Source organism: Hemitrygon akajei, unplaced genomic scaffold (genome assembly GCF_048418815.1).
Source record: "Hemitrygon akajei unplaced genomic scaffold, sHemAka1.3 Scf000053, whole genome shotgun sequence".
NCBI classification, from domain to species: domain Eukaryota; kingdom Metazoa; phylum Chordata; class Chondrichthyes; order Myliobatiformes; family Dasyatidae; genus Hemitrygon; species Hemitrygon akajei.
The window spans coordinates 2,117,056-2,189,144 of record NW_027331939.1 but is presented as its reverse complement, the minus strand read 5'-3'; the positions used below and the strand labels follow the sequence as shown (position 1 = coordinate 2,189,144).

Sequence of the window (72,089 nt, the reverse complement as noted above, 5' to 3'; positions counted from 1 at the left end):
CTGGGATCGCAAATCAGCGAATAGTGATCTGTTCGGCGATCGTTGCCGGGCCAATTGTCATGTGTCATCTATATTGAAGATTTCGATAACAATGTGCAAAACCCTGGGAATAAATTTACAGAGGACAATAAAATAGATTGTCTAATGGAGAGTGAGGTCAGCTATCAAACATCAGGCTGCTATCTTCATCGGTTCAGTCAGTTGGACAAAGAATGGAATGGTGGAGCTTAATTGGGACACATGGAGGGTTTTACTTTTGGAAAGATAAGCGCGGCAGGAGTTTCTCAGCGAACGTTTGGGATCCGTGGAGTCTTGAGAATAGAGGTGTGTATATTTCAAGAACATGATTCACTGAAAGTGGAACATAAGGAGGACAGGGTGGTTATGAAGCTCGGATCGATAGGCTTCATCAGTGAAGGAAATGAGCAGACAAATTTGGATGGGAATGGAAATGCGCACGTCTGTGTTACGCCTGTACACAAACAACTGTGAGCATTGTGGTCACCTTGTAGTTGGAAAGGCTCACACTGAATTAGTCCAGAGACAATTTACCAGAATGTTTCCAGGATTGTAGAAACTGCTTTGCAGAGAGAGATTGATCAGAGCCGGACATTATTCGCTGCAGGGCCGGTAGATGGGCGTTAATCACACAGAAGCACAGAAAACCACAAGGGACAGAGACAGTGTAAATTCACCCAGTCTATTCTTACAGGGTTGCGGAATCCTGATCCTGACGGCGCGGGTATAAATGGAGTGGGAAAGGTTCAATAGGTATTTGTGGGGCAACGTTTATACAAATGGGGCAAGTAGGTGAAATATGCTGCGCGATGACGTGGCTGCAGGAGATCCAATAATAAAAGGCAGTTGGACGGGTAAATGGTAATGAAGCGTTTGAAAGGTTGTGAGTCGAACGCTGAAACATCGCGCGGCATCTTTTTGACATGGAGTCTTCGGATCAAAAATCTATTTTTCGTGCTGCATAACTCCAACCCTCCAAAACAAATTGGAATTCTCGTTTATCCTAAATTCAGGGTATTTTCATAGAACACTTTTCACTCTGGATTAATTTAATTTTTCTCCTATATCCCTCATGAACTTCCGTTGACCCTTCAGATATCAGTTTCCAACGGACGGACAGCCAGGACAGCACTGAATACACAGGACAGTCACCATAACTATTCCAGATAGGGGACATCATGAATCAAACACAATCACTTTGTATTATAATCTGAACCAGAGTCGGGTTTAATAGCAGCGGCAAATTCATTACATCCAAAACAGAAATGTTATGATTATACAGAAAAGGTTATGATACAGTACATTAAAACAAACAAGAAAAAAAAGAACAATAAAAATATCAAAGTCACGCAAATCATATTTTAAACAAATCGATGTAAAGTCTTTCTTTCTTCATTATTTCCTGAGTGATTTTATATGAAAAAGACTTGAACAGGAAAACACGTCCTCTCTAAATTGCAGCGCATAATTTAAAGACTACAGTATGTCGCACATCTCGGCATTTCCGTGACCTTACCTGGAAAACCAACGGCTGCCAGTACGGGATAGTAAATTGAGACGATATAATAAATTGCTGGATATCCCATTTTCTGCCAGAAGCGTCGATCAGTTGTACGAAAAGTGCCCAGATGCGGTGGTTCAGTGAGCCTTATACACCAGGAGGAATGTCCCTTAAGCCAATTAATGCCCCCTTAGCTACATTAGCTACAGGACAGTGAACAAACAACCAGTGTTTGTTTCGGTCTATTTTTACTCATTGTGACATTGGGTAACACACTGAACTCTTGGCGGTGCATGACAAACAATGGGTTCGATGTTCATTCAATGTATTTCAGAGGAGCCAGTGAAATAGTGTACCACAGCAGAAAAAACTGGACCCATCCAGTCCGTGTCAAATTCTGCCTCGACTTCCGTACCGTTACATTCACGTACTTACCCAAATTTGTCTTAAATGTTACTTCAAGCCCATGTCCACCACTTTCGCTGGCAACTAGTTGCACAGTCTCCCCACTCGTAAAACAGAGCTCCGCATCAGTTTCCATTAAATATTTTACTTTTCATCCCTAACCTATGAACGGTAGTTTTAGTCTTACCCAAATAGTTACAAAAGCCTGATTCCATTTACCCCTCATAATATGTATGCCTCTGTGCAATCTCCCCACATTCTACCGTGCTCAGGATAAGGAAAACAAAATCAATGTCCGAACCTATTCAAACATTCCCTATAAATCAGGTCTTCAAGCTTCAACAAAGGTTTTGTGAACTTTCTCTGTATTTGTTCACTCTCAGTGATTTACTTGTGCAGGTAGTTGATCAGAACTCCACATAATACTCCAAACTGAGTCTCGCCAACGTACAATTAAATTTCAGAATTACATCCTCAGCTAAACAGTCTCATTTGTCAATGCCTAACTGCCCAAACCCGCTTTACGACCCGATCTCCCTCAGACTCCACTATCAATGAATAATGGATCGGTACTCACAGACCCCTTTGTTCACTGCGCTACTCAGTGCCGTACTATTCCATGTGTACGTCCCACGCTGGTCAGTCCTCCCAGTGTGCAACATCCCGCACGTCCGCATTAACAACAGAGCCGGCGGTGATCACTGCGGCACTCCACTATTTTCAGGCCTCCATTCAGAGTGGCAACCATTTAACTTTACTCTCAGGCTTCTACCGTAGTCATGTTGAATCCGGATTATCACATCCCACCGAAAGAAAGGGACTGAACCGTCTGGACTAACCTCCCATGTGGGCTTTGTCAAACCCTTGTTGATGACAAGTCAACGAGATCCGCTGTCACATCTTCATCAGATTTTCTGGTAACTCCTAGAAAAAAGGTCTGTAAGATTGCTGATATATGACGTAGCACTCACAAAGCCACGTTGAATTTCAACAATAATGCCATGTCTATCTAAATACCGACCATATATATACAGTCCCTTCGAGTACCTTGAAATAATTTTCCCACTACCGGCTTCAGATACACTGGCCTGTAATTTACCGACATAATCCGAGCCCTTCCTGAGCAAAAAAAAAAAGGACAATACCTGTCCTCCAAGCACCTGGCATTTTAACCGCGATTCAGGATCTTCTAAATATTAATGGACTTGCCTTACACAAGGGTTGCGTGGACAACTTTTCAAGGATCTGGACATTAGCCACCATAATTTGATTCAAAACAAATTTATCCGTCCGTCTGTCTATCTATCTATCTATCTATCTATCTATCTATCTATCTATCTATCTATCTATCTATCTATCTATCTATCTATCTATCTATCTATCTATCTATCTATCTATCTATCTATCTATCTATCTATCTATCGGTCCTGTTCACCCTGTACACATCAGACTTCCAATATAACTCGGAGTCCTGCCATGTGCAGAAGTTCGCTGATGACACGGCCATAGTGGGGTGTGTCAGGAATGGACAGGAGGAGGAGTATAGGAAACTGATACAGGACTTTGTGATATGGTGCAACTCAAACTACCTGCGTCTCAATATCACCAAGACCAAGGAGACGGTGGTGGACTTTAGGAGATCTGGGCCTCATATGGAGCCAGTGATCATTAATGGAGAATGTGTGGAGCAGGTTAAGACCTACAAGTATCTGGGAGTACAGTTAGACGAGAAGCTAGACTGGACTGCCAACACAGATGCCTTGTGCAGGAAGGCACAGAGTCGACTGTACTTCCTAAGAAGGTTGGCGTCATTCAATGTCTGTAGTGAGATGCTGATGTTCTATAGGTCAGTTGTGGAGAGCGCCCTCTTCTTTGTGGTGGCGTGTTGGGGAGGAAACATTAAGAAGAGGTACGCCTCACGTCTTAATAAGCTGGTAAGGAAGGCGGGCTCTGTCTTGGGCAAAGTACTCGAGAGTTTAACATCGGTAGCTGAGCGAAGGGCGCTGAGTAGACTACGGTCAATTATGGATAACTCTGAACATCCTCTACATAGCACCATCCAGAGACAGAGAAGCAGTTTCAGCGACAGGTTGCTATCGATGCAATGCTCCTCAGACAGGATGAAGAGATCAATACTCCCCAATGCCATTAGGCTTTACAATTCTACCGCCAGGACTTAAGAACTTTTTAAAAGCTATTATTAATGCTTTTTGAGATAGTGATTTAGATGCATATCATATTTTTTACTGAGTTAAGTATTGTATGTAATTAGTTTTGCTACAACAAGTGTATGGGACATTGGAAAAAAGTTGAATTTCCCCATGGGGATGAATAAAGTATCTATCTATCTATCTATCTATCTATCTATCTATCTATCTATCTATCTATCTATCTATCTATTTATATATATATATATATATATATATATATTATATCTGTCGATATACTATTTATCTGTCTATCTATCTATCTTACTTTCTATCTATCTCTCTGTCTATTTATCTGTCTTCCTAAGTCCCTTTCAGGTTTTCTGCTAGAGCAACATCAGGGCAGATTTTAAACCTGTTGATTTCCTTCTTGTGTTCTCTTAAAAGGTGTTTATCCCTCACGTTTGTTATACAGACCAAACGTCTGCCTAACAGAAGTAAATACACCCCTTGAAAAGCAAGCTTCTGTAAGAATGGGGGACTTTGGATTTCGTTTTAACAGGAATATAGGAGCAGTGTACACTCAATACCGCTTCTGAAGGCCTCCCACTTACCCAGCATTCATTTGAACAGATTTGGCAAATTCTATCCCATCCATTTCTTTACAGAATCAAAGTCCCAGTCAATATGTTGAAAGTTAAACTGAACTACGAACACAACCTTCACTTTTTGCAGCAATCTGACGTTTCTGCAAATTTGCTCCTCTCATTTCCGCCGCTCTTCAATGTAGTCAGTGACGTGATCATCGCTTTGGTTTAATTCCGTTGTACTCATGCAGACTCATTGGAGGAGTCCTCCAGTCAGTCCTGCCCGAGCTCTGTTGTTACATCTTCCATGACCAGTAATGCCGCCCTTTCCTCTTTAATAACCACCTCACCTTTCTATCGTTTATGAAACAACTGAACCGCGGAACATTGAGCTGCCGGCGCTGCCACCCCGCATGCAATGGTTACCAATGGCTATAATAGCATAAACCCACTTGTTGATCCTTACCAAAATCACTCATTGTATTGAAATAGACGCAGTTCAGACTATGCACAACATTTCAATCATGTCTTTTAATGCAGACATAATATCTACATTCCCCACAACTACTTCACTAGATGACCTGTCACACTCATTTCCATATCACCACAACTTTATTTTGTACGTCTCGGAGCAGTACCAGGAAACCTCGACACAACGAAATTGGTTCCCGTGCAGTTGATGTGCAATCTGTTCCCGTTGTGAACGTCCTGCCTTCCGTGGAAGAGAGTCCAATGATCCACATTCTGCATCCTGTCTCCTTCCCCACGTGCTGAACTGTGTCATGTTCATAGTTCAATCGTCAGTGACATGTGGTACGGGTAGCAAACTCGATACCACCAACCTTGTGGTCCGGCCCTTTAACTTATCACCTAAATACCGGAACTGACTTTGCAGGACATCGTTACTCGTCTTTTCCATGTATTTGATTTCCTCCCACCCCCAACGCCCACATTAACAATGCTATTATCCGAAATTTCACCGACCCTGCTACCTCGGGGCCATACTATCTTGGAATCTCGCTGTATTACCAATGAATGCCTTGTTGTTTCTATCAGTTTGCTCTCTAATCCCAGTCCAGTAGTGAGGTGGAAGACAATGTATACAAGGGAGACCCTGGAGCGTTTACAGGACTGGACTGTATTCAGGGATTCACCTTCGACTCTGGAGTCCACCATCTGTGCGGATTGGAAATAACATCTCCGCTCGCTGTCAATCAGCACTGACGCGCCACCAGGATGCCGCTGTTGTCACCGACTACATTAACCCTGCGGGGATAAGTGTTTGCCTATGAAATCTCTCTGTACATTCTCAATCAAAAACCTGCGGACGAACAATGAGGTTCGTAGGGCCAGATCTGTGGCATTTAACTCCGGTGAACCAGGTCTGTACGGGAAAACCTGGTATGACTTGCAGAGGACTATTTCCAGAGCTAAGAAACAGTTCCGAAAGAGCTTAGAGGCGACGTCGGGTACACGTCAACTCTGGCAGGGTTTGCAGCTATGACTTCCTACAAAGCAAAACCCAACATCATGAAGGACAGTATTGTTTCGCTTCCAGTCGAGCTCAACCCTGTTTATGCTCGATTAGAAAGGAAGAATAAAGTTTCAGCTGTGAGAATCCCTGCAGCATCCGGTGACCTTGTGATCTCTGCGTTGGAGGCCGACGTCAGGTTGTCCATCAAGAGGGTGAACCCTGCAAGGCGGCAGTCCCCTGAGGAGTATCTGACAAGGCGCTGAAAGCTGTGCCATCCAACTGGCAGGGGGATTGAGACATTTTCAATGGCATTGTTCCTGCCTGCTTCCAAAGGGCAGCAAATATACCAGTGCCCAGCAAGATCAGTGAAAGCGATCTTAACGAATATTGTCCAGAACACTCACGTCCACGGTGATGAAATGCTTTGAGATGTAGGTCATGGCTATAATCACCTCCAGTCTCAGTAAGGACCTGGACCTCCTGCAATTTGCCTACGCCACCATAGATCTATAGCAGAAGCGATCTCAGTGAATCTCCTCGCAGCCTTGGGTCACCTGGACAGGACAAATACCTACATCAGGATGCTTTATATTGGTTATGGCTCAGCTTACAATAACATCATTCCCACCGTCCTGATCGGAAAACTACAGACCATGTGCCTCAGTGACTGCAATCGCTCGTCCGTCAGCTGCAACCGCCTTGCCGAAACTTTGATGTTCCCTCTACCCCGGAGCCTCGGCTGGCGACACCGGCATGGAATTGGTCGTCTACAGGGCAGCGCAGGGCCGCTTCCCGGAGTCGCGTCGTCCGGGACGGTCCTTGATAAGTCGGAAATCGACCGGTCAGTGAGCTCCGGGAGCAGGAAACCCAAACGGGAAATGACAGTCTGAGTGCAGCCGCAGATCCGAGGCTTCAACAGATCCCCATCCACCTTGGGATGAAAAAAACGGAAAGAGATTAAGTAAAGCTGTTTCCGTGGATGAGCTTGAAAGGGGAACCATTTGGCGACATTTTATCTCCTCCTCCCCTAAACCCCTCACCCCCTTCCCCAGATTCCTTAGCTGCTCCTTGGGTGGTGTTTTCGGCATAATCTGAATTTCTGCTTAAACCACGCACTTCCTCCAGCTAGTGTATGGAATACTTATGGCTCTTGATGTTATTTTCAATGAGGGACGCTTTTGCTTGTTAGATCAATACTGCCCCACTCAGTCTCACCAAACAACAAGCGAATCGTAGCCTTCTTGCAATATTTAACTCTGACTTGACAGTGACACGACCCCCGTTTCGGAGAAGTATTTATAATCTGATTATATAACATTCGAGTTATCAGTTTTCTAAATAAATTCAGTATTTGTCAGGTTTGTGTTTCTTGTCCGGAATCCTGTCACTCGCAGTGAGTTCCATTTGACCTACAGCATGTTGAAGATGCTCCACTGTTACAGCACTAATATATTTACTCTGTTTGCCGGATATCTGTACAGTGTTATAAACGATCGATATGACATGAAACAGCGGACAGTGTCGGGCTTTGTGAACCCGGTGTCTGAACGTGCACTGAAACACGTCACTGTGTGTTTCACCGCTCTGTACTGACACAGTCACTGCTTTCCATATACAGGTTGGTCTCTGTAACTCTCCACCTCAGTCAATGTCCACATCCCTTTTCCATTTCAATTCTCTATCGCTCGCTCTGCGGCTCTGTCGCAGTCTGTTCTGTTCACGTGACTACTGTCCTTCGGCACCTAGTAACACGGTCTCGCGCTTATTCTTTGGTCACGAGCAGAGCCGGATCCCCGTCCATCCGTGTGCCCGAGAACCTCTTGAGCGCAGATATCGCATTCGCTCCGCTACTATCCGCAAATTCTGGTGCCCGCCGCTCTGTGTTAATCATTTGCCGCTCTCATATGTTTGTCCCTATGAACTTCAATGCATGCAATCGGATGATAGACGTTTAACCTTGCGAAACGTATACCGACTCCCTGATCTTAACTCTGCCGCTTATAATCTCATAAATATATAGCATATCTCCTCTCGGACAGACAAAATAAACCAATAACCTCATCTTGTCCACACGGATTCTAACAGGCGTAATATGGAAAATATCACCTGCGCCGTATTCAGAGCCTCGTTACTGAAGACAGATGGAAAGTACCCATTAAGTTGTACAATTTCTTTGCCCCACGTCACTACCTCACCAACATCATTTTCCAGTGATCCAGCATTAACCCCCAGCTCCCTTCTACACATTACATAACGGAAAAGCGTTTTAGCTTCCTGTTTTATGTTATGGCCTTGTTCACTCTTAGTTCGTCTTTTCCTTTTTTATAGCCTTTTGTTGGAAATTAAAAGCTTTCCAATCACCCTTCCCCTTGAATTCTGCGTCCTTATCTGCTCTTTACTTGGCCTTTATGCAGTCCGTAACTCCCCCTGTCAGCCACGGCTGCTTACCCCTGCCATTTGACAGCTTCTTCCTCCGTGCGACATATCGATCCTGCGCCTCGTGAACTATTCCCAGAAACTTCAGCCATCTCTGCTCTGCCGCCATCACCGCCAGTATCCTCCTCTGATCGGTCCGGGCAATTTTCTCCCTCGTGCCCCTGTAATTCCCTTTATTCAGTAGAATGATGAAGAATTCTGTAACTTACCCACCCACCCCCAGCACCCCAGCAGAATATCTCTTGTAAACAGCAGTAACTGAGTGGACGGACATATTGTTCTGTGGATTACAATCACGTGTAAATTCATTTCCAGCGAATGAAACTCACATGGGTTTTAACACATTTAGCTGAACAGAGTTTTCATGAATACTATTTTTAACAAAGTGGACATTGTTTTCCATGCTGAAATTTACTGTCCAACTCACTTTTGTCCGATGTGACGGTCCCCTTTGCTAATTCACGGATACAGATTTTGCACAAGTGAGCGACCTTCTCTATTTCACACGGCGGTTTATAGTGTACTCTTGCTGGCCGTCGCTGACCTGAGCACAATTTTGTCAGCAGGCGGGGGAGTTTATTTTCCAAATGCTCGAACCAGGTGTAAAGGACCGAGAGGCTGGAGTATGCTAATACAACTGGGGTGCTGGAAACTACTTGGGAAGAGCTGAGAGGTATTGTGACCCAGGCCCATGGAGTGATCTTGTGCCTTTCCTCAAGACTGAAGCAACAGCTCAATATGAAGGGGCTTAGGGGTAACTTCGACTCTTGGCCACTGATTCTATCTCCAGTGCGGCGCAATGAATGTGACTTGAATACCATGTGCTGTGTGAGTTCGATTCGGTTTGCTGGCCTCAGGTTACGAGGAGTGAAACGGTTTACAGAAATAAACTCACCATTTAAACTCGGTCTATGCAATCGGTCGGATGAAAATTGAGTTTTAGAGTCATAGGTTATGGAAACAGACCCATCGCCTCAGTTGGTCCACGCCCAGCGAGCTGGTCCCATTTTCCCTCACTTAGCCAGTATCCCTCTGAACCTCTGAAATCCTTGCAAGTATCGAGATGGCTTTCTAACTGTTGCCGATATTTCCACCTTAATCGCCACTTCTGACAGTTCAGTCAAACCATGTCCCGGCCTTTATATGAAGGAACTGCCCCCATGTCAATTTTAAACCTCTGTCCTCTGATCTCTCTCGTTTTTATTCTTGTTTACCGGAGACCAATAATTGCTGCACAAATTAGCAGCAATACGGAATGTCATATGCTTGCCACTGGAAAACGGGGAACTCATTCGGCAGCTCCTCAGCCCCCAGACCCTGTCACTTTATCCCGCTGCTAATTCCGGCCTGGGTCATCTTCCATTTTCCATGATTTCCTTCAGGCTGTGTCAGCAGACAATTAAATCTCGATTATTTTGCTTCTTGAGGAAATTGGCTTCTCCTTTCGGAACGAATCCCTTCAGCCGACTAGCGGCCTGATGCTCACACTGACAGTCAGGTCTGCCGCATGTTCACAATTTTTGAACTATTTTTCATGCAAAATAAAGAAACTGTTTAATTTCTGAATTTCAGGCGTTCTTGTAATAGATCTGCCTGACAATAAACAGTTCCATTGTTACTTCATGTTTCTTCAACACATTCCGACACACTTTTCTTTCTGCATTCCACAAACTTTCCGTTCATTTCTTTTTCCTGATGCCAATTTATTCCAGTTGTTCACAGGGAAACGTGTCAACAACAAATTGTGTCAATAATGAGTCTATCACTCTCTTTGGAACTCCCACCCCCACCCTCTACTTTCAGTTAGTTGTATCCCACCCACACTGTTCTTGCTCGCCTTGTCTCAGTTTTGTTTTCATTCCACACAGCACCGCCCTTTCAGCAGACACCGCGCCAGTAAACTCTCTTGCTGTTAACATTTTTGTTCTTCGTCCGTCCTTCCAAATTCTCCTCTCAATCTCAAAGCCAGTAATATCACAGACAGGTCCACCCATCTGTTATTTTCAGGAAAAGAACATCACCGTTGCCTAGGGTCCCTGGGTTTGGCTGATGAGTTATTATGCGCCATCACTTGCCGCATGACTTTCCGTGAAGGAATGTGGCAGCAATGATTGTCAGTCTGAGCTGGAAAGGGACAGCGGCATCTACCGACGCTCCGGGGAACTGCAGTGTCGAAACTCGGATGCCAGCCGCTGTTCAGTCGGGACAACGACAGTGGGGCTCTTCCCTGGCTGTGGACTGCAGGGTACTCGATGTTAGTCTTCGCCCTCTCCTGAATCATTATTTTTTTTACATTATTCCGTGGTATCTCCAGTCTCCACATTATAGCTGAGAACAGGTATTTCCATTTGAGCTCATTGTCCACTCACTGTGCTTCATTTCCTCAGCCAGTTCACGTGGACCCTCACTTCGGCTTTGCTGTCTGTCTCCACCAAACCATATATCATCAATGTAGTGAACACTCGTGCACCAAGTGAGAGATTGGGTGGCTCATGGGTCATGAAATTCAGTCGGACTTGGTAAACGCCCATAAACTGACCATGGAATGGTAAAACGACGTCATTCTCATGTCACAGCGTATCCATCATGTAAACCTTGATCCGGTAAGATTGAGAAAAGGAGCATTTCTATCTTCATAACGGCTTCGCATTGTCCGTCTCCTTGTGAAACGCTCTCGATCAAAGTGGCAATATCTGGTAGAGCCGCAGATGAACAGTTAGACAGGCAAACAGACAAGCCGGCAGGTAGAGGACGGACAGCCTGACAGTCCAATAGACAGAGAGATAGAGAGATAGATAGATAGATAGATAGATAGATAGATAGATAGATAGATAGATAGATAGATAGATAGACAGAAAGACAGAGTGTCTGTAAATCGGTAACCAGGAACGAGACTAGACGAAGGGAAGTTCGTTGTTCTTGCCATGTGCTCGCAGGAATGGAAGTTCCTCCAGGCTGACTAAATTAGAGCAAATAAAAGCGGACGCAATGAGTTGTTTATTGCTTCTTTTGATGATGATCTGCTGGACCTGAGTCCATGTTCAAGGTCCAAGACTGAAACATAGACTCGGAGAACTCGTCCAGTGAACCAGACTTCGTAGAAAGAGAAACTAGTTAACACTCACCCTCGGGACTGGGTCAATAACGGTTCACAAAAAAAGCCAACACCTTACGTGAACTTACGCTAAATCTTCCACTTCTGCCTTCAGTGAATTCTGACCGTCCATTTCCTTGTCCGTCCCTGCATCAGCTCTCTCCAGAACCTCTCACTCTTTGTGAATATTCCAGCTCTACTCATCCATGGAGCGGAATCAATATGTACATCAATATTCACCCGTTTGCCCTTCGAGGACCATCTGACAAGCCGATCAATTCCATACCATATCTGACGACCGATTGACTTAAAACCGCACGGAGCAGCTGGACACGTGAAAGGCTGTTTATGTGCGTCACTCGATTCAGACCATTCAATGGATGTACACAACGGAGGACAAAATGAAACGGTGTATACAAATGTCGTGTGTTACGTATTCAGGCAACAATAAATATAGATGAGATAGGCAAGGGTTTTTATAACAAATAACACGTTTATTAAACACTAAAACAAACCCCCTCAAAAGTAAACAAACCCAAACGTAATCGGAACTCAGCTGCTGTGCGACACATTCACAGTTCTTAATAGCGCTGCATGTTCAAACAGTCTTTAAAGCGGTATTGAAAAAAAAACAGTTCTTTAAAGCGGTATGCCGAAACTTCAAAAGCTCACAGTCCTTTTAAAAGGAGAGACTTTTTAAGGCGATTTAAATTCTCTTCCACGTCGTTGTCCTTCGATTCCCCGGCGTCGAACTTTCCCACGAAGAATTTTATAAAATATAACGGCTTAAAAGTACTGACCTTTCTTTCCACACTATTCTCAATCCTTTCTGGTCATCCCAGGGATTAACAGCGAGAATAGTCAACGAAATCCTTCCGAATGAGGATCACATAAGGTCGTAACCAATCCACCGTTGAAAATCGATTCTCCTCGATTTATAACTTCCAAACTTTTCTTCACTCTCCACCAGCAAAGAAAGCGCTGGCAATGACCTTTTAAACTTTAGGCATTATATAGAACTTCATTTTTACCTAAACTGCGTCATCACATTAAATGACGCAGTGACATGAAGTCATCTTGGACAATTCCGCCACGAACTGCCCCACCTGACAGGGTGGGTCTTCCTTTTATACCCTGTAAAAAAAAAAACCTGTCACATGACCTCTACTGGCGGGAAAATGACATCACTCCACCATCACAAAACAATTACCTCATGTCCAGTATAACTTCAACCCCAGTCACGTGACAAGGGTACCACTGTCACGTGTCACGGGTACGTAACACCTCCCTCCAAAAAAAAAATTTTGGTCTGACAAGAACAAAAATTTTAACAATTACTTACAAGAAAAACAAATGTATAAATTATATAACATACACAATATACAATACCATCATATAACATCTTACAACATACAATACAGTAGGAGTGTTACAATAAAAAAAACACTCCAAAAAATATTACATTGTACATTCAACATCGAGATAGACAAGCAGCAACCACATTATCCTTACCTTTAATATGAGTTATCACAATATTGTACTCCTGTAACATCAAACTCCAATTTAATAATCTTCTGTTCTTGTTTTTCATCTTACCCAGAAAAACTAACGGATTATGATCAGTGTAAACAATAAGTGGTTTTTGAGTTGTACCAACATATACCTCAAAATATTCTAAAGCTAAAACAAGAGATAACAATTCTTTCTCTATTGTTGAATAGTTTATTTGATGCTTATTAAATTTCTTAGAAAAGTAAGCTACTGGATGATCAACCTCATCACCCTCATTCCTTTGCATCAATACTGCTCCCGCAGCTTCATCACTAGCATCTACAGCTAATGAAAAAGGTTTTTCAAAGTCAGGTGCCTTAAGCACAGGTTGTTGACATATCATTGTTTTCAATTTTTCAAATGCTTCCTGACAAGGCACTGTCCACACAAACTTTACATTCTTCTGCAGAAGATTAGTTAATGGAAGGGCAACATTAGCAAAATTCTTACAAAATTTTCGATAATATCCTACCATTCCCAAAAATCTTCTGAGAGTTTTTTTCCCCGTCGGAGTGGGAATCTCTAAAATTGCCTGAACTTTTGCCTGAACAGGAGCTACCTTACCTTGACCTACAACATAACAAAGGTAAGTCACAGTGGCATGTCCAAATTCACTCTTAGCTAAATTAATAGTCAAGTTAGCTTTTGAAAGCCTTTCAAACAATTTCTCCACCGCAATTATGTCTGCTTCCCAAGTATCATTTCCTGTCACTAAATCATCAATATAAGCATCAGTATCTTTCAATCCCTGAATCACAGAATTAATCATCCTCTGGAAAGTACCTGGGGCATTCTTCATCCCAAATGGAAGAACATTATACTCATATAACCCAGATGGAGTTACAAATGCAGAAATCTCTCTACCTCTGTCCGTTAATGGAACACACCAATACCCTTTCAATAAATCAATCTTTGTAAGGAACTTTGCTTTCCCAACTTTATCTACACAATCATCTACTCTAGGAATTGGATATGCATCTGTTTTCGTTACAGCATTCACCTTTCTATAGTCCGTACAAAACCTAATACTACCATCAGGTTTTGGCACCATAACACATGGCGAACTCCAATTCGAGTTAGAATGTCTAATAATATCATTCTCTAACATGTATTCAATTTCTTTCTCAGCAAGTTCACATTTTTCCATGTTCATCCTATATGGATGTTGTTTAATAGGTTTGGCATCTCCAACATCTACATCATGTGAAGCTATAGTAGTCCTTCTCGGAACATCTGGAAACAAATCCTTATACTTAAAAATCAATTCCTTCATCTGTTGTTTCTGCTCTAACTGTAAATGTGCTAATTTCTCATCCATATTTTCCAGAATGGTCGAATTAGGTAACCTAACAGAAACAATGTTAGATTTAGAATGAAAGTCAGATGAATCATCTATCATGTTCCCAGTTAAATCAAACTCATTCTCACTAACCACAACAGTCACAGTATCAGATTGTTTCTCAAAATATGGTTTAATCATATTTATGTGGCAAAGTTGTGTTGACCTTCTACGATCTGGAGTTTTTATTACGTAATCCACATCATTGATTCTAGACACAATTTCATAAGGACCATGAAATCTAGCTTGTAAAGGATTTGTCTGCACTGGGAAAAGAACCAACACCTTAGCTCCAGGCTTAAACATCCTCATCCTAGCTTCCTTATCATACAAATTTTCATTTTCTCCTGAGCCAACTTTAAATTTTCCTTGGCTAAACTACAAGATTTATGTAACCTGTCCTTAAATTTCAAAACATAGTCCAACAAATTAGTATGCACTTCCTTACTAATCCACTGTTCTTTCAATAAAGCTAAAGGTCCTCTAACTCTATGCCCAAACACAAGTTCAAATGGACTAAAACCTAAAGATTCCTGTACCGATTCCCTTACTGCAAATAAAAGTAAGTTTATACTCTCATCCCAGTCACTTTCATTTTCCACACAATATGTCCTAATCATATTCTTGAGAGTAGAATGAAACCTCTCCAAGGCACCTTGCGATTCTGGATGGTATGCAGACGAAGTGATTTGCTTAGCACCCAATTTATAAACTATCTGTTGAAACAATCCAGACATAAAATTACTGCCTTGATCAGTTTGTATTTCCTTAGGCAATCCAAAATAAGTGAAGAATTTTATAAGAGCCTTCGTCACAGTTTTAGCTTTTATATTCCTAAGTGGTACTGCCTCTGGAAAACTAGACGAAGTACACATGATAGTCAACAAATACTGATAACCAGTTTTTGTCTTTGGTAATGGACCAACACAATCTACAATAACTTTAGAAAACGGTTCACCAAATGCTGGAATAGGTTGTAATGGAGCCACTGGTGTAACTTGATTTGGTTTACCCACAATTTGACAAGTATGGCACGTCTTACAAAATATCGCCACATCTTTTCTTAAACCAGGCCAGTAAAAATGTTTTAAAATCTTGTCCACAGTTTTCCTTACCCCTTGATGTCCACCTAAAGGCACACTATGAGCTAAAGTCAAAATCTCATTCCGATAAACTTTAGGAACAACTACCTGATAAACAACATTCCATTCCTCACTTGCAGGAATTGTAGGCGACCTCCACTTCCTCATCAACACTCCTTTTTCCAAATAATATCCTACTGACACCTTCTCAATTTCAGTACCTAGTAAAGCTTCTTCCCTTAATTTTATAATCTCAGGATCTCTATTCTGCTCTGCTATCATCTCCTTCCGAGACAGAGATAAATCTTCATAGTCAGACTTACTCCCAGAATCTTGTTCAAACAACGAAGGTAAGAAAGTCTCTGACACATCCTCAAAACTCAAATCCTGGGTTGAACAGTCATGAGTAACAACCTCATTCTGCACATCAATTTTTTTAACCATAGCTCTAGTCACAACACAGGAAAAATCTGTGTTAGAATTCACCTCTGGTTCCTCTGATTCCATTGTCAAATGCACTTCAGGAAAAACTTGTCCACCTGCCAAGTCATTACCTAACAACAAAGAAATACCCGTCACAGGTAAGCTATGCTGTAATCCTACTTTAACAAATCCTGTAACTAACCGTGACTTTAAATTTACTTTATGTAAATGTACAGGCATAAAATCACTTCCAACACCTCTTATGTAATTTACCTCACCAGTATCACTCTCTTCATTAAACTTCAACACACTATCTAACATCAGTGATTGAGAAGCTCCAGTATCCCTAAGAATTTTTATTGGCACCAGAGTAGATCCTTCTTTCAAGGATACAAAGCCTTCAGTTATAAAATGATCATATCCCTTTCTAACTTGGTCAGACTCTAACAAATCCTCATTTGTGTTCACCAAACCCTGTAACTTTACAGGTGCTTCAGTATGTTGCACACAAGCATCTGGAACTGCTTCCTTCTCTTTCTTATTCAATTTGAAACAGTTAGCTATTACATGGCCAGGCTTCTTACAATAGTTACAAATAAGACCAAACTGTCTTTCCTTCACAGGTTTTCCTTCCTCCTTACCTTTCTCATTAACCTCTGATTTAATTTCTGATTTACCTTGAGTCTCCATATTATTTTTCCTCTTGAAAATTCTACCCTGAGGAAATTTATTCTTATGGATTAAAACATACTCATCAGCTAATCTAGCACAGTCCTGCAATTTATCAGTATCCCTTTCATTTAAGTAGGTCCTTACTTCAACAGGAATGCTTCTTTTAAATTCCTCCATTAATATCAGCTCTTTCAATGTATCATAGTCCTCATTTACATTTTTAGAAGAAACCCATCTCTCAAAACACATAGCTTTATCATAGGCAAATTCCACATAAGTCTTTTCCACAGACTTTTTCAAACTCCTGAATCTTTCCCTATACGCTTCTGGGACTAATTTGTATGCTTTGAGAATATTTGTTTTCACAATATCAGAATCTAATGCTTGCGCAGCAGTTAAAGCTGTGTAAACGTGTCTTGCCTTGCCTTTAATCACACTCTGTAACAACACTGACCATTTATCTTTCGGCCACTCTGACATCCGAGCAATAGTTTCAAAATGTTGAAAATATCTTTCCACTTCTGTTTCACTAAATGGAGGGACCAATTTAATTTCTTGGCTAGCAACAAACGGTTTTCTAGAATCAGAAGACTGATTCTCAGACCTTAAATTCTCCATTGCATATTCAAACTCTCTCTTTTTCTGGTCAGATTCCAATTTATAACGCTCCAACTCTGCTTTACTTTGTTCCAACCTCATTTGTTCAATTTGCAACTGCATCTCCAGATTACTTATTGGAAACGATTCTAAAATCGATTCATCAAAATCACCCGAAGCCACAAAATGTGATGTGATTTTTCTCTGTATTACAGCTTTTGATGTAGTCGCCAAAATACCTTTAAGTTGCAATCTATTAGCAATCTCAGATACTTCAGTTTTCTTCGCCTTCGCTAACAAATCCGCGTCTGGCGAATCCAGAAACTCATCAATATTCATCGTTGCCGAATACCACTCACAAGCCAATCAAACAAAAGAATCGAGTATTCCCCGTTACCAAAACACCAATTCAAAATTCAAAAAGCATTTTAAACTCAAACGATCCAATTCCGGACGCAGCCCCCATAATTAATGTTACGTATTCAGGCAACAATAAATATAGATGAGATAGGCAAGGGTTTTTATAACAAATAACACGTTTATTAAACACTAAAACAAACCCCCTCAAAAGTAAACAAACCCAGACGTAATCGGAACTCAGCTGCTGTGCGACACATTCACAGTTCTTAATAGCGCTGCATGTTCAAACAGTCTTTAAAGCGGTATTGAAAAAAAACCAGTTCTTTAAAGCGGTATGCCGAAACTTCAAAAGCTCACAGTCCTTTTAAAAGGAGAGACTTTTTAAGGCGATTTAAATTCTCTTCCACGTCGTTGTCCTTCGATTCCCCGGCGTCGAACTTTCCCACGAAGAATTTTATAAAATATAACGGCTTAAAGGTACTGACCTTTCTTTCCACACTATTCTCAATCCTTTCTGGTCATCCCAGGGATTAACAGCGAGAATAGTCAACGAAATCCTTCCGAATGAGGATCACATAAGGTCGTAACCAATCCACCGTTGAAAATCGATTCTCCTCGATTTATAACTTCCAAACTTTTCTTCACTCTCCACCAGCAAAGAAACCGCTGGCAATGACCTTTTAAACTTGAGGCATTATATAGAACTTCATTTTTACCTAAACTGCGTCATCACATTAAATGACGCAGTGACATGAAGTCATCTTGGCAAATTCCGCCACGAACTGCCCCACCTGACAGGGTGGGTCTTCCTTTTATACCCTGTAAAAAAAACCTGTCACATGACCTCTACTGGCGGGAAAATGACATCACTCCACCATCACAAGGCCATTACCTCATGTCCAGTATAACTTCAACCCCAGTCACGTGACAAGGGTACCACTGTCACGTGTCACGGGTACGTAACACGTGTTATATTTGCCGTGAAAGGTCAGTTCAGATCGTCCAATCAATTAAATGCGACTTTCTACCTCACTGTCAACAGCGCTATCAATTTTGTGCATCTGTAAAACAATTGTCATTTTTCGTACAATTGCAATAAATGTAGAAGGTTTAAACATTTGAACCAAATGGAGGGTCGATTGAAATGCCTGGCTTCACGCTAGCGCGAAATTGATGGGTGCTGGTTCACTGTGTGAGGGACTACATCGGTTTGATGCACAAACAAAATGCCGGAGGACCTCACCAATTCAGGCACATCTATGGAAAAGAATAAACTGCTGACGTTTCGGGCTGCGACTTTTCAAACGGATGGAGAAGATGCCAGAGTGAAAAGGTTGAGTGATGGGAATGCGGAAAAGCATGAAAGTGACAGGCAAAGCCAGGTGCGTAGGTGGGGGAGAGGGGTGACGAATTATGTGACTGGAGATATTTGGAAACGGCAAACGGTCTGGAGAAGAAAGAATCCGATAGGAGAGGACAGTTGATCATGGAAGAAAAGGAAACAGGTCGGGCACCAACAAGAGATGATAGGCAAGTCAGGAAAAGTGTAAGAGCCCAGTGTGGTGAAATAAAGAAGAGGGAAAAGGAAGGGGGAATACCAGAATATGGAGATATCAATGTTTATGCCATTAAACTGGAGGTTACCTGCACAGAATATAAGATATTGCTCCTCCAGCATGTGGGTGGCCTCATGATGGCGCAAGAGGAGGCCATGGACCGACATGTCGGCTCGGGATGGGGATAGGACTTGAAATGTTTGCCCACCGGGAAATTTCGCTTGATGTTGATGGACATGAGGTGCTCGACGAACCGTTAATTAATTTGAAGAAGACGTCTAGGCCAGAAACATCGACTGTTGATTCTTGTCCATAGATGCTGCCTGATCTGCTGAGTTCTTCCAGCAGTTTGTGTGTGCTGCAATTAATTTTATTCACGGTTTGCATGTGTTCAGTATCGGCGTCATCAGATTCAATTGCAAGATCCATAACCGGGACGATTTCCTCAGTGAACAGAGCAGCCCGATAACGGTTCACAATTGCTCAATGACGACCAAGTCTATGGAGCCAAGGAATGGACATCACATGATCAACAATGACAATCATGAAAACGGGAGCTGACCCTAAGAGTATTTCGTAACAACATTCACTGATTGCTAGAACCGTCATTTCTTTGTCTTTGAGATTTTGCAAACTCTTCACAATTGGGATTTTACTTGAATTACGTCATTTTTATTTTTACCCCAGCTGTTGGAAGACACGTCAGCCTTGTGTCGTATTGAATATTCAGTGTGCCGGAGCGAGTATGAATGAATGACCGTGGAGATTTATCAGCTCAGAGTTTCTTCAGCGAGTTCGCGGGCAGCTGGAAGACAGGCGGAATCTCACTCAGCATGCTTGAAGTATTTTCCCGTGTGAGAAAGATATGGTTCATGATCATCGCCGTTATCGGCGTTCCTGGTAAGAACAGAGGCGAACTAACAATTGTGTGCGCGGTCTGTGGACTCGTTCAGTTACCGACAGCGTTGTGATGCCGGTACCTCAATGAGTGCGGTGCAGACATTGTGATAAATCACTGTGTTCGGTCAGAAATCTCCTTGCTATTTAATCCGTGCCCTCGTCTGAAGATCAACTGGCGTTTGATATAGATGCAGAGTAGAAGATCGGAGATATGATTCATGGCAGGCTGTTGAAGTGAACTCCGATACCCCCGAGCTTCTGCACCTTTACGGACTAATAATGTTATTCCGTATCAATAGAACAACATGCTTTAAACTCAAATTGAAATTATTGCGCAGTGTTTTCAGAAATCGCTGCAAGTTTGAAGGGAATGCACGAAGCGGATCTTCGGTGAGATTCAGCGGGGAGAAGTAGACATCTGTTGTGATACACTCACAATGAAAAAGTGTGCAGACGACGTTACGGGCCGAGCCCCCTCAGCCAGTCCGTCCTGCTGAAGCGTCTCGGCCTGAACTGTCGACTATACCCTGTTCCATTGACGCTGCCTGGCCTGCTGAGTTCCTCCAGCATTTTGTGTGCGTTGCTCGGATTTCCAGTATCTGCAGGTTTTCTCTTGTTTGTGATTGGATTACATTACTTGCGAGTTAGACTCCGAAACATCGGGAGTTTCCAAAATTAAAATACGGTTCTGCGTGCGTTTGCGTGCGCCAGGATTTGTTCCCCCGAGAAGTGAGGCGACATTGAAGAGCCAACCCAGCAGGGTCGGTTGGAGGTCAGACGGGGCAATATGCATACGATATCATGACATCCTCTACTGCCATGATGAGGCCAAACTCAGGTTGGAGGAGCAACACCTCATCTACCATCTGGGTAGCCTCCAGCCTGGTGGTATGAACATTGAATTCTCCAATTTCCGGTAATTCCCTCCCCCTCCCTTTCCCCTTCCCCTGTCCCTGGTCCCTCTCTGTCTCTCTCCCCTTTCAACTTTCTGCTTCTTTATCTCTACAGTTCTTTCATGCTTATCCCCTCCCTCTCCCCCCTTTATCTTTCCCCTGATGGGTTTTCCACCTGTCGCCTCTGGGCCCTACCCCCTCCCCTATCTCTATTACTGGGCTTCGGTCCTCTCCTCCCCCCCATTCCTGATGAAGGATCTCGGCCCGAATCGTTGTCTACTCTTTTCTCATGGATGCTGAGTTCTTGCAGCGTTGTGTACGTATGCATACGATACTCTGCTCTAGAACAATAAACATCGAATCATTCAGAATCATCCTGCAGCAATCTGGAAACAAAACTAAAAGAGACAGATGTCTTGAAGTATCTATATTGCCTTTCATTTGGAAATTTGGTAGATTGAGCACTCACGTGCAAAATAGCTGAGAATTCAGCGGGTCCGACAAGATCTTTAAAATAAACGGAAGCTGAAGCTCTCTGACCGGATACCGTGCAATGTGCGCAGTGACTGCGGGTTTACGGCGATTAGTTGACAAACCATGACACTCTTCCAGTGGCGAGTACTGTACCCTTCCACCCAGCATGTAGTTGTGCGAGGCAGCTTCCACTCCCGCACCACACGCTTTAAATCTTCAGAAATAAGTTGTCTGCAAAGTATGATTGTTGTCAATTCCCAGCTTATCTCTTTCCTGTGACATAGGGAGCGGCGAGAGAGTAATTATCATTCTTTTTGCTGTTTCCCAGTGAACTTAGTGGCTATTGTGATCCTATCCCGGGGCAAGTGCGGCTTCTCTAGCTGCACCACGCGCTACCTGGTGGCCATGGCAACGGCGGATCTACTGACCATCATCTTTAACGTTATATTCTGGCAGGTCAGTTATTATTACTTCCCCGGGACTTTCCTGGACATCACCCCCGTGTGCAGTGTGATCTCTGTCCTGGCAGAGGCAGCCACAGACTGTTCTGTCTGGTTCACCGTCATGTTTACATTTGATCGGTTTGTCGCCATCTGTTGTCAGAAGCGAAAAGCAAAGTATTGCACCAGGAAAACTGCGGCTGCGGTTCTGACAACAACCGGCGTTGTGATCTGTTTTGAAAACGTGCCCTACTTCTTTATATATCACCCAGTGAAAGTGATTGACAATATATCCTGGGACTGTATTACAAAGCCGGGTCTCGGTGGGTGGGATATGACTGGCTTTCTACCGTGCTTGTGCCATTATTCCCGTTCGTGTTAATACTACTCTTCAACGCTCTGACAGTCAGACACATTTTAGTGACGAGTCGCGTCCGTAAGGGGCTGAGGGGTCAGAACAAGGCGGAGAACCGCAGTGACCCGGAGATGGAGAGCAGGAGGAGGTCTGTGATCTTACTTCTCACCGTCTCCTGAAGGTTCATCATCCTGTGATCGGTGAATATTGCCGAATTCCTGTATTACACCATTGCCAGGTTGGATCCAAATAATTACAACGATTCGGAAGACATACTTCAACATTCCGGATACATGCTGATGATATTAAGTTGCTGCACAAACACTTTTATTTATGGGGTAACTCAGTCCAAGTTCAGACAGCAGTTCATCAGCGCAGCGAAATATCCGCTCACGTCATTTTCATATGATTTGATTTATTACTCTGCCAATTATTTATTTTCCAAATTTTAGATTTGATCAGAAAGTCTTTCCTCCTTTTTTGGTCGCATCCTCAGAATGGACTGCCCAGTCTGTTTTTTCTCTCCTTTTTTTCATATAGTGTAGCGGTTTTTTTTTCTTCTTCTTTTTAAATTTAATGTCTGTTTTTCTTTCTTTATAAACTGATAAGAGGATAATTAGCTGTTTTCTTTTTTATTATATACTACATATTAGTTAAATACTATGCATGATTTTGACAATGTTTATTTCACTTTCTGTTTGCATTGTTATTGATATGCATATTTGAGATAATTCTCCTTTTGTTTGTAAACATGCTTTTTTTAAATCAATAAAATTAATAACGAAAGAAAGAAAGAAAGAAAGAAAGAAAGAAAGAAAGAAAGAAAGAAAGAAAGAAAGAAAGAAAGAAAGAAAGAAAGAAAGAAAGAAAGAAATATCCGCTCACCTCAATTAGACAACTAAATATCTAGCCTATTCTTACAGGCGATCGCTGTGTTCTCACCGAGACACTACAGAACTGTTGTCAGCCGAGACCGCGTCAGCCGGGAGAGTTAAACTCGTTTAGAAGCCCAGAGAGACTCAGCACCATTCGGCTCACGCATCCCACCATCTCCACGTTCTACCAATTATCACTCTCATCCGACGTTTTATTCGCGCTCTCGTCACTGCCACGCCCCTTTCGATCAGGATAGAGCGGGTCAGGGTTGGAGGGTATTCAAGGGAAGAAGGTACCATCCCAGGGGAGTGCAGTGAATTACGACTTCAGTTTGCACAAAGCCTTGCGTCCGAGTAGATTAACGGGTGAGTTATTGGCTCTGACTAATGTTTCTTCAATCCCTCCACCTTCTACACTAATCTCTACGGGCTGGGAAAATGGGTCGGTCATGGGGAGTCCGGTTATCCGCACGGTCCCAATGCTCCGTGGCAGTACTCTCAGGCAGTGCCACAGAGGGGCTTACGGACGGTATAGTGGCGCCGGAATCGACCAGGACACAGACTCGTTTCTCAGCGATTTCTACATCCGGGAATGGATCCTCCTGCGGCTTCTCATGGAGCCCGATCAGAGCCGGTTGTATCGTCTTCCCCTCGTGGCCTCCCTACTGGGACCTGAAGGGGTTATGCATAGTGAAATGAGTCACTTCCCAGGGGTATTCGCAGATCATCCTTTCTCCCTATCCTATCCTATCCCTTCCCTCCACGTCGCCTCGGATCTCTCTGGCCTAATGCCCCTTTCCTGCATGTTTCCTATATACGCCCTGCCTCTCGTTGCGGGGCCTTGGCCGAACTCCCGCTTTCCAGTCCCATTTTTGTGTGTACTGCCCCCTTTCTCCCGTGATCTTAAACAACCCATTTCGTTCCATGTCAATCAGGGTCTCGGTTACCACATTCAGTTGCTGGGTCTGCCAGCTCAGATTTGGCGATTAAAAGGCATGGGCGACATCGGGTCGGAGGCTTTTCGGGAAGGTTTGTCCAGCCCACCGGGCATTTTGCTGGTCCAGAGGTGTTTCCGCATTTGCGTCCCAGGTGTCTTTGAACCGAGCGATGACGTCAGTGACGGTCTTTCCTTTCTTTTGCACTCGTCGGGCAACTTCTCTGAAACCCCCATGCTATCGAGCTGCGGCAAGGATAGGGGGATTTAAGTTCGCGCACCCTCGTTTCCATAGCCTGTCGGGCATCCTCGCCGACTGACGGTGGCCAGTCTCCCTCGGGAGTAGCCTCGGCAGGAGAAGTTGGTCTCCACCCCAACCCAGGAAGTTCCGTATATTATCTCCGTGTCCTTATTCACTGAGGCCGTGTTCGGATCGGCCGGGCGTCGTTCATGGGGGCGTCCTTTGTTCTTCTCCAGTTCGCTTGACCAAGACTTACTGACCTTAGGGAAGAGAGGGTAGAAGTCGGGAACAGCGGGGCTGACTGTGAGCAGGTTTGTGCTTCGTTAGGGGGTTGCTCTGTTAATGAACCGGAGTACTGAAATTAACGGATATTTCACCGCGCTTTTCACCTGCTCTCGGAATCTGGACTGAGTGGCGGTGTAAATGAATGTGTTCGTGGAGCAAATATCCGGCATAGGCGGAAATAATTTCCGAGTTATTCTCCTGTGTCCCTATCCCGGTGATGTGATAGTTGATAAATTCTGCAACATTCGTCAGCCACAGGAGGATGAAGCTGCCGGAGAGGGTGAAGAGCAAAACCACAGACCCTCTTCCGGCTCTCCATCTCCGGGTCGCTGTTGTTTCCCCCCTTGTTCTGACCCCTCAGCACCCTACCGACCCAACTGGCCACTAAATTGTGCCTGACTGTCAGAGCGTTCAGCAGCAGAGTTACGCCGAATGGGAGGAACGGAGTCAAAACGATATCAAACCAGTCATACGCCACCGACGCCGGTTCAGTGAAGTAACTTGGCTTCGGATAACAGAACCATGGTACATTGTTAATGATCTCTCTGTAAGTGAAGTAGAGTGGGCCGTTTTTCAGACAGAACAGACCGCTAGATGGCGCTAGAACCACGGCCGCCGTTCTCCCCGTGCAGTACTTTGTTTTCAGTTTCTGACAGCAAATGGCAACAAACCGATCGAAGGTGAAAGTGACGGTGAACCAGACGGAACAGTTCACGGCAATGCGGGACAGGACACGGAGAACAGTGCACACAGAGGGGACGTTCAGGAAGCAAACGTGAAAATAATGATAATTGAGTTGATACAAAACGACCTCAGTGATAATGACCAGTCGATCCGCCGCTACCATGGCCACCAGGTACCGCGTGGTGCAGAAGGAGAAGCCGCACTTTCCCCGGGACAGGATGACAATCGACACTAAATTCACTGGAGAAAGAGAACGGAATGACATAAACATTATGATTCGAAATCAGGCACCCCAACTTAATCGCCTTCCACTAGCCATCAAGGGTAAGGTTGAGTTACTGTTAACCTCAGATTCACTGCTATCGGATTCCGATGATTCACCACTCACGATCATTAAAGAATTTCATCTGTTATCCGTCGTGAACAGTGTATTCATTCTTCTGAAATTTTGCCTCCTCGGACTCGACTGCACGGTACAGGATACATATTCCCTGCACCCAGACTGTCAATCATAGAATCATAGAAATCTACGGCGCATTACAGGCCCTTCGGCCCACTATGTTGTGCCGACCATGTAATCTCTGACGGAGATTATCTGCAATATTTGCAAATCATTCATCTTGCTCAGTGTGAATGAATGCTCAGGTCATTGTTTGAATGAAGCAGCTTCGTGACAGAGCCTCCAGTCCACGTGATCCAATCCCCGTCACAGTACAGCCACGTCAGAAGCCAAGATGGTGAACATTCCTCTATTGCGAGTAGGTATTTCTTAAGCTAGGAGCACAATTTGCACGCGACACTCCAATTTTTGCCTCATCATGTCGAGACGAATTTGGAGTAGGGAAACATGACTCTGACAGTGGGATAAAAGTTACTTGCTGCGAATATCAACTGACCATCTCTGAATCTGACTGGTTGCCCTATTTACACGTGAACAGTGAACAGTGTTCCAGGGAATCTGAGAATTGGCACACGAGAAATTTCCAATGTATTATGCTAGTCGCTATTTTGGTAGCACTTCGCTTTTAATTTTCCACATACAGTACATTTATCCACGTTACTTTTTTAATTGCCATGGATTTTCGCACACATCGAGATTCAGTAAATTGCACTGGATCATCCCGGTGTTCTAATAATTCTCCACATCGCCCAATTTCACCTCGCGGGAACGCCAGAACAGAATAAAACGCCCGGTCCCGACCTATCCGACAGAATCGATACAGTCTATATCATGACATACGGGTTCCATTCTGTGCGGTACCGGACATGTGATTGACTGTTACCCTAAAAAAGGAATAATTTGTTGCCAACATCTGTATTTTTCGTCTGACAACGATTGTTCAAATGCAAACTCGCAGGTCACTGCCTATTCCACGGGGGAAGTTATCCGAGATAATTTCATACTTTATAGGGAATTAGAGAATCGTTCCTGTTATTGCTGATGGACTAGACAGTTCAGAGAGATGGGGCAGAAAAGGAATAAAAGGGTGGGGAGAGGTGTGGAGAGAGGATAGGGTGCGGAGAGGGGTGGGGAGAGGAGGATAGGCTGGAGTGATACAGGTGGGGGAAAGAGATGGAGAGAGAAGAGGGGACAGGGAGGGTAGGAGGGGACTGAGGAAGAGAGAGGCTGAGGGAGTGGGTAGTGGGACTCATCTCCTCTCCTCACCTTTTCTTTCTTCTCTCCCCTCCTCAATCTGACCCCTCGCTCTCCCCCACCCTGCAGAAAATGGTGGTGATTCACGCCAACCAGCCCGCACCGCCAGACCTCGCCTCCATCTTCTCCGGCAAGCCGGCGCCCACTCCAGCCTTTGACGGGCCCCAGTGACACGTCCCTCTACTCCACGGGACAGCCTGAACGATTCGGGCCGAGAGATCTGAGGCTCGGCCAGAAAGAAAAATCAAGGCGGGATTTTGGAGATGGAGGGGGGAAGGATGGTAACCGTGCTAGTCACATTCCTCCCCGTGGGAACCCCCTACAACCAGCTCCCTTGTTACGAGCCGCCCTCTCCCACCCTCGGCATCCCGTCACTCCTGAAACACTCCGATCTCTGTCCCCTCGCTCTCCCCTCTATCACCGCCCATCTCACCCTGGCCGGCGGCCATTTTGTGATGGTTACCATTGACAACCGCTCTCCCAGCATCATAGAATGAGGCACACCGTTTTCCTCACCTTCCACTAACTACCCTCCCTGTTTATTCCATCTCATTCCTCTCCTTTTTCTCCCACCTCGCTCTCCCAACTCTCTAATTAACCAACTGTCTGACAGCCATTTTGTCACAGTGTGAGACCCTCCCTCCCACTTCTTCCACCAGGAGGTGGGTCACTCCCTCACACTCACTATCTGGTCACCCTCATTCCCATCCCAACACTAGCAACCCACCCCCCCCCGCTCTCCTCTCCCAACCACCTCGATGCTCTGCACCTTATGTTGGTTCGCTGCCATTTTGCGATGACAATTTTCCCCTCTCCTCATCGCCCTCTTTCTCTCTCTGTCACCCAGTGAGTCTCTCCCCTACTCACCCCGTCACTCCTGGCACCCTTTCCCCTCTCTGTCCCCTTGCCTTTACTCCCGCCATCCACCACGTCTTGGGGGTGACCATTTTCTGATGGGATATTTCGCTCCCTCACCCAATCCCTTCCCTCCGTCATTCAGTGAGTCGCTCCCCTCTCCCTCCGTTGAGACACTCAACTCTCTGTCCAATCAGCCCTGACCGCGTCCCGACCACTCGCTTCCCTTTTCCCCGTCCACGCTCCCACTTTCTTGCAGCTCGTCTTATTTGCGAAGGAAATGTCAACACCCATTCATCCTCCACTATTGAAAAATTCACTCACCCCACACTCCCCATCCTGTTCCTCCCCACTCCCTTCCGTCCTATTACACCATCTCCCTTCCAATCCCATTACTTCCCCTCTCTCCCCCGTCCCATCACTCCTGCTCCCTTCCTGTCGCTTCACTCCTTCTCACACCGTCTTTATCTTCTCCATGTCGGCCACCAGTTTGTGACAGGAACTTCCGCCCCTCCACTTTCCGTCCCCTATTGAGTCAGTGACTTCGCCACGATCACTGTCTCATCAGTCCACTCCTCTTCCTCCCAAACCCTTCGCCGCTCCTCCCGAAAACCCACATGTATATGTGTATGTGTGAATATCTGAGATACATACATTAGTTTATTCAACGACAAAATTATTAGAATTAAAACATACATACAATAGCAAAACTATATAAATCACAAATTAAAATACTGTTATTACAATCAATAACACACTCAATCCCGGGATTGTATCCATGGGCACCGCATGTTCCTTCGCCATAGATTCTGAGTGCGACAGTGGCCATTGTAAGTCAATGTCTCACTCCATCCCTTCCCGGCGCTCACTTCAAACAAGGAATCACTAACCCTAAACTGCCCCGTCAGAAATTTTAAGCGAAGCAGCGGACATTTTATGACAGAGCGTCACTCTCTCCCTCCCTGAGACCATTTTCTCTGGTGACAATGTTATATCGGCGCGTCACTCTCTCCCCGGTGACAATATTATGTCGGCGCGTCACTCTCTCCCCGGTGACAATATTATATCGGCGCGTCACTCTCTCCCCGGTGACAATATTATATCGGCGCGTCACTCTCTCCCCGGTGACAATGTTATATCGGCGCGTCACTCTCTCCCCGGTGACAATATTACGTCGGCGCGTCACGCTCTCCCCGGTGACAATATTATATCGGCGCGTCACTCTCTCCCCGGTGACAATATTATATCGGCGCGTCACTCTCTCCCCGGTGACAATATTATGTCGGCGCGTCACTCCCTCACTGGGGACAATTTTATATTCTGGCTTTAATCCAGAATCCTATTTTTAATCTGCCCATAACACCCTCCCTGGTGATAATTTTCAGTCAGTGCACAATCCCCACCCTGTCGGACATTTTAACTCTGCCTGTCTCTCCCACTCTCTTGTCAGTGTATCACTCCCTCCCTGCCGTCCACGAGAAACAAGGTGACCACGGCCATCTTAATTCCGTCCATCGCCCCTCCATGGCGCCCATTGTCACTCAGCCCACCACTTTCTCCCCGGAGACCATTTTCAGTCCTGAGTATCGTCAGTTTTACAAAGTCGTTAATGTCCACACGACCCTCGAGTTTCCGTATAACTAATAAACCCATCGGCGTTCTCGTCAAATTCCGTAAACACCGCCCTGAGTTCTGTCAAACAGGGAAGTCAGACGTCCCTACTAATTTCCAGGATCCCAGTCCCGTTGGAAATGAACAGGAGGAGTTCCAATGGGAGGCAGACGGTGGGAATAAATGGGAAGGGGCGCGTCCCGTTAGGAATGAGAATGGTGGGGATGAATGGAAATGGGTGGTGTTTGTTTGGCAGCGGGGCCCGTGTGAACGGACGGGATGGGACGGCTTCCCGTTTTTGATAAATTTTCCTCATCTTCGATTTCATCCTGGGCCACGTCTCGACCCTAAAATTCAAAAGTGTTTATTAATCGCTAGGGTTCTAATATCCACCTGTACACCGCTATCCTTTTGTGCCCCCTCACACCCTGTATCGCTCCCCGCCGTTCCACTGCTTCTCTCCGTCTCTTTCACCACCTCTACTGAGATTCGTCTCGTGTGTACGTGTGTGTGGTGTTTGTGCGCGGACCCCAAGAGTGTGTGAATTAACGGTTTGCAGAGAGATTCACTCTGTATCTGACTCTGGGAGTCCGTGAATGGACGGTATGGAGGGAGATTCACTCTGTCTCTGACCCCGGGAGTGTGTGATGGGACGTAGCGGAGGGAGCCGGGACAGATAACCATATAACAATTACCGCACAGAAACAGGCCATCTCGGCCCTTCTGGTCCGTGCCGAGCGCTTACTCTCACCTAGTCCTACTGGCCCGCACTCAGCCCATAACCCTCCATCCCTTTCCTGTCCATATACCTATCCAATTTTACCTTAAATGACAATACCGAACCTGAATCTACCCCTTCTACTGGATGCTCGTTCCACACAGCTAGTAAAAAAATTGCACCTCGTGCTGCCCTTAACCTTAAAATTTTGCCCCCTAACACTCAACTCATGTCCTCTGGTTTGAATCTCCCCTACTCTCAGTGGAAAAAGCCTATCCAGGTCAACTCTATCTATACCCCTCATAATTTTAAATACCTCCATCAAGTCCCCCTCAACCTTCTGCGCTCCAAAGAATAAAGACATAACTTGTTCAACCTTTCCCTGTAACTTAGGTGCTGAAACCCAGGTAACATTCTAGTAAATCTTCTCTCTACTCTCTCTATTTTGGTGACATCTTTCCTATAATTCGGTGACCAGAACTGTACACAATACTACAAATTTGGCCTCACCAATGCCTTGTACAATTTTATCATTACATCCCAACTCCTATACTCAATGCTCTGATTTATAAAGGCCAGCATACCAAAAGCTTTCTTCACCACTCGATCCACATGAGATTCCACCTTCAGGGAACTATGCACCATTATTCCAAGATCACTTTGTTCTACTGCATTCTTCAATGCCCTACCATTTACCATGTACGTCCTATTTGGATTATTCCTACCAAAATGTAGCACCTCACACTTATCAGCATTAAACTCCATCTGCCATCGTTCAACCTACTCTTCTAACTGGCCTAAATCACTCGGCAAGCGTTGAAAACCTACTTCATTATCCACACCACCACCTACCTTAGTATCATCTGCATACTTACTAATCCAATTTACCACCGCATCATCCAGATCATTAATGCATATGACAAACAACATTGGATCCAGCACAGATCCCTGAGGCACACCACTAGTCACCGGCCTCCAACCTGACAGACAGTTATCCACCACTGCTCTCTGGCATTTCCTATCCAGCCACTGTTGAATCCATTTTACTTCTTCAATATTAATACCTAACGATTGAACTTTCCTAACTAACCTCCCATGCTGAACCTTGTCAAAGGCCTTACTGAAGTCCATATAGACAACATCCACTGCTTTACCCTCGTCAACTTTCTTTGTCACCTCTTCAAAAAATTCAATAAAATTTGTCAAACATGACCTTCCACGCACAAATCCATTCTGACTGTTCCTACTCAGACCCTGTCTATCCAGATATTTGTATATATCATCTCAAAGAATACTTTCCATTAATTTACCCACCACTGACGTCAAACTGACAGGCCTATAATTACTAGGTTTACTCTTAGAACCCCTTTTAAACAATGGAACCACATGAGCAATACACCAATCCTCCGGCACCATCCCCGTTTGTAACGATATTTGAAATATTTCTGTTAGAGCCCCTGCTATTTCTACACTAATTTCCCTCAAGGTCCTAGGGGATATCCTGTCAGTACCGGGAGATTTAGCCAATTTTATATTCATTAGAAGAGACAGTACTTCCTCCTTTTTAATTGTCATAGTTTCCATAACTTCCCTAGTTGTTTCCCTTACCTGACAGAATTCAATATCCTTCTTCTTAGTGAATACCGAAGAAAAGAAATTCTTCAAATTCTCCCCCATAACTTTCAGCTCCGCACATAACTGTCCACTCTCATTCTCTAAAGGACCAATTTTATCCCTCACTATTCTTTTGCTATTAATATAACTGTAGAAACCCTTCGGATTTATTTTCACCTTACTTGCCAAAGCAACCACGTATCTTCTTTTAGCTTTTCTAATTACTTTCTTAAGATTCTTCTTTCATTCTTTATATTCCATGAGTACCTCATTTACACCATGCTGCCTAAATTTATTGTAGATATCTCTCTTTTTCCTAGCCAAGTTTCCAATATCCCTTGAAAACCATGGTTCTCTCAAACTTTTAACCTTTCCTTTCAACCTAACAGGAACATAAATATTCTGTATCCTCAAAATTTCACCTTTAAGTGACCTCCATTTCTCTATTACATCTTTCCCAAAAAACAAATTGTCCCAATCCACTCCTTCTAAGTACTTTCACATCTCCTCAAAGTTAGCCTTTCCCCAATCAAAAATCTCAACCCTGGGTCCAGTCCAATCCTTCTCCATAATTATATTGAAACTAATTGTATTGTGATCACTGGACCCGAAGTTCTCCCCAGCACATACTCTAACGGACAAACTTTATCCCTCACTATCCTTTTGTTATTAATATAAATGTAGAAACCCTTCGGATTTATTTTCACCTCACTTGCCAAAGCAACCCCGTATCTTCTTTCACCCTGCCCTCAAATTTACCTGGTCCATTTCCGACACCTCCCTCCCCCTTCTTGATCTTTCTGTCTCCATCTCTGGAGACGGCCTATCTACTGATATCTACTATAAGCCTACAGACACTCACAGCTACCTGGACTATTCCTCTTCCCACCCTGTCTCTTGCAAAAAGGCTATCCCCTTCTCACAATTCCTCCGTCTCCGCAGCATCTGCTCTCAGGATGAGGCTTTTCATTCCAGGTCGAAGGAGATGTCTTCCTTTTTTAAACAAAGGAGCTTCCCTTCATCCACCATCGACTCTGCTCTCAAACGCATCTCTCCCATTTCCCGCACATCTGCCCTCACCCCATCCACCCGCCACCCAACTCGGGATAGGGTTCCCCTTGTCCTTACCTACCACCCCACCAGGCTCCAGGTCCAACGTATAATTCTCCGTAACTTCCGCCACCTCCAACGGGATCCCACTACCAAACACATTTTCCCTCCCCCACTCTTTCTGCTTTTTGCAGGGATCACTCCCTACGCGACTCCCTTGTCCACTCGTCCCCCCCCCCCCCAACCCTTCCCACAGATCTCCCTCCTAGCACTTATCTTTGTAAACGGAACAAGTGTTACACCTGCCCTTACACTTCCTCCCTCACCACCATTCAGGGCCCCAGACAGTCCTTCCAGGAGAGGCGACACTTCACCTGTGAGTCGGCAGGTGTGGTATACTGCGTCCGGTGATCCCGGTGTGGCCTTTTATATATTGGCGAGACCCGGCGCAGACTGGGAGACCGTTTCGCTGAATACCTACGCTCGGTCCGCCAGAAAAAGCAGGATCTCCCAATGGCCACACACTTTAATTAAACGTCCCATTCCCATTCTGATATGTCTATCCATGGCCTCCTCTATTGTCAAAATGAATCCAGACTCAGGTTGGAGGAACAACACCTTATATACCGGCTGGTTAGCCTCCAACCTGATGGCATGAACATTAACTTCTCTAACTTCCGTTAATGCCCCTCCTCCCATTCTTACCCCATCCCTGGCATATTTAGTTGTTTGCCTGTTCTCCATCTCCCTCTGGTGCCCCCCCCCCTTTCTTTCTCCTGAGGCCTCCCGTCCCATGATCCCTTCTCCTCTCCAGCTCTGTATCACTTTCGCCAATCACCTTTCCAGCTCTTAGCTTCATCCCATCCCCTCCAGTCTTCTCCAATCATTTCGCATTTCCCCCTCCGCCCACTACTTTCAAATCTTTTACTATGTTTCCTTTCGGTTAGTCCTGACGAAGGGTATCGGCCCGAAATATCGACAGCGCTTCTCCCTATAGATGTTGCCTGGCCTGCTGTGTTCCACCAGCATTTTGTGTGTTGTTGTTTGAATTTCTAGCATCTGCAGATTTCCTCGTGTTTGCTCGTATCTTCTTTTAACTTTTCTAATTTCTTTCTTAAGTTTCTTCTTACATTCTTTATATTCCTTGAACACCTCATTTACTTCATGCTGCCTATGTTCATTGTCGATGTCTCTCTTTTTCCTAACCAAGTTTCCAATATCCCTTGAAAACCATGGCTCTCTCAAAATTTTAACCTTTCCTTCCAACCTAACATGAACATAAAGATTCTGTACCCTCAAAATTTCACCTTTAAATGATCTCCATTTCTCTATTACATCCTTCCCATAAAACAAATTGCCCCAATCCACTCCTTCTAAATCCTTTCGCGTCTCCTCAAAGTTAGCCTTTCTCCAATCAAAAATCTCAACACTGGGACCAGTCCTATCCTTCTCCATAATTATATTGAAACTAATAGCATTGTGATTAGTGGACCCGAAGTTTTCCCCTACATACCTCTGTCACCTGACCTGTTTAATTCCCTAACAGAAGATCCAACACTGCCCCGTCTCTAGTCGGTACCTCTATGTATTGCTGCAAAAAACTATCCTGCACACATTTTACAAACTCCCGACCATCCACCCCTTTTACAGTATGGACTTCCCAGTCTATGTGTAGAAAATTAAAATCTCCCACAATCACAACGCTGTGCTTTCTGCAAATATCTGCTATCTCCTTGAAAATTTGCTCCTCCGATTCTTGCTACCCATTAGGTGGTCTATAATACACCCCTATAAGTGTTACTACACCTTTCCCATTCCTCAATTCCACCCAAATAGCCTCTAATCTATCCTGCCAGAGCACCGCTGTAATATTTTCTCTGACTAGCAATGCAACACCTCCCTCTCTTGTCCCTCTGATTCTATCACACCAGAAACAACGAAATCCAGGAATATTTAGTTGCCAATCACTCCCCTCCTGCAACCATGTTTCATTAATAGCTACAACATTATATTTCCAGGTATCATTCCATGCTCTAAGCTCATCCACCTTTCTTGCAATGCTCCTAGCATTAAAATAAATTAATTTAAACATTCGCCACGTCTTCCTCTCTGTTTATCTCTAACAGTACAAAGAACTTTACTATCTTCTTTTTCGTACTTCTCCCATACATCTGTTCCTACACTCTGGTTCCACTCCCCCCTCGTTTCAAAATCTACTGGAGCCTCTCTAGCAAACCTACCTGCAAGAATATTTGTCCCCTTCCAGTTCAGATGTAAACAGTCCCACCAGAACAGGTCCCACCTTCCCTGGAAAACTGCCCAATTATCTATAAATCTGAAACCCTCCTTCCTGTAGCATGGCTTCAGCCACGTGTTGGTGTGCACTATCTTACTATTTCTAAACCCACCTGCATGTGGCACTGGTAGCAACCCTGAGATTGCTATCCTGTAGGTCCTGTTCTTTAACTTGGCACCTAGCTCCCTAAACTCACCTTTCAGGACCTCCTCACTCTTCCTATCCACGTCATTGGTGCCTACATGGACCACGACATCCGGCTGCTCACCCTCCCTCTTGAGAATACGGAGAACTCGATCAGAGATATCTTGGACCCTGGCAGCAGCGAGGCAACAGACCATCCGGGATTCTCGATCTCTTCCACAGAACCTCCTATTTATCCCCCTAACTATCGAATCCCCTGTCACTACTGCTCTCCTCTTTTCCCTCCTTCCTTTCTGAGGTGAGGGTCCAGTCTCGGTGCCAGAGACGCAACCACTGCAACTTGTCCCTGGGTGATCGACCCCACCAACAGTATCCAAAACGGTATACTTATTGTTGATGGGAACGGCCACAGGGGTGCTCTGCTCTTCCTGTCTATTCCCCTTCCCTCTCCTGACAGTCACCCAACTACCTGTCTCCTGACTCCTAGGGGTGAATATCTCCCTGAAACTCCTGTCTGTTTCTGCCTCTGCCTCCCGAATGATCCGGAGTTCATCCAACTCCAGCTCCAGTTCCCTAACACGGTTTGTCAGGAGCTGCAGCTGGATGCACCTTTTACAGGTGTAGTCATCAGGGACAGCTGTGCTCGCACTGACTTCCCACCTAGTGCAAACAGAGCACTCAGCTGCCCTAACTGCTGCCCCCATTACCTACTCCTAAGCTAATTAGATTAATTAAAGGAACTTACGCAGCCTTACCTCACCTGGAGTGAAGCTTGCACTCAGCCTCTGCTCGCTTTTTAAATTCCCCCGCCGACTTTCATGCGCTTGCTCAGTCGTGTTCCGTTCAACCTCGCCTCTGCCTGTTCTCACCGAAGCCTAATTGAGCCAAAGCCGACCCACTCTGCCACAGTCCACTCCGACAATGGCCGCTGTATATGACGGTCTTTCATTTAAACCTTTGGCGCGCTACTTCACGCGTCTGTGCAGTCCAGCCTCATTGCCCCGATCAGTAAATAAAACAGCTTCTCTCTGAGCTTCCTTTACCTCTTTTCTCTCCGCCTCTTGCTTCGATTTAAATGACCGTTGAAAACTTCCTCTCCTTTTTAAAACTTTGATGCACTACGTCAGTGGACTCACGTCTGATACAATTGTACTTTATAACTGTTTGCGGGGGACAGGAGGGCGTCAGTTAGCCGGGAAGGGGTTTGGGTGGAGATGAGATCCTGGACACCCTGACTTTGCCAGTCCGACCTCCCTCAGCCTGGAGCTGAGACGCTACTGTGTCAGTGTGAGGAGCTCCGACCCACTGTTGCAGTGCACAGGGTGCGGGGGGACAGCAGAAACCTCAAATAAAACTCGAGTCCGGCACCAGGACAGGAAGTTACAGCGGTTTATTGATTTCATCATGACAAATGTAAATTAAACAATGTGTGAGCTGCTGACGTGCGGGAATAAATAAGCCGACTCACTCACAGTCACACACAATTAACTGACCGGCGACAACGAGTGACAGGTTGAATAATCAGTCCCGTTTCTCACCGTCACTCTGCATCGGGGAACCAATGATTATAAAAACATACTTCAGGGCCGTGTCCGGGATCGCTGCAGATCCAGGGTCACTGCCGAGGGATTTGTCAATTTAACATCATTATATCGGCCAGACTGCCGAATGCACCGTCCTCAGCAAAGGGAGCAAAGGGATTCCCTCCCGGGATAATCCCACCCCGGGACACCGGCGTCCCAAACTGAGCCCCGGCCCCTGTGCTCTTCCTGTCTATGTAGTTCCCCGGGGACTCACGTGGGGAGTCATGAACATGCCGGATAACAGTCAGAAATACGTCACTGTGGGATCGCTTCCGCTGTCACCGAGCTCGAGGCCGGAGACAGTTCCATTAGAACAGTTGGGAATTGTGCGGGGATGTTCAAATATTCAGATGTTTACAGGGACACTGTCAGTCTGGGTCTGGGTTCCTGTAGAGATCTCAGTTCCTTCTCCCCGGTCCCACTGAACCAATTCCCATACAGTCTGAAACAGATGGAAGAATAAAGGTGAAATAAACAGATTTCACAACAGTGTCAGTAACAGGGGACTCGGGTTAATGTTTCAACAATACTCACAGACAAATATCACCCGAAAACCCGCGGATCCGCTGATATTTTATCACACTGAACATTAATACAAACACTCACCCGATCCACTCCAGATTCCGGAGAGCCAGTATGAGGCCGCGGAGAGCGGGGACAGATCGGTCTGTCAGCGAGTTGTAACCAAGGCTAAGCCCCATCAGTGATGGTTTGGCACTGAGTGCGGAGACAAGATCCTCGGCACCAGAATCTGTGAGACTGACATTGTCCAGCCTGGAGATGAGAGAGAGTGAGGGTGAAGGACACAGAGAGACAGGAGACGGTACAAATCCCCAGTATTTATCAGTAACACAAATATTGATCACATTAATGTTCAGTGTCAGACACCTAGTGACTGTAAACACCATCTCGCACAGTCTGGTACTTACCGCAGTTTCTGTATTTTACACTCCGGGTTCCTCAGAGCCGCAGACACAAGTTTGACTCCGGAATCTGCCAGTTTATTACTACCCAGGTCCAGCTCCATCAGTGATTGATTTGTACTGAGAGCGGAGAAGAGATCCTCGGCACCAGAATCTGTGAGACCGATCTTCATCAGCCTGGAGATGAGACAGAGTGACGGTGAAGGACACGGAGAGACAGGAGACAGTACAAATCCCCAGTGTTTATCAGTAACACAATTACTGATCACATTAATGTTCGGTGCCAGGCACCTAGTGACTCTAAACATAATCTCCCACAGTCTGGTACTTACCACAGTTTCTGTATTTTACACTCTGGGTTCCTCAGAGCCGCAGACACCAGTTTCACTCCTGAATCTCCCAATTTATTACTACCCAGGTCCAGCTCCATTAGTGATGATATTTTACTGAGAGGGGAAGCGAGATCCTCGACACCAGAATCAGTGACACCGACATCCCCCAGCCTGGATATGAGAGAGAGTGACGGTGAAAGACACAGAGACACAGGAGACGGTACAAATCCCCAGTGTTTATCAGTAACACAATTACTGATCACATTAATGTTCAATGTCAGACACCCAGTGACTGTAAACACAATCTCCCACAGTCTGATACTTACCACAGTTTCTGTATTTTACACTCTGGGTTCCTCAGAGCCGCAGACACCAGTTTTACTCCAGAATCTCCCAGTTTATTCTCCCCAAGTCTGAACACAAACAGAGAAATTGATGAACAAAGTGATTCAAACCGTGGGTCTGAGGGAATTTCTCTCACTCGGATTTTTCAGGAAACATTAAACCCTTCGGTAAATCACTGATCGGAGTTCCCATCGCTGTCAATGTCCCTCACTGTCGGTGTGACCCTGTAAACTCCATACATTCTGTCTCATTCCCAGATGGTCAGAAGAGTGTTCCTGACCTGTGAGGGTCAGAAAGGGCAGGGCCGTAGGGTGGGAGTGAGTCTCACAGTGAGAATGAATTTAAGTTGGGAATGTTGATGAGACATTGTTGAAGAGATCACCTGAGGAAAAAGGATAGAAGGACTGAACCTGCAGGAGGAAGCGGAATGGGGAAGAGAGATCCTCTTACTCCTAAGAGGATGGGTAAGAGAGATCCGACAGGAAATAGGTAGTGGGGAAGAGAGATCCGAAGGAGGATCAGATGCTGAGGTAGATCGCTTCTGAGCGGAAGGTCTGAATTAGGGCCCATATATAGAGGACATAACCATTTGGGGGCGGGGTAATGCCCACATTGACACAGGTGGACTGCTGGTGATAGTCACACATGGGGAAGGGCAGAGGGAGGACAATCTCACAGAGGGAATTCTCTCACTCTCACTGGGACAGTCCACTAACTTTCTCTTGTCCCTCACCAGGAAGGCATTGTAAAGCTGGGACAGTCCGGTGCTGGTCTCCCGTCTCTCACGGGGAAGGGGTTGTAAAGTTTGGACAGTCTGCCGATGGTCTCTTGTCCATTGGAAGGGGGTATGAAGCTCTGACCCACCTATTGCATTCAGTGTTGGTTTGGGCGTCAGTGTCTGAGAAGTAACACTGTCAGTGGACATGTCACAGGCAGCGAGAAACATGGCCATTCCTGTGATTTACCACCATTAAACCAATGGCCGTTGTTCACTGATCTGATGAAGTCTCCAACATCCCTTCACAAGGAACCACAGAACCCTCCCGTCCTTGGGGAATTACTGACCGATCCCCTGGCATTGGTCACAATTCTTCACAATTTGATTTACTGCAGTTTTACCCAAATACCTTTAAATTGAAACAACAGACTGGAACAGTTTCACCGTTCAGAGTGAGAGATAAATCAAGTTACCTCAAGTCCTGGCACTTGTGCAGCCCGGGTCCCAGCCGCCGGATTCCTTCACACTGAATGTAGCAGTTCTCCAGGTCGAGCTGCTTTATTGTATCACAGATTCCGATTGCATGAGACAGGACTGCGCAGTCAATCGGGGTCAGTGTCATTCCACTGAATGAAAGTGTTTCCACAGATTCTAGTGCGGCCTGAGCCAGTCCACGGTTCTGAGACTCAAACAGGTAGTGCAATATGTTCAGGAGTCTCCTTTTACCAGCTTCACTCTCTGTGTTTCCAATCTGGCATTTAACTTCCTCCTTCACCCAGTCAATCACCCGGCTGGTTGTTTGATGAGGGAATGGACCCAGAAACTCCTCCAGGCCCCGAGCTGTCATTGGGGAGGAGAGACCAGCAACAAAACGGAGAAATACCTCAAATCGCCCATCTGTTGTGTTGTGGGCTTCAGTGAGGAATTTCAGGTTATCCCCGGGATGTGGATCCAGGAATTGTGCGACTGCAGCTACAAACTCTTGGATGGTGAGGTGTGGGAATGTGTACACCACGCTCCGGGCAGAATCCTCTCTCTCCAAAATCTCCATCAGGAACCCGGACAGGAACTGGGAAGGCTGCAGATTGTAGTTGATCAAATCTCCATCTGTAAACACAATCTTCTTCTCGGACACTCCTCTGAAGGCCATCTGACCCACCCTGAGTAACACATCACGGGGGTTCTCAATCTCACGGCTGTGGTTTTTCAGAATGTTGTAAATATAGTAGGAGTACAGTTGGGTGATGGTCTTGGGAACTCGCTCTGGATCAGTGACTCTTTGTGTGAAGAAGGGGCCCAGTACCAGAGTGAGGATCCAGCAGTAGGAGGGGTTGTAGCTCATGGTGTACAGGATCTCGTTCTCCTTCACGTGTTTGAAAACAGCTTCCGCCACTGTCTGATCTTCAAAATGTCTGATGAAATATTCCTTCCGTTCCTCACCAACAAATCCGAGGATTTCAGCCCAGATACTGATATCAGCCTTTTCCAATAAATGTAACGCAGTGGGACGGGTGGTCACCAGCACTGAACACCCTGGGAGCAGTTTGCCCTGGATTAAATTGTACACAATGTCAGACACTTCACACCACCACTCGGGATCTGGGCACTGGTGCTTGGGTTCTGTATCTCTCCGATAGTCAGCAAAATCGATTCTGTGCTTGAATTCATCCAAACCATCGAATATAAACAGCAATCCCTCTGGTTTCTTCCAGACCTCTCTCAAGATATTCCCAAAGTACGGATATTGATCCAGAATCAGTTCCCTCATGTTTATCCTGCAGTTAATGGAGTTTAAATCGCGGAATTTGAAACTGAAAACAAACTGGAATTGTTGGAATATTGTCCCCGTCGCCCAGTCATGAACAATCCTTTGTACCATTGTTGTTTTCCCGATCCCTGGGACTCCCGCCACTGTTGCTGAACTCCCAGATTTGGATTTACTCCAGGAAAAGCTGCTGTGGAACAACTGATCAGTCCGGATTTTTTCCAGCTCTCTGCGGAGATGTTTTTCTCTCCAATTGCCATGGTCTCTGCCTCTTGCCAGCAGCTCATGTTCCACCAGTCTCCGATCTCGAACAGTAGAAATGACCGTGAGCTCAGCGTATCGATCAACCAGCTGGAAAACCTTCACCTTCTCCCTCATCAGGATCGTGTTCATTCTCAGTGTTTCAGTCTGTTGCCGCAGAGTCTCCTTGTGTTTCTGTTGAACATCTTCCATGGGAACAGGAACATAGTCAAAATGTTAAATGGCTCAACTCAGAACTCAGTATTTAAGTACACAAGAGTTAGCTCAAAGCTATTACCTTGATTGAATTCATCAATGGATGTTCGTACAGTGAAGTAAATGTGATTAACAGTCCCCTGACTGGACAGAGAGGCCTGGACTAGATAAACACCAGATCTTCACATTTCCACATTAACTGTGCTGTGAAGGTGAGTATTTCCCTGGTAGTTTACTAACCCCCGACTGTCCTGTACTGGATAAACTCCCACCACTGCCAGAGCTATTATTGTTCCTGTGGAAGAACTTTGAAAGCCGGATGTTTGATGTGGCGTATGGAGATGGAGAAAAGGATCGTGGGCATTCTGTCAAAGGAACAGGTCGGGGAATCACAGATTCCCCCTCCCACCCACCATCACTGATTCAAAATACAAAGAAGTAGCTTTATTGAGCAGCACGTGCACTGTGGGTGGGGGTTGTTGGGGGAGAAAATTGGGGGAGATCTAGTCCTCATATGGAGCCAGTGATCATTAATGGAGAATGTGTGGAGCAGGTTAAGACCTACAAGTATCTGGGAGTACAGTTAGACGAGAAGCTAGACTGGACTGCCAACACAGATGCCTTGTGCAGGAAGGCACAGAGTCGACTGTACTTCCTTAGAAGGTTGGCGTCATTCAATGTCTGTAGTGAGATGCTGAAGATGTTCTATAGGTCAGTTGTGGAGAGCGCCCTCTTCTTTATGGTGGCGTGTTGGGGAGGAAGCATTAAGAAGAGGGACGCCTCACGTCTTAATAAGCTGGTAAGGAAGGCGGGCTCTGTCGTGGGCAAAGTACTGGAGAGTTTAACATCGGTAGCTGAGCGAAGGGCGCTGAGCAGGCTACGGTCAATTATGGAAAACTCTGAACATCCTCTACATAGCACCATCCAGAGACAGAGAAGCAGTTTCAGCGACAGGTTATTATCGATGCAATGCTCCTCAGACAGGATGAAGAGGTCAATACTCCCCAATGCCATTAGGCTTTACAATTCAACCGCCAGGACTTAAGAACCTTTTAAAAGCTATTATTAATGCTTTTTGAGATAGTGATTTAGATGCATATCATATTTTTTTACTGAGTTAAGTATTGTATGTAATTAGTTTTGCTACAACAAGTGTATGGGACATTGGAAAAAAAAAGTTGAATTTCCCCATGGGGATGAATAAAGTATCTATCTATCTATCTATCTATCTATCTATCTATCTATCTATCTATCAATGTCTTGCTCAGGAGATTGAGACAGTCAACATTTTGACACAAAACGCAAACAGAACCCCTCCCCCCCCCTCCCCCACCCCGCCATCATCACAGACGCTGCTCAGCTCACTGAGTTCCTCCGGAGAATAGTTTGAGACGGCAGATCTGCAGACTCGTGTCTGTTAAAGAGTATGTGCTGTAAATGCTCAACAGATTCAAGATTGAAGATACACGTGGAAAGGAGAAGGAAATAATTGTTATTCCGGATGTGATGCAGCACAAAATAACTCAGATAAAGAACGTAATGGAAAACACAATAAATATAAATATATACGATACAGGAGTCACTCTGACCTCAGGTGGTTCTGGTAGAAAATTTTCAAACCGTGCTGGTGGTGGGGTGGGGGTTGTTAGTAGTGGAGGGGTGGCTTAATCATTGGAGGTGTTGATCAGTCTTACTGCTTGAGGAAAGTAACTGATTTTGAGTCTGATGGTCCTGCTGTGAATGCTACGTAGCCTCCTCCCTCATGGGAGAGGGACAAACAGCCCATAGGCAGGATAGGTGGGATCATTCCTGATGCTGACCCTTTTCCAGAGCCTTTTTGTATGTACGTCCCCGATGGAAGGTAGGCTGGGGGTGCCAGTGATGCGTTGAGCAATTTTGATTACCCGTTGTAGAGCCTCCCAGCCTGCCACAGTTATGCAGCATGTTGGCCTGCCCTCTACAGCACAGGACTGGAGTGTAGATGTGAGTACAGGTCAGACAACGTCTGTGGAAAGGGGAGAAATGGGAGATGCTAATGGTCTGTGACTTTAAATACAAGTTTGAAAACCATGCCGATTACAGCTCGGGTGGTGAAGAAGAGAGCAGAGACCGAGGAATTTCGGTAGCAGGTGGCTCAGGATTTCAGCTATCACAAGACCTGCGTAGTACAGTATAGGTATGGGACATTCGGCCCACAAAGTTGCTGCTAGCAGGATGGCCCCATAAACTCATCCCGCCTACCTCCGAAGCTATGGATATGGATATCAGGATCCCTGTAGACACTAATGACATCAGGGTCGTGACCTTTACTCTATACTTCCCCATACATTTGATCTCCTGAATTGCAAGAACTCACACTTCTCTGGATTAAACTCCACCTGATATTTCCCCATCCGCATCTGCAACTGATCTGTATCCCAATGCATTCTTTGGCACGCCTCTTCACTCTCCACAACTGACTGTCTCATTTCAGCATCATGAAACTCACCTCTCCCTTTCAGATTAAATTTACAACATCTCCCATCAAGATCTACAGGCATTGACGTCGTTGGCTTTAATCCTCTTTGCAACATGCCGGACCCAAATTCTGCTCAGCTAATATTTAATCATGCCCGTTGGGGATTTGCCTAACAAGAGCTGCTCTCAATCTAACCCTTTGCCACGGAATCTGCCTTCCGCCAAGTTATCTTTCCCACACCCAATGCTGCACACCCCACGCTTGGCAGTGTGGAGAATCGGAGTGACCTTGGGGTCCGAGTCCAGCGGACACTCAAAGCTGCTATGCAGGTCGACTCTGTGGTTCAAAAGGCATACAGTGCATTGGCCTTCATCAACCCTGGGATGGAGTTTAGGAGCCGAGAGGTAATGTTGCAGTTATAACGGACCCTGGTCAGACCCCACTTGGAGTATTGTCTTCTGTTCTGGTCACCTCACTACAGGAAGGATGTGGAAACTATAGAAAGGACGTAGAGGAGGTTTACAAGTATTGCCTGGATTGGGGAACATGCCCTATGAGAATAGGTTGAGTGAACTCGGTCATTTCTCCTGGGAACAACGGAGGATGAGAGGTGACCTGATAGAGGTATATAAAATGATGAGAGGCATTGATTGTGTGGATAGTCAGAGACTTTCTTCTTGGGCTGAAATGGCTAACACAGGAGGGTACAGTTTTAAGGTGCTTGGAGGTAGGTACAGAGGGATTGTTAGGGGTAAGATTTTTTATGCAGAGAGTGGTGAGGGCGTGGAATAATCTGCCGGCGATTGTGGTGGAGGCAGAAACAATAGGGACTTTTAATTTCTAAAATAATTACATGTTCGGTACAGCATAAGCTGCAGACTTCTCCTTATTCATAACCATCTGAGAAGTGTTCACTGTTCCCAAAAGTTCCACCACTGAAACCTCAGCAACTTGTCGGCTTACAATCAAATACCAGCTGCAGTCTGGCCTCATTTCCAGTTCACACATCCCACACATTATTCCCAGAACACATCCCACCATCAGAGATTCCTAAAATATTCTTGCAGGTAGGAAACACAGGACAGAGAATGAAAGGTCATCAGCAACACAGGGAAAGTTAAAATTACCCACTACAACAAACTTGCTGTTTTTGCATCTTTCCAGAATTTGCCTACATATTAGTTCCTGTATCTCATGATGACTACTGGGAGATGTTTTGTAAAAACCCATCAGTGACTGTATCGATCTTATTGCTATGCTCTCATATTGCCTTAGTACTTGAACTCCCCTATATGTCCTCTCTGAGCGCAGCTGTGAAATTCCCCAGGGCAGCAAATAAACCTCCCCAAATGTATTACCTCCCCTCCCTATCTGAAAAATTGTAACTCTGGAATATTGATCTGCCAATTTTGTCTCTCTCAATCAAGTCTTCATAAAGGCAACATCATCACACTTCCAATGTGCTGATCCACTCTGAAGGTCCAACTACATGACCCACAACACTCTATCCAATGAACTACCCACTTAAGTCCCAACCATCACATCATGTTCACTCACCTGGACCACCACCCATACAATAAGGATTATTAGCCTAACCTGTATCTTCCGTTGACCCGACGAGGCAGGAGATAATGTAGCTGGACAAGTGTCAGTGGGAGAGTATTCTGGACACAGAGACAATCTGTCTCAGTTATGGAAAGCGATATCGATGCCCCGAGTATAGAGATTCTGAATTAGGGGAAGGCAAGCTACACCACTGCTGAATACAATCTTTTGAAAGGACGTGTAAAAGTATTTTAGGACTCTGCAAAGTGTGTCCAGGATTTCACAGAATTTGAAGGGCCTGTCAGGAGTGTGCGGGATCTCAGCATGTCAGGATACTAGCAGGGATTTGTGGGGTTTCACAGTGTGTCAGGACTCTCCTAGGGATGTGTGGAGTCTCACAGTCTGTCACAACCTGTCAGAGATGTGTGGGGTCTTGCAGGGCGTCTGGACCCTGCCAGGGGTGTGTGCGGTCACACGATATGTCAGGAACCTGTCAGAGGTGTGTGGGGCCTCACAGTTTGTCAGGGCTCTGTCAGGCATGTGTGGGGTTTCACAGTGTGTCAGGATCCTGTTAGGGGTGTGTGGGGGTCTCACAGTGTGTCAGGACCCTGTCAGGCATGTAAGGGGTTTCACAGTGTGTAAGGATCCTGTTAGGGGTGTGTGGGGTCTCACAGTGTGTCAGGACCCTGTCAGGGGTGTGTGGGGTCACACAGTGTGTCAGGACCCTGCCAGGGCCGTGTGGGGTATTACAATGTGTCAGGACCCTCCTAGGGATGTGTGGTGTCTCATAGTGTGTCACAACCTGCCAGCGATGTTTGGTGTCTCACAGTCTGTCTGGACCCTGTCAGGGGTGTGTCAGTTCTCACAGTGTGTCAGGACTCTATCAGGGATGTGTGGGGTCTTGCAGTGTGTCAGGACACTCCTAGGGATGTGTGGTGTCTCACAGTGTGTCGAAGGCTCTATCAGGGATGTGTGGGGTCTCACAATGTGACAAGGATCCTGCCAGCGATGTTTGGTGTCGCACAGTGTGTCAAGACTCTGTCATTGATGTATGGGGTCTTGCAGTGTGTCAGGACCCTCCTAGGGACATGTCGGGTTTCACAATGTGTCAGGACACTCCTAGGGATGTGTGGTGTCTCACAGTGTGTGGAAGGCTCTGTCAGGGATGTGTGGGGTCTCACAATGTGACAAGGATCCTGCCAGCGATGTTTGGTGTCGCACAGTGTGTCAAGACTCTATCATTGATGTATGGGGTCTTGCAGTGTGTCAGGACCCTGTCGGGGGTGTGTGGCGTCTCACAGTGTGTCAGGACCCTGTCAGGGGTGTGTGGTGTCTCACAGTGTGTCAGGACCCTGTCAGGGGTGTGTGGTGTCTCACAGTGTGTCAGGACCCTGTCACGGGTGTGTGCGGTCACACGATATGTCATGAACCTGTCAGAGGTGTGTGGGGTCTCACAGTGTGTCAGGACTCTCCTAGGGATGTGTGGTGTCTCACAGTGTGTCACAACCTGTCAGAGATGTGTGGGGTCTTGCAGTGTGTCATGGACCCTGCCAGGGGTGTGTGCGGTCACACGATATGTCAGGAACCTGTCAGAGGTGTGTGGGGCCTCACAGTTTGTCAGGGCCCTGTCAGGCATGTGTGGAGTTTCACAGTGTGTCAGGACCCTGTCAGGCATGTAAGGGGTTTCACAGTGTGTAAGGATCCTGTTAGGGGTGTGTGGGGTCTCACAGTGTGTTAGGACCCTGCCAGGGCCGTGTGGGGTATCACAATGTGTCAGGACCCTCCTAGGGATGTGTGGTGTCTCATAGTGTGTCACAACCTGCCAGCGATGTTTGGTGTCTCACAGTCTGTCTGGACCCTGTCAGGGGTGTGTCAGTTCTCACAGTGTGTCAGGACTCTATCAGGGATGTGTGGGGTCTTGCAGTGTGTCATGGACCCTGCCAGGGGTGTGTGTGGTCACACGATATGTCAGGAACCTGTCAGAGGTGTGTGTAGTCTCACAGTGTGTCTGGACCCTGTCAGGGGTGTGTGGAGTCTCACAGTTTGTCAGGACCCTGTCAGGGGTGTGTCAGTTCTCACAGTGTGTCAGGTCTCTATCAGGGATGTGTGGGGTCTTGCAGTGTGTCATGGACCCTGACAGGGGTGTGTGCGGTCACACGATATGTCAGGACCCTGTCAGAGGTGTGTGGGGCCTCACAGTTTGTCAGGACCCTGTCAGGGGTGTGTGGGGTCTCAGAGTGTGTCAGGATCCTGTCAGGGATGTGTGGTGTCTCACAGTGTGTCACAACCTGTCAGAGATGTGTGGGGTCCTGCAGTGTGTCATGGACCCTGCCAGCGATGATTGGTGTCGCACAGTGTGTCAGGACTCTATCATCGATGTATGGGGTCTTGCAGTGGGTCTGGACCCTGCCAGGGGTGTGTGGAGTCTCACAGTTTGTCAGGACCCTGTCAGGCGTGTGTGGGGCCTCACAGTTTGTCAGGGCCCTGTCAGGCGTGTGTGGGGTTTCACGGTGTGTCAGGACCCTGTCAGGGATGTGTGGGGTCTCACAGTGTGTCAGGATTCTGTCAGGGGTGTGTGTGTCTCACAGTATGTCAGGACCATGACAGGGGTGTGTGGGTCTCACGGTGTGTCAGGACCCTGTCAGGGGTGTGTGGGGTCTCACAGTGTGTCAGGACCCTGACAGGGGTGTGTGGGTTCTCACAGTGTGTCAGGACCCTGTCAGGGGAGTGTGGGGTTTCACAGTGTGTCAGCACCCTGCCAGGGGTGTGTGGGGTCTCACGGTGTGTCAGGACCCTGTCAGTGGTATGTGGGGTCTCACAGTGTGTCAGGATCCTGTCAGGGGTGTGTGGGTCTCACGGTGTGTCAGGACCCTGTCCGGGGTGTGTGGGGTCTCACAGTGTGTCAGGACCCTGTCAGGGGTGTGTGGGGTCTCACAGTGTGTCAGGATCCTGTTAGGGTTGTGTGGTGTCTCACAGTGTATCACAACCTGTCAGAGATGTGTGGGGTCTTGCAGTGTGTCATGGACCCTGCCAGGGGTGTGTGCGGTCACACGATATGTCAGGACCCTGTCAGAGGTGTGTGGGACCTCACAGTTTGTCATGACCCTGTCAGGGGTGTGTGGGGTCTCAGAGTGTGTCAGGATCCTGTCAGGGGTGTGTGGTGTCTCACAGTGTGTCACAACCTGTCAGAGATGTGTGGGGTCTTGCAGTGTGTCATGGACCCAGCCAGCGATGTTTGGTGTCTCACAGTGTTTCAGGACCCTGTCAGGAGTGTGTCAGTTCTCACAGTGTGCCAGGACTCTATCAGGGATGTTTGGGGTCCTGCAGTGTGTCATGGACCCTGCCAGCGATGATTGGTGTCGCACAGTGTGTCAGGACTCTATCATCGATGTATGGGGTCTTGCAGTGGGTCTGGACCCTGCCAGGGGTGTGCGGAGTCTCACAGTTTGTCAGGACCCTGTCAGGCGTGTGTGGGGCCTCACAGTTTGTCAGGGCCCTGTCAGGCGTGTGTGGGGTTTCACGGTGTGTCAGGACCCTGTCAGGGATGTGTGGGGTCTCACAGTGTGTCAGGATTCTGTCAGGGGTGTGTGTAGTCTCACAGTGTGTCTGGACCCTGTCAGGGGTGTGTGGAGTCTCACAGTTTGTCAGGACCCTGTCAGGGGTGTGTGGGTTCTCACAGTGTGTCAGGACCCTGTCAGGGATGTGTGGGGTCTTGCAGTGTGTCATGGACCCTGACAGGGGTGTGTGCGGTCACACGATATGTCAGGACCCTGTCAGAGGTGTGTGGGGCCTCACAGTTTGTCAGGACCCTGTCAGGGGTGTGTGGGGTCTCAGAGTGTGTCAGGATCCTGTCAGGGATGTGTGGTGTCTCACAGTGTGTCACAACCAGTCAGAGATGTGTGGGGTCCTGCAGTGTGTCATGGACCCTGCCAGCGATGATTGGTGTCGCACAGTGTGTCAGGACTCTATCATCGATGTATGGGGTCTTGCAGTGGGTCTGGACCCTTCAGGGGTGTGTGGAGTCTCACAGTTTGTCAGGACCCTGTCAGGCGTGTGTGGGGCCTCACAGTTTGTCAGGGCCCTGTCAGGCGTGTGTGGGGTTTCACGGTGTGTCAGGACCCTGTCAGGGATGTGTGGGGTCTCACAGTGTGTCAGGATTCTGTCAGGGGTGTGTGTGTCTCACAGTATGTCAGGACCATGACAGGGGTGTGTGGGTCTCACGGTGTGTCAGGACCCTGTCAGGGGTGTGTGGGGTCTCACAGTGTGTCAGGACCCTGACAGGGGTGTGTGGGTTCTCACAGTGTGTCAGGACCCTGTCAGGGGAGTGTGGGGTTTCACAGTGTGTCAGCACCCTGTCAGGGGTGTGTGGGTCTCACGGTGTGTCAGGACCCTGTCCGGGGTGTGTGGGGTCTCACAGTGTGTCAGGACCCTGTCAGGGGTGTGTGGGGTCTCACAGTGTGTCAGGATCCTGTTAGGGTTGTGTGGTGTCTCACAGTGTATCACAACCTGTCAGAGATGTGTGGGGTCTTGCAGTGTGTCATGGACCCTGCCAGGGGTGTGTGCGGTCACACGATATGTCAGGACCCTGTCAGAGGTGTGTGGGACCTCACAGTTTGTCAGGACCCTGTCAGGGGTGTGTGGGGTCTCAGAGTGTGTCAGGATCCTGTCAGGGGTGTGTGGTGTCTCACAGTGTGTCACAACCTGTCAGAGATGTGTGGGGTCTTGCAGTGTGTCATGGACCCAGCCAGCGATGTTTGGTGTCTCACAGTGTTTCAGGACCCTGTCAGGAGTGTGTCAGTTCTCACAGTGTGCCAGGACTCTATCAGGGATGTTTGGGGTCCTGCAGTGTGTCATGGACCCTGCCAGCGATGATTGGTGTCGCACAGTGTGTCAGGACTCTATCATCGATGTATGGGGTCTTGCAGTGGGTCTGGACCCTGCCAGGGGTGTGCGGAGTCTCACAGTTTGTCAGGACCCTGTCAGGCGTGTGTGGGGCCTCACAGTTTGTCAGGGCCCTGTCAGGCGTGTGTGGGGTTTCACGGTGTGTCAGGACCCTGTCAGGGATGTGTGGGGTCTCACAGTGTGTCAGGATTCTGTCAGGGGTGTGTGTGTCTCACAGTATGTCAGGACCATGACAGGGGTGTGTGGGTCTCACGGTGTGTCAGGACCCTGTCAGGGGTGTGTGGGTTCTCACAGTGTGTCAGGACCCTGTCAGGGGAGTGTGGGGTCTCACAGTGTGTCAGGACCCTGTCAGGGGTGTGTGGGGTCTCACGGTGTGTCAGGACCCTGTCAGTGGTATGTGGGGTCTCACAGTGTGTCAGGATCCTGTCAGGGGTGTGTGGGTCTCACGGTGTGTCAGGACCCTGTCCGGGGTGTGTGGGGTCTCACAGTGTGTCAGGACCCTGTCAGGGGTGTGTGGGGTCTCACAGTGTGTCAGGATCCTGTTAGGGGTGTGTGGGGTCTCACAGTGTATCAGGATCCTGTCAGGGGTGTGTGGTGTCTCACAGTGTGTCAGGACCCTGCCAGGGCCGTGTGGGGTTTCACAGTGTGTCAGGACTCTCCCAGGGTTGTGTGGTGTCTCACAGTGTATCACAACCTGTCAGAGATGTGTGGGGTCTTGCAGTGTGTCATGGACCCTGCCAGGGGTGTGTGCGGTCACACGATATGTCAGGACCCTGTCAGAGGTGTGTGGGGCCTCACAGTTTGTCAGGACCCTGTCAGGGGTGTGTGGGGTCTCAGAGTGTGTCAGGATCCTGTCAGGGGTGTGTGGGGTCTCACAGTGTGTCAGGACCCTGCCAGGGCCGTGTTGGGTTTCGCAGTGTGTCAGGACTCTCCTGGGGATGTGTGGTGTCTCACAGTGTGTCACAACCTGTCAGAGATGTGTGGGGTCTTGCAGTGTGTCATGGACCCAGCCAGCGATGTTTGGTGTCTCACAGTGTTTCAGGACCCTGTCAGGAGTGTGTCAGTTCTCACAGTGTGCCAGGACTCTATCAGGGATGTTTGGGGTCCTGCAGTGTGTCATGGACCCTGCCAGCGATGATTGGTGTCGCACAGTGTGTCAGGACTCTATCATCGATGTATGGGGTCTTGCAGTGGGTCTGGACCCTGCCAGGGGTGTGCGGAGTCTCACAGTTTGTCAGGACCCTGTCAGGCGTGTGTGGGGCCTCACAGTTTGTCAGGGCCCTGTCAGGCGTGTGTGGGGTTTCACGGTGTGTCAGGACCCTGTCAGGGATGTGTGGGGTCTCACAGTGTGTCAGGATTCTGTCAGGGGTGTGTGTGTCTCACAGTATGTCAGGACCATGACAGGGGTGTGTGGGATCTCACAGTGTGTCAGGACCCTGTCAGGGGTGTGTGGTGTCTCACAGTGTGTCAGGACCCTGTCAGGGGTGTGTGGGTCTCACGGTGTGTCAGGACCCTGTCAGGGGTGTGTGGGGTCTCACAGTGTGTCAGGATCCTGTCAGGGGTGTGTGGGTCTCACGGTGTGTCAGGACCCTGCCAGGGCCGTGTGGGGTTTCACAGTGTGTCAGGACTCTCCTAGAGTTGTGTGGTGTCTCACAGTGTATCACAACGTGTCAGAGATGTGTGGGGTCTTGCAGTGTGTCATGGACCCTGCCAGCGATGTTTGGTGTCTCACAGTGTGTCAGGACCCTGTCAGGAGTGTGTCAGTTCTCACAGTGTGTCAGGACCCTGTCAGGAGTGTGTCATTTCTCACGGTGTGTCAGGATCCTGTCAGGGGTGTGTGGGGTCTCACAGTGTGTCAGGACCCTGCCAGGGCCGTGTGGGGTTTCACAGTGTGTCAGGACTCTCCTAGGGTTGTGTGGTGTCTCACAGTGTATCACAACCTGTCAGAGATGTGTGGGGTCTTGCAGTGTGTCATGGACCCTGCCAGCGATGTTTGGTGTCTCACAGTGTGTCAGGACCCTGTCAGGAGTGTGTCAGTTCTCACAGTGTTTCAGGACCCTGTCAGTAGTGTGTCATTTCTCACGGTGTGTCAGGACCCTGTCAGGGTTGTGTGGGGTCTCACAGTGTGTCAGGACCCTGTCAGGGTTGTGTGGAGTCTCTGTTCAATGTATTCGGGTGGGATGGGGAGCGTAGGAAGATATTGGTTGATTAAATCGTTACTTCAGACATTGTGACAGTGTTAGAAATGATATTCTTAAATAATCAGAGAGTGAATCGGTTTTGTATTAGAAATGGGTGTGGGAATTTCACTGCTGTGTCTGTTCCTTCGGCAAACAACATGAAGAACAGTGAAGAACAAGTTTGCAGGCTAATTGCCGCAATCCCACAACCCTCGGTTTCTCTGTCCTAATTCCTATCTCTCACCTTTCCACAGTGTCCATCACACATCACATCAATTTCAGCTTCTGTGGACTGAGCTGAGGATTTTGTCCCCCAATCTCAACCTCACTAACACTGTCTCCTGATGGAATTCCCAGGATTATTGAGTTAGAAATTAAACTGGATAACGTTAGCAGTCTTTGCACTAAGGGTGAGTTGGATTCATATGCTGCTTTGGGGTTGAACAGAGCAGTTGGGTGTTACGTGATTTTCTCATTAAATGGATGCTCTCATTGTTATTACGTGATGAGGGCTGTTGCTGTGTAGCTGCAGGGGAAGGATTTCACTTTTCGGAGTGAAGAATTTCTGAGAATTTCACACCTCCAGATCGTCCTCTTCTCCACTCTGGCTCGAAGGAGGGACCTGTCGTTGTCGGAGTCAGAGAGGAGTGGTCCCTTTCAGAAAACTCCCCAACTCTCTGAGTTGTTCCTCATAATGTCCTGAGAAAGATATCCCTCGAGCAAATATTTTCCATGTGTCGCACTGTGCACTATGTCATGGTGCCACCACTTACCTGGTCAAATCCAGATGGTTCAACAACGACATGGCCCTACACAATATCAACCATTGGTGGAAACAGCGGTTTCTTCACTTACTTTTCAGTTCTCTGGGAATCTCCGGTACGGGTCGATGGACCGGAACACAACCTGTTCGGAATAAAACAATTTGAGGAATTAAAATGCATAACATTATAAAGTCAATTGTGATTGAATCCAAAATTAAATTCATCAGTGATGCTTTCTCACCATGCTCCTGTATTTCCTTCAGGATTTTGTCAAACTTTGGGACTCCAATCCTCATTTTCACAAAGGTTTCCCACATCACCCTCCGGGTGCGGGAGCCTTTCTCCATCACCAGGCTCAGGAGGAGTTTAGAACTGTCCGCCCGCTCTCCCTTATCAGCGAGATCAGAGATTTTCTGTGAAGAGTAACGGTGAAAATATTGGGGACTGAGAGATTCACACAGAGAATGAGAAGTAAATGATGTGCTCTGTAACGGGATCACACTGAGCAGTCACCCGGACGGGTGCTGATCCTGTCTGGACATGGACTGTACATTCTGAGTGCAGAGCACACGGAGGGACATTCACCGTGAACCTGGTCCACCAGTCAATGAGATCCTGGCTGGTCTGTGACCGCTTCATTGACGTGGCTCCAAATCCATAAATAATTCCTCACCGGATTTGACGGTGCAAAACAGAAATCAGAAAATAACCATCACAGATGAAGAAAGAAATCAGGAGGGTTTTTATAACAGAGTGAGCAGTCACAGAGAAGTTGCGGAAAAGATGGTCTGATTCATCTCCTCAGTCCGCCAGTGTCCAACATGACAGCGGATTTCTGGCTGACACCTGATGCCTTTCCTTTGCCTTTTCCAGTGGAGGTTTATTCAGTGATTACACATTACAACATGGCAGTATTCCCCGATCCACAGTGTTTACAGTTACAGATTGTAACACAATCATCTCCACCCAGAACAGATCACACTGGAGCTCCTGTGGCATCCAGTGTTAATGCCCCGGTTCTCACTGACATCCTGCCGTGACGCTGCACGGTCTTTTCAAAATGAAAATTCCTACAATATTTCCATTTAAACTCCTTTATTGCAACCTCATACAATTGTTCCCTGCTCCCCTCGCTCTGAGCATTGAGCCGCCACTGGAGTATTTACACCTCTTTCAATCATTCCTTCTGATTCACCGTTTTAAGAATTATATATATTTAGTTCTGATTTGTTTTTATGCTTTATTCTCCGATGAGTGAGAGTTCCAACACCCATCAGTCCTGTGATGTGTGAAAATTCAAACCCATTCTCCCTCCCACTCACCCGATGTTCCTCTCCGCTGAACTGATTCTCGGCCGTTAACGCCAGGCTCACTCCGTGCACCCCTCCTTCCATCGCCTGCTCCAGCCGGTCCCGGTAGAAGTCCGTCAACTGCAGGAGCTGGAAATCATTCCAGCTTGCCAGGAGCTCAGTGATCACTGTGAAGTACAATGGGAAAAATAAATATTCATTGACTCTATATTGGGCAGCAACTTTCCCTCTGGAACCTAAAAATCACTAAATAAAGTCCAATATATATATGGGGGGGGGGGGGAGGAGCGGGCTTGGGCAGGGGCATGGGTGGTCCCGGTCGGGGCAGGGTGTGGTTTTGAAGGGGTTATAGCTCCATCTGTTGAAGGCTGCTCTTTCGCGTATCTGTGAATATACCTCTCTGTTTTGAAAGAACTCTGCTTATTGCTGAGAATATAGTAACCCATCACCATCACTCTCCTGATACTGCCCATCACCACCGTTTTGCTCTGGGTTACTGTCTGCCTACCTGGTCAACCCCTTCCTCAGCAAATCTCTGGGATATCTGACAAAATGCTGGAGGAACTCAGCAGGCCAGGCAGCATCTATAGATGTCTTTAGTTGGGCGTAGGGAACAGACGCAAATGCATGACACCGCCACTGAAGTACTAGGGAGAGGACTCGGTGTATCAAGAAAGCAAGGGATGAAACGACGCTGGACAAGACAAGCCAAGGCAACAGGACTGGACGTGGGGGTAGGACGCGGGACTCCTGGGCTGGACACGCGACTCCTGGGCTGGATGAGGACATGAGGCTCAAACGTGGACGAGGACATGAGGGTCAGACTTGGGAGACATGAACGCGAAATACAGAGACCTGGTCGAGGGAGAGCAGGAATGCAGAATACAGAGTCAGAGCCCCTCCTTGGGAAGAGGACGTAGGGCCGGGACTCATACGCTGTTCACGATGAGACAGTTCCCAATGCTAGGTAGCGACAAATGTCCGGACCTATCTAGTGAAGGCTTGGACAAACAGAGACAGTTACAAACAACGAAAGGCGGTTCCTTATCTAGACACAGCAAGGCTCTTGTCTTGTTTCGTCGGTAGAACTTGAGAGCGAGAAAAGGTGAAAGGTTGCAGGCGAGGCTCCAGACTCAGGGTAACGTCAAAGACGGCCTGACTTACCCCACAGAGACAAGGACAGGATACTGACGAGACGAACCAGCAACCACTCTCGAACTCAGGGCCACTTATATTCCCAGATACAACACGGACAGCCAGAAGACCCGGAGTCCGGAGTCCACGGACTGGACCATGAACCGGATTGCGGACTTCACGGACCAGACCATGACAATGGATGAGAATAAACAATCAACGTTTCGGACCAAGGCCCTTCATCGGACTGGAAATGAGGGGACAGAAATTCTAGATATTGCCACATTACTTTCTCTTCCGTGTGATGCTGATCTAAAATGTCAAATGTTTATTCCTCTCCATGGATGCTGCCTGACCTGCTGAGTTCTGCCAATATTTTGTGTGTCTTTGTGTTGCCCAAAACTTCCAGCATCTGCAAGATGTCTTGTCTTCTGGAGTAACTCGCTATTTTAATGTGCATCACAATCTGTTAGAGGAGCAGGAGCAGACGGTAACTGTACTCCTTCCACGTGTGACTGTGTTTCCCGGAGATGTTAACTCTCTATTTCTCTCATCTCTCTGCTCATTTTTCACAAATGTTTTGTGAATTGTCGATATTGAATTAAACCCAGACGCAGAACCCTCAGAGTATGAATATTTATAAATTAAAATAATTCGGCAACATACCCGTGTCCTTTCCCGATGTTGACGCCACTGGAACTCCTCCACTGCTCGAACATTGAGCCATTTGAAGACAGGTGTGATCAGTTTTTGCTGCTCTGTAACAAACAAAAGTAACAGGAGGGTCAAACGTTAAATGAGGTTTAAAGCAGAACACTGTTTTGTTTTTAAACTGAGGCAAACACTTCCAAACATCTTGGGGCTGCTTCACTGAAGATTTGACACGTCCTGATCCACCTGCGCCCATCCACCCACAGTCACGCAATACCCATTACATGAATTGTACACCGTGTCGGGATTCTCCAGTCTATCTACCAGCTATACTGCAGTCAATTCCGTTTTAGGAACCAATCACGTGTCGTCGACCAGGATTGATTTGTCAACGGTAAGGCAAGGTGTTCTATTGTGGAGCAGCAGTGAACCATCTTATTGGCCTATCACAGTTCTCTTTGGGAACTAGACTTGATATGCATTTCTTTCTTTTTACAATATTTTTATTCAGAAGAAGAAATAAAAGATTTACAGAGTGCAACGCATCGATACATCTCAACATAACTTGTGTACATTCATATATTGTAATAAAATAAAATTGATCAAAATGTTATAGGATAACATATAAATGTATACCTCTCTGCAATCAAAGATTTAAAGATAGGTCATACATCATAAAAGAATTTTTTTATATATAAAAAAGTCAACCGCCTACCAACTACCAAAGAAAAAAGCTGATGGATGACAAAGGATAATTAGAAAAAAAAACATATTCACTTAAGAATAGAAGATAAAGATATACATAAAAGTCTGTGCACTGTTAAGTTTTATAAATTGGAAAAATAATTTAGGAAGGGTCCCCAAATATCATAAAAAGATTGTTTCCAATTTAAGACTGAGCAGCGAATCTTTTCTAAATTTAAATAAGACACAATATCACGTAGCCATTGAAGATATGTAGGAGGAGTATACTCCTTCCATTTAAGCAAGATTGCTCTTCTTGCTAAAAGAGAGGTAAAAACTAAAACCTGTAGGTTAGGAGTATTTAAAGTTATATCTTCATTTGCAATAATACCCAACAAGGCTCTAAGGGGATTTGGGTCAAATTGGACCCTAAAAAGTTGAGAGAGGTTATGAAATACTTCCCGCCAAAACTTTTCAATTGCAGGGCAAAACCAAAACATATGAATTAAAGAGGCATCAGCAGAGTTGCATTTATTACAAAGTGGAGAAACATTCGGGTAAAAACTGGAGAGCTTCTATTTAGAAATGTAAGCTCTATGAACCACTTTAAATTGTAGAAGAGAATGACGGGCACAGAAAGATGACTTATTAACCCGTTTAAGAATTTTATTCCATCTATCATCAGAGATCTGACAATTTAGGTCATCCTCCAAAGCTTTTTTTATTTTATCTAAGAAGTCTTGTCTAGAATCAATCAACAAGTTATAGATACAGGTAATAGAACCATTACCAAAAGGTTTTAAATTTAAAAGATCGTCCAGTAAATTTTTATCAGGACCTGTAGGAAAAGTAGCTAATGGGAAACGTAGAAAATCTCTAATTTGAAGGTATCTATAAAAATGTGATTTTGGGAGTGCAAATTAATTTGACAGTTGGTCAAAAGAAGCAAGAGATCCTGAGATAAACAGGTCCCAAAAACACTTCATACCTAATTCATCCCAATCTTTAAAGACTTTATCAGTCATGGAAGGGATACAAAAATAATTAAAGAGAATGGGAGATGATAATGAAAAATTCGCTAAACCAAAAAATTTTCTAAATTGAGACCAGATCCTTAAAGTATGCTTAACAATTATGTTATCTGTTGTTTTATTTGCTGAAAAAGAAGAGTATGATCCAAGAAGAGAGACAATAGAGGAATTTTTTGCAGAATTAACTTCTAAAGAGACCCATGGTGGGCAATCTTTACGATAAATATAATAGGACCAGAAAGTAATATTTCTTATATTGGCAGACCAATACTAAAACCTAAAATTGGGTTGGGCTAGTCCACCCATCTCTTTATTTCTTTGTAGGTAAACTTTTCTTAAACGAGCTTGTTTATTATTCCAAATATAAGAGGTTAAAATTGAATCTAAAGAATCAAAGTACGTCTTAGGAATAAAAATATGTAAGGCCTGAAAAAGATAAAAAAAATTAGGAAGAATCTTCATTTTAATCGAATTAATTCGGCCAATTAGGGATAAAGAAAGAGGAAACCATTTAGAAAGAGTCTTTTTCACATAATTCAATAAGGGGGTTTAAGTTTTCTTTGAATAAATTCTTGAAGTTTTTAGTAATTGTTACACCTAAATATGTAAATTGACTTGTAACAACTTTAAACGGAAATTTGGTATTTGATGACATTAGGTCATTTAAAGGAAACAGCTCGCTTTTATGTAGGTTCAGCTTATATCCTGAAAAAGAACTAAACTGGGAGATTAAAGAAAGAACCAAAGGTAAAGAAGTTTCAACATTAGAGATAAAAAGTAAAATATCATCAGCATATAACGAAATTTTATGAGACGTACCTTCCCTTAGTATACCAGAAATGTCCTTAGCTTCTCGAAGTGCTATTGCTAAGGGTTCTATAGCTAAAGCAAAAAGTAAAGGACTAAGAGGACACCCTTGTCCAGTTCCCCGCTGTAATTTAAAGGGCTTAGAAATTTGGGAGTTAGTAATAATTTGAGCGGTAGGAGACAAGTAGATTAATTTAACCCAACGAATAAAATTAGGCCCAAAATTAAACTTTTCTAAGGTCTTAAAAAGATAATTCCACTCAATCCTATCAAAGGCTTTTTCTGCATCTAAGGATAATATACACTCTGATATTTTTTGGGATGGTGAATATATCACATTCAATAACCGACGTATATTAAAATGTGAGTAACGATTTTTAATAAATCCTGTCTGGTCATGTGATATAATAGATGGTAGAATATTTTCAAGTCTTCGAGCTAAGATTTTGGCTAAAATTTTTGCATCAACATTTAGTAAAGAAATCGGTCTGTATGAAGAACATTCAGCTGGATTTTTTTTTTAAGAATAAGAGAAATAAAAGCTTCATAAAAAGATTCAGGGAGTTTACCTGATTTAAAGGACTCTGATATAACAGAGGATAAATAAGGTGTAAGTAATGTAGTGAAAGTTTTATAGAACTCCCCAGGAAAGCCATCAGGTCCGGGGGTCTTACCAGAATGTAAAGCACGTATAGCCTCAACCACTTCTTCATTGGAAATAGGCTGATCTAACTGTGTTAGACTATCAGCAGAGAATGTAGGAATGTTAATATTACTGAAAAGGCGTTCATATAGGTATCATCTGAAGAAGAGTCAGACTGATACAACTTAAGGTAAAAGTCTTTAAATACGTTGTTAATTTCAGAATGGTCGGATGTCTTAGTTCCATTATCTTTAAAAAATTCTATGATTTGACGATTAACTGTAAAAGATTTTAAGCGATTGGCTAATAAACTACCAGTTCTATCCCCGTGAATGTAAAATTGATTTATATCTCTCAACAGCTGTCGTTCAATTGGGTAAGTCAGCAGAAGATTATACTTCGATTGGATTTCAATACGCTTATTATATATACTTGGATCTTGAGACAGGGCATACTTTCGATCAAGATCTTTTAATATCGCTGCTAGGTCAGACCTTTCTTTGTCAGCTTTTTTCTTTCTATAGGTAGAATAAGAGATAATTTCTCCACGAAAATATGCTTTAAAAGTATCCCAGACTATATTACCAGCAGTATCTCCTTTAAAATTTTCTTTAAAGAAAAAAGTAATATGGTTTTCCAAAAACTTTTGAAATTTTTTATCCGATAACAATGATAAGTTAAAACGCTAACTTCTATTTGGTACAGAGTAAGCAGGTAATCTTGAAGCCAGAAGCACAGGTGCATGATCAGACAAAGCAATCTCCTTATAATCACAGGATTTTACCAGTGGAAGCAAGTTTCTATCTATAAAAAAATAATCAATCCAAGAGTACATATGATGAAGCTGAGATAAATATGAATATTCCTTTTCTTGGGGGTGTAAAAAACGCCACACGTCAAGAATACCACATTGAGATAAAAAAGGTTTAAAAAGTAAGACTGATTTATTAGTGACAGGGATTTTACTTGAAGAGCGGTGTAATATAGGGTCAAGCCAAAAATTAAAATCTCCACCCATCACTAAGGAATACAGATTCAAATCAGGCAGAAAAGAGAAAAGACGTTGAAAGAACAAGGAGTCATCTGTATTTGGAGCGTATACATTCGCAAATACGATTAGTTTATTCCAAAGACTACCCGAAACAATAACAAAGCACCCATTTGTATCAGAAATTACATTATGTTGAATAAAGGATAAATTCTGATCAAACAGGATAGAGACCACTCTCGATCTAGATTGAGAGGGTGAGTGAAAATGTATACCCTTCCATCCTTTGAAAGAATGTGAAATATCATCTTGACGAATATAGGTTTCTTGGAGAAAGATTATATGAGTTTTAAGTTTCCGGATATAAGAGAAAATCTTATTTCGTTTAACAGGGTTATTTAGACCTTTCACATTAAAACTGAGTATATTAATAAAAGAATCCGTCAAGTAACCTTTATTAATGTATAAAAGGAAATCACAGACATGTAGATAGTGAATAAGTAAAACAGTAAAAACATCCAATCAGCTTTATAGAAAAACCCATTTCCCCCCTCCCTCCCCCCAAAGAGAGAAATCAGCCAAGAGAGGCTGAAGACTAATTCTAACGTTCCCAACCCAAAACTCCGGTGGCTCCAAAATATATATATATATATAGCTGCGCCGAATAAACGGTTGTAAATATATATATACAAAAAAAATATCAAAGTAAATAAGTTTGTTAATTACGATTTTAAAAAAAAACATGGGAAAATATAAGAATTAGTCACGGTAAAAAAGCAAAGACAGATAAAGAAAATCAAATATGGAAAATCAATAAGTAAAACAACATATACTCGCGGGTACAAAAAACAGTAAAGAAACAAATAGAAGATAATTAAAAAGGGAAGCAGTTTAGATAGCTTCCTACATAACACTGAGAGAATATAACGTATTGTTTAAAATGAGCTGCGAAAAGCAGCTAAAGAGAAAATGGATGCTGTCTGCCTGCATATTTTGCATAGTTTGAAAGATAACAAGGCGCCAGCTACTTAGTCAAACAAGTGATTAAGACTTTGTAAAACCAAGAAAACTTGTTATCAACAAAAGGCCAATTACTTGATTGAACACCTGAAATTAAAACATTTAACATAAAACAACTCAAAGTTGAATTTAAGGATGGAGACTTTGTAAAAATTTCTTAGCTTCTTCAGGCTTCGAAAACCAAGAGACCTTATTATCAGAAGTAGTAACCTTAAGTTTACACGGATCTCTGAGAGAAAGGCGACAGTCAAGCTTAAAAAGATCAGACATAACCTCTTTAAAAGCCTATCTAGCTCTTAGAACTTCCGGTGGATAATCTTGAACGATCTGAAACTGTTGATCACGAAATTGTAATATACGTTTCTTCCTTGATTCAAGAAGGATCTGTTCTTTAATCTGATAGTCATAAAAGCGAATGATAATAGAGCGAGGCTTGGCAGGGTTCCAATTACGGGGAGTGACTCGGTGAACGCGCTTAAATTTTGGTAGTTCCGATAATATATCGGGGAATAAATCTTTCAGCATTTGAGCACAAAAATCGATAGGCTGATTACCCTCCAGTTTTCCAGGAAGCACAAGAATTCTGATATTGCACCTTCGGTTCCTAGTCTCCAAGTCTGTAGGTTTCTTCAGTAACGCATCGTACTTTTTAAGTTGTTCCTTAGAAATTCTGTTGAAACCTTCGATATCCTTCTGCAACACCGGCAGAGATTCTTCGTGTAGCTTAATACGAATTTCGTGGTCATTCACAGTCTGCTGTATACTTCTAAGTTTCTGACTAAGCGTTTTCAGTTCAGATTTAACCAGGTCGATGGAATTCTGTAACAAATCAAACTTGGATTCCAAGTCATCCAGTTTATTCAATTTTTCGAGTTTCTCTGATATTTGTTGAATCATTTCAGTCAAAGTCTCTAGTCTCTTTTTTGACAGCTTTCTACTCATGGTGCTCTCACCGAGATAGGTTTAAACAGCAAAGTAAGCAAATAATTTCGGAGCACGTAGCTAGTGCAACCTACTCCATTACAGCCACCGGAAGTCTCCCGATCAACATTTCTGATCTGGCTATTGTTCACGATTGCACTTAATAAAAAAAAGAAAGATGGGTTGAGCAGACAGCTTTGGTCCTCATACCACTGGTGGCGCTATGGTGAGTAATGGCCAACTGTTATAGCAGTGTGGGTTGAAACATTTCTGCTGACCAATGTGACATCTATTCCTCTCGTCACTGAATTGTACAGATTTCTCAGTCCCGCCTGATCCTCATGGTCTCCTTTCAGTTTAACATCGCCTGGCATTGACACCTGTGGTAATATATGGTTTGATTCTATGTAGAAACACTCTGACATCCTGAACAATGCAATGTCACACATAGCATCGTGACATCTTGTCCTGAACCACTACACCTTCTCCGGCAGGATTTTAAGATCAATATTATCACCTAAACTCCGATCAAAGTACCTTTGAGCATATCACCTGGCCGTTATCAGATAGTTACATGACACCTTATTAAACACAATGTAGAACCGTCATGCATTCAAAACAGCAAGTTGGCAAAAATTCCTTAACGTAACTAAAACAAAATGCTGGAATTACTCAATAAAAGAGACAGTACGTTCATATTTCAGGTGGAAGACCCTGTATCCGAGCAGAGCTTGCGTGTATGAGCCATGTATTCCGCATTTCCTATTTATGATTTGTTTTTGTTTCTCAATCTGTTGCACAATGCTCCATGCTCTCCCATTCACTGTACCAGTCCCACCGTGGTTTGACTGTCCAAATGCACCATCTCACACTTGCCCAATTTTGAAAACCATTTGCCATTCCTCAGCCCATCTCCATAACTGAAGAAGATCCCTTTGAAATTCATGGTAACCTGTTGCAATATCAACGAGACTGCCGGATTCATTATCAAACTTGCTGACCTTTCATGAACAAATCAATTGAATGAATAGTGAATTACAGAGTTCTCGACACTGACACCCACATCCCACTCGTCACAGTCCTCCATTCGCTAAAACCATCTTCAGTCATCACGCTCTGCTTCTTTTCATCGAGTCCGGGGTGAATCCACCTCACCAGCTCCCCGTGAATCCCACGTGACCGAACTTTCCCAATCAGCTGCCATGTGGGATCTTGTTAAAGGCTTTACCAAAGTCCTTATAGACAACATCACAGCTCAAAGTCATCTAACTCCCCAGTAAACTCTTAAATAATCTCCAAAGTACATAAGTAGATATGATGTCCCACTGTGTGGTGCAGACGACAATTTCCCCACAACCAATGTCCAACCGCCCGAGACTTCAGCTTCACTGCAGATTGAGGAAATTCCGATCCTAGCTGTAAACTGAATCTGAATCTGAATCTGAATTACCAACCTGGATCGTTGACTGTTCGTTTCCACGGATGCTGCCCGACTTGCTGAGTTCCTCCAGCGTGTTGTACGTGTTGCTCTGACCCCAGCATCTGCAGAGTATTTTGTGTTTATTATGACGACTGCTCTCCTATCTCAGCCACATGTTTCTTCTCGATTCATTCGTTCTGCTGATCTCTGTTTCCCTCCAGGAAACAGGCTGGTGAATCTCTAAAATAAATACTCTCTAACCTCTTTGTTAATCCTCTATAGAACTAAATTCCATCTTCTACTGCCCCGTATTGCCACAACAATTCATGTTCCACACCTGTTACTATTTCCAACTCCCCACCTCCCCCATCACCTGTATCCACCTCCAATTCCCTAGTTCTTGCCCCGTCCCCAACTCTTACTAGTTTTCTCTGACTTTTTCCCGTCTGCTCTCAGCCCAGAGGGAGTGTCTCAGACCAAAATTTGACGGTCCATTTCCCTCCACAGATGCTGCCCAACCCACTGAGTTCCTCCAACAGTTTGCTCTTTGGTCTGTATAACCGACGTTATTATGGGGAGCTGGATTTTACACCATATTCCAGGTACAATCTCAACAAAGCCCAAATATTCAACACTCCTTGGAGCTCTGGTGGTCTTTTACCCTGGTGATGTAGGAAGCAGAACTAAGTGAAAAAGGAAATAAGGAACTCAACCTCACATGCTCTGAGTTTCATTATGACAAAGATGAATACTGAGCTCTCAGCCATTTTGTAATGGGGAAGCTAAAATTCCGATGGCTGTTTTAACCCTATCTCGAGGTGCATGTAGTAAATATATTGATAGTTCCATCTCTACAGAACTTCAAGCAGTGCAGAAGCTGATCCAAAATCAAAACACATTGTTGGATGCGGCCTCTCGGTTCCAAATGTCAACTGTGGGAAATTTACAACGGGCATCACACAATGCATTGTTGTGATAACCATGATGTTCCCTTATTTGTTCAATTAAGTGGATAAAATTTTCATCATATTCCTGTGTCTGCAAATATCTTCTAACTGCGATCATCCCCCGGCATTGATACAGGTGAAATTCTGCTACTGGGCAGAATGATGGAAGGGAAGCTCCCCAGATACAACTGAATGCATTGAGATTGTGACCTCAGGTTCCAGACTCCCCTACTGTTGAAAACATCTTGTCCCCATCGACTCTATCCAGAAGACAGGATTCCACTGAGGTTCCTGTTCCCAGAGTCACCATCCCTCCACCGATAATAGGGCCAGAGACTTATCTAACTTCCGTTAATGCCCCTCCTCCCCTTCTTACCCCATCTCTGATATATAGATTCTCCCCTCCCTTTTTTTCTTTCTCTCTCTGTTCTCCATCTCCTTCTGGTGCTCTCGTCCCCCTTTCTTTCTCCCTAGGCCTCCCGTACCATGATCCTTTCTCTTCTCTAGCTCTGTATCCCTTTTGCCTATCACCTTTCTGGCTCTCATCTTCACCTCACCCCCTCCGGTCTTCTCCTATCATTTCGCATTTTCCCTTCGCCCCTACTTTCAAATCTCTTACTATCTTTCCTTTCAGTTAATCCTGACGAAGGGTCTCGGCGCGAAACGTCGACAGCGCTTCTCCCTATAGATGCTGCCTGGCCTGCTGTGTTCCACCAGTATTTTGTGTGTGTTGCTTGAATTTCCTGCAGCTGCAGATTTCCTCGTGTATTCCTCATACACAAAGTTTTTCATTCCAGAATCACTCTTGTGAACTTTGTAAACAACAACTGTAATGAACACATTCTCACGAATAGCAGATAATGTGGTAGGAGGATAAATTACTGAGAAAACCTGTTATTTCCTCCCCGCCCCGCTAACAGTTACAAAATAACATCTGTCGTTCAGCATGCTCATCTACGCATGAAGCCGTAAGAGATGGGAGAGATCTTCAATGACATCTCAGTGCCTGTGTTTACTTGGGAGACAGATAGAGACTATAGAAATGACGAAAGCCAGTCAGGTCACGGATTGTGTACGGATAACACAACAGGAGTTTGCTGCCTTGAGGAGAATTAGGATGGATAAATCCCCAGGGCCTGACAAGGTCTCCCTCGGACCCTGTGACAGGCCGGTGCAGGAGGCCTGGCAGACACGGATGTAGCTGTCATTTAAGGAACTGAGTTACAGGGGCAGGTTGAACAGATTAGAAATTGATAACCTAGAGCACATGAGAATCAGGAGGGATGCTCGCAGGGGTTCCGAACCATTTTCTGCTATGCTCAACGGTGGGGACAGCGAACATCAAGTTGGTTACCCCTCCTAGAGCACACAAACCTATAATGGTATAAATAGGGTGAATGCATGTAGGCTATTGTCTTCGGGATGGGTGAGAGCGTGGATTTGGGCCGAAATTTTAAATATTTAAGGGTAATTTGATGGGGAGCTTCACTGAGAGGCAGTGATCTGTGAGCGATAAACATTTGCAACAGTCCTTGCAGCTCTGGTGGCTTGTTACCCTGGAAACGGAGGAAGTGGCTCACGAAATTTAACCGAAAAAGGAAATAACAAACTCAGCATCAGATGTGCGTTTCATCGTGACAAAGATTAACACTGCAGCCATTTTGTAACGGTGAAACAAAAATTGTAAAGGCAGTTTTTAAGCTGCCGCCTGTTGTATTCAATTTAACCTCTGGTAGTTCTAGCTAATTAAAAAAAAAACAATCCTGGAATAGATGGAAGACAAAACTTCACAATTGAGACAATGTTTAGTAGCGAGATTGCTGATATATATAATTAAGGTGGTGGGATGCAAGCTGGACAGATGTTGAACAAGATGGGCAGGGAATAAGCAGATAAAACCGGGAGTGAGATGGAATCAAGGGCAATGTCTGATGGTCCTCCAGCAATGCACAGATACTGAAATAATAGTACACACTGCTAGATAACAGATTCCAATATAACAAAGCCAGAACAAACAATAAAAATTGTGATATATGTCCTTTTCCACTCTACAAGCTTTATCAATGCTCCACAGAAAGTATCCCATCCCGATGCTTCACATCTACATACGGCCAGTGCACTTCGTTTAAATGAATGAAACAACAGAGAACAGTGGACACAGCTGAGCACATCATAGAAGCCAAACTCCCCTCCATCGACTCTGTCTATATGCCCTGCTGCCTCAGTAAAGCAGCCAACATAATGGAAAATCCCCTTCACTTCTCAGTCTCCGATTGGGTCGAAAATAAAATAAAACAGAAACGTAACACCAGGCTCAAGGGCAGTTTCCGTTCTGCTGTTATAAGCGAATTGAATGTTCCCCAGTGTGATGAGATGGACTGCTGACCTCACAGTCTAACTAGATGTGACTTTGCACCATATATCTACCTGTACTGTACTTTCTCTGTGACCATAATGATCTGTTACACTCTGTTATTGTTTTACCTTATATCACCTCGATGTACTGTTGTAATGCTTGACCTATGTGGGTGATGGCAAAGACAGGATTTTCACTGTACCTCGGTTCATATAAAAAAACAGATTCCCCATTTCAATCGTGTGGGAATATTAGACAGCCTGGGCTGCTCCTTTGGAAATTCCGGAGGGAGTGTACACATTTCCGAGAAACCCAGATAAATGAAAAAGACCTAATTCTCGCATTAATAGGGCCAGATATCGGGAAACACTGTCAGCATTTCGGCAAGTTGTGGTAATGGAAAGAAGATGGAAATAAACTTCCCAATCCCCCGAGAGGACGTGAGAGATCTGGATCTCACTGTCCCGTCTGAACGGGGAAAGATGGAACTACTCATACACGTGGAGGAGTGTCCCGAGGGTGCGATTACTCTGTTTAACCCTCGAGTCTGCAAGAACACAACGGGACGAACGGCCGCTTCCAGTGTGCTTTAAAACCATTATCGACCCCAGGCATTGATCCAGGTGAAGTTTGGATCGGCTACCGGGCCGGGTGATGGAGGTAACGTTCCCCAGGTACAACTGAGTGGATGGATTTAGTCCGGGCATCACCACCTCATCCCGCTCCTGGGACCCGAGCAACAGAGGCTGAGCGGCGGCTCATCTCTCCGGCGGTTCGGTGTGAAGGTCCCACAACCCGGACCACCCCCTGCAGGTTGTGTCCAGGAAGCGGGACGCGGCCGCCCGTTCGGGGAAGTTAACGGGACTCACTGAACAACATCAGGTCTCCCCCCAGAAGCTGTCGGTCCCGTTCCCTCTCAGGTCTGGCCTCAATGCTTACCGATGGAAACTTGATCAATTTGCCCCGCAGACAGTGATCCGACCCACGGCTCCCCGCCAGCGTTCTGCTTCAACACAGAAAGGAAAGAAAACCACCACCCATCCGGGGACTGTGAGAGCGGGGGCCCCGGGCTTCGGAAGTGAAAACCCGCAGATGCTTCAGATCTGCGTTTGAAATGGGAGCGAGAAGTTGATCACGTGATGAGGGAGGTTCTACCACCTGAACCGGTCTCACACGCTGCCCGACCTACCTGCCGGATTTTACACGTCATTTCATATTTACACTAGCTACATTTATAGTTTTTCCCTCAGTTGCTTCGCCGTCCCCTCAGCTCCACCTTCTGGTTCTCAGAGTTACAGGTTCGATTCTCATCCCGGTCCCATAGACAATTCAGTCTGAAACTAGAATTGTGCTGTTTTCATGCAAATCAGTTCTATATTTACAAACACAAATTCCTATTAACATTCCTACAGGACTTCACTGGAACACTGAAACATCAAGTGAGAAACAGCAAGAGCTGGCCATCCAGTCCCTCTAACCATCTACAAGATAACGGCTGCTCTCCGATTTCAGCCACATCTTCCTGCCTGATCACCATTTCCTCGATCCCTTCGGTCTCCACATATCTGCCGGCCTCTGTTTTATGTGAAGATGATCATTGATCTTCATCGTCCTCCAGGAATCAGTCTGGTGAATCTCTAAAATAAATACTCTCTAACCACATAGATAATCCTCCATGGAATTAAATACCATCTTCCGCAACCCCGTCTTGCCCCGACTACTCTCATTCCACACCTGTCACTATTTCCACCTTCCCACCTCCCCCCTCATTTGGACCCACCTCTCACTCCCCACCTCTTGCCCCGTACCCACCCCTCACCTCTTTTCTAAGATCATTTTCCATGTACTCTCAGTCCAGCGGGAGGTTCTCGGCCCGAAATGTTGACGGTCCATTTCCCTGCACTGATGCTGCCCAGGTGTTGCCTCACCTGGAAGGACTGTTTTGGCCTCTGAATGGAGATGAGAGAGGATGGGTACGGGTAGGTGTAGCACTTAGGCCGTATGCAGGGATAAGTATGTGGATGAGGATCAGTGAGCAGGGATGAATGAACAAGGGGATTGTGGAGGGAGTAATCCCCGTTGAACCCTGTTTGTGACGTCCTAAACAGATTTGCATAAATCCCATCCCTACATTCATTAGTTATCTCTTTATTCCAACATAAACATCATATATTCCATACAGTGACTGCTCACGGCATCCGGGCCTCCACACCGGCTCCTGAGGCCACTGAGGGGCGGTGACCAGAGAGCGATAAAAATGTTCAACACTCTGTAGCTCTGCTGGGCTGTTACCCTGGTGATGGAGGAAGTGGCTCAGCAGAACTAACTGAAAATAGGAACTAACAGACTCGATCTCACACTCCCTGAGTTTCATTATGACAAAGATGAATACTGAGCTCTCAGCCATTTTGTAAGGGGGAAGGTAAAATTCTAATGGCTGTTTTAATTCTGTCTCGAGGTGCCTCCAGTAAATCTGTTAGTAGTTTCATCTCTACAGAACTTCCAGAGGCGCAGAAGCTGTTCCAAAATGAAAGCTTGCGGCCTGTCTGTTTCAAATGTCAACTATAGGATACTTACAAAGGACATCACATTGTGGTGATAATCATTAAGTGTCTTTCTTTGTTCAATTAAGTAGTTAAAAATTCCATTATATTCTTGTGTCTGCGAATAACCTATAACTACGATCAACCCCGGCATTGATACAGGTGATATTCAGATCCTGCTACTGGACAGAAGAATGGAAGAGAAGGTCCCCAGATATAAATAAATAGATTGAGATTGTGATCTCTGATCGTAGACTCTCCTACTGCTGGAAATATCTTGTCCCTGTCACTCTATCCAGTCCTCAGAATTTCATTGACATTTCTGTTCCCAAGTCACCACCCCTCCATTGAGAAAAGGTCCAGAGACACCAACTTTCCCTCAAACGTAAAACTTTTCATTCCAGAATAATTCTTGTGAAATTTGTAACCAATAACTCTAATGATCACATTTCCACGAATAATAGACAAGTTGGTGGCAGGATAAATTATGGAGAGAAACTGTGTTTTCCTTACTGCCCTGTTAACTTTCACAAGATATCTCCCGATGTTCAGTGTGCCTATCTATGCATGGAGCCGAAAGAGATAGGAGAGATTTTCAACAAATTCTGTGTGCCTGTGTTTCCTTGGGAGACAGGAAGGGACTGTGGAAATGATGAAAGCCGGACAGATCATGGATTGTGCACGGATTACACAACAGGTGCTTGCTGTCTTGAGGTGAATTAGGACGGATAAACCCCCGGAACAGGGTAGAGACTGCAGGAGCCCTGCCGGACACGGATGATGCTGGTATTTGAGGAGTAGAGTTTCAGGGGTAGGTTGAACAGGTGAGAAGTTGATTCTCTGAAGCACAGGGGAATGAGGGGAGTTGCTAGCAGGGGTTCCCGAACATTTTAATACCGTGGACCCTTAACAGACGGGCGGGACTGTGGACCCCAGGTTGGGAACCCCTGCTAGAGGTAAACAAAACTATGATTGTAGAAATAGGGTGAATACTTTTTGCTCCTAATGTTCGGTGTGCTCATGCCGTTCGGGCAAAAAGTGGAATATTTAAGGGGAATCGGACTAGGAACTATCTCACTCAGAGGGTGACACGAATGCGGATGCCGGTATCAAATGTGGTATAGAGGAGAAGTTTGTATGGGTACATGGATGAGGAAGTTATTGAGGGATATGGTCTGGGTGCAAGTGGATGGGTCCAGGCAGAGGAAGGCACAGACTAGATGGGCTGAAAGCCCTTTTTCTGTGCTGTAAGAGAGCGAATTTAAATTGAACGTCCTACACAAGTCTATTTCCTAGGAGATTAAATCATTTCAACGTAAGTTCTAAAACGCTGCAAATACAAGAAACACTCTGCAGATAAAGAATATCTGTGGAGAGGAACAAAGTTAATGCTTCAGCTCCAACCCCCTGTGTCGGAATGGCTTCATGCAATTTCTGACCTGATTTCAGGTCTCTAACAATATGATCGTTCCTTTAATTTCCAGCTGCTGACAGACAGGCGACAGCAGCGGGAATTTCCAAACACGGTGGGAATACTGATCCCAAGGTGGATAACCAACGATGCAAACACTGAACAGCTCGTTCAAGATACTCACTCACTCTGTGTATTGAGATTAAATCGCAGGTCTCTCTGATCTCTCTGCTCCATTGTATCTGTGTCCTCTGGCTTCGGACTCCCCAACCCTGGGGAACAAGCCTTCGTATATTTGACTGGGCATCAACGGCATTACAGACTACGTTAGGTACGTAACGCACTCTAAACAATACTTCGAGGCACCCAGCACAATCCAGCCACGAAAGCTACCCCATCCTACGTTTGAATCGATTGTAATAGGTACATTTAGTATCAGGGAAATATATAGGATAGATATCCTGAAATTATTTTTCTTCGCAAAAATCCATGAAAACAGAGGAGTGCCCTAAAGAATGAATGACAGTTAAATGTTAGAACCCAAAAAATCCCACCCCAAGCTCCCCCTCCCATGCGTAAGCAGCAGCAAAGCAACATCCCCCCCGCACCTGCAAACAAAAAACATCTGGAACCCCCACCGAACACTCAAACGTGATGCAATGCATCAATAAAAACACAGATTTGCAGTACCATCTAAATAAACCCCTGTGCAACTGGGTGTTGGACTACTGAAACAACCGGTTTCAGAAAGTCAGGATGTAGAATTGCTCCTCACTCCCAATCATCCTGAACACAGGCTGTGTGCTGAGCCCATTGCTGTACACTCTGTTCACACATGACCGCACGGCCGAACACCCGGGGAATCACATTGTCAAGTTCGCCAAAGACACGACAATTGTGGGGTCCATCACATATCAATGAGATGACATATAGAGAGAAGGGCTCAAGGCCGGGTACACCCCAACCCACAAACTCACCCCACCACAC

The 72,089-nt window shown here is 45.4% G+C and overlaps 1 protein-coding gene across 1 annotated transcript; it reads right to left on the bottom strand.

The window, feature by feature from the left end:
- Positions 1 to 36,730: 36,730 nt before the first annotated feature.
- Positions 36,731 to 68,192, bottom strand: LOC140721232 (NACHT, LRR and PYD domains-containing protein 3-like). The gene is made up of 11 exons (XM_073036084.1): positions 68,088 to 68,192; positions 56,347 to 56,438; positions 54,559 to 54,713; positions 53,478 to 53,649; positions 53,328 to 53,378; positions 39,640 to 41,377; positions 38,430 to 38,516; positions 38,104 to 38,274; positions 37,778 to 37,948; positions 37,455 to 37,622; positions 36,731 to 37,290 (listed from the first exon to the last, which is right to left on the bottom strand). Exons 2-11 carry the CDS (start codon positions 56,405 to 56,407, stop codon positions 37,203 to 37,205), a joined length of 2,862 nt encoding a protein of 953 aa, XP_072892185.1. The 5' UTR covers positions 56,408 to 56,438; positions 68,088 to 68,192; the 3' UTR covers positions 36,731 to 37,202.
- Positions 68,193 to 72,089: the final 3,897 nt, after the last annotated feature.

Bases quoted from the DNA above. Each gene is read 5' to 3' on its own strand.
- LOC140721232 (XM_073036084.1), bottom strand. From the start codon at position 56,407: ATGGCTCAATGTTCGAGCAGTGGAGGAGTTCCAGTGGCGTCAACATCG. The intron at 53,379-53,477 runs GTGAGAAAGCAT...TATTCCGAACAG, and splicing joins GAAGGAAATACAGGAGCATG to GTTGTGTTCCGGTCCATCGA. The intron at 37,949-38,103 runs GTAAGTACCAGA...TCTCATCTCCAG, and splicing joins TGTAAAATACAGAAACTGTG to GCTGATGAAGATCGGTCTCA.